The sequence below is a fragment of the Cibotium barometz genome, chromosome 63 (genome assembly GCF_041138505.1).
Source record: "Cibotium barometz isolate CiBa-2024 chromosome 63, ASM4113850v1, whole genome shotgun sequence".
NCBI lineage: Eukaryota > Viridiplantae > Streptophyta > Polypodiopsida > Cyatheales > Cibotiaceae > Cibotium > Cibotium barometz.
The window spans coordinates 26,198,655-26,270,743 of NC_141108.1; the positions used below are offsets into that span (position 1 = coordinate 26,198,655).

At 40.8% G+C, this 72,089-nt stretch overlaps 1 protein-coding gene across 1 annotated transcript; it reads right to left on the minus strand.

Moving 5' to 3' along the window:
- Positions 1–15,099: 15,099 nt before the first annotated feature.
- Positions 15,100–18,601, minus strand: LOC147603884 (protein PROTON GRADIENT REGULATION 5, chloroplastic-like). The gene is made up of 2 exons (XM_086796174.1): positions 18,150–18,601; positions 15,100–15,476 (listed from the first exon to the last, which is right to left on the minus strand). Exons 1-2 carry the CDS (start codon positions 18,429–18,431, stop codon positions 15,372–15,374), a joined length of 387 nt encoding a protein of 128 aa, XP_086652300.1. The 5' UTR covers positions 18,432–18,601; the 3' UTR covers positions 15,100–15,371.
- Between the last annotated feature and the right edge of the window lie 53,488 nt (positions 18,602–72,089).

Consider the following 72,089-nt stretch of genomic DNA (forward strand, 5'->3'; position numbering starts at 1 on the left):
TTAGGTACTGGTGGTGAAGACATGGCCCCGACTTGTGCCTAGTTTTGACCTAGGTGTACGAGGGTGGAAAGAGCTTGGTTGGGAGATCGACAAGCTTCAACGCTCTACATCGACTTCCAAGTGCCTATAAAGGATGCATTTTCTTGGGCAAGGATTTGGCAATCATGGGATATAGTGTTGCAATTGGTTTTCAATCAAGTTTATATTGCGATTTATTTGCAAAAACAAAGGAGATGCTGTCGAAATTTGGTCAAAATCCATGCATAAGTGCAACCTGAAACCCTAATTCGGTCCACAATCAATAGAGCTGATTTGAAGGGTTATACATAGCTTGAGAGCCTATACTAAGGGCCACAATTCAAGCTATCAAGCACTCAATTCCGACAACGATTGCTTGTCTAATCAGAAGATTCTACAGAAAGGTTAAAGTGGGGCCCAGTCAAAAATAGCACTTCATATTGGCAAAGTGAGCATAGAGTTAGGTTCCCCATACCCTAAGCTTCCCATCTATCCTTAAACCTCACCAATCGGACACTTGAGCTATCCACTACACCCGTTTTTCCACTGGATACCCTGTTTCTATAGAAATTAGGGTTTCTTGACTGAACCAATTTTGACATCATAATTGGGTAGTATGGTCTTCCCTCATTTCATCAAGCTAAAGACTTCAAGAATCGGACTCCGTTTGCTTGGTCAAAGTGGCAAATTACTCACTGGTTGACTTTTTAAAGAAGTCAAAACAGAGAGTACTTGTGCATTGACCTTGGTCAAAGTGATCATACACAGGGGTTCTACATGTCATTTCCTCTATATAGAGCTAAAGATCTTGTAAATCGGAGTTTTGGAACATATTCAACTTGAGTTTGGTCGTTTTCCAATGGCATCCAAGTCAAAGACCAAGGCTACTTTCAAGAAAGTGGTTGAGCATGAGGGTGGTGTTCTGGAAGCAAGGCAAGATGCAAGACAAGATGATCAAGAGCATGTGCAAAGTAATGTTGACTTGCATCAAGGGTCACACATACCACAAGGTTCCATTGAGAATCTAGGGATTGTGCAATTGATGGAGAAGATGTATCTTGATCAACAAAGTACTATGAGCAAATTGATTCAGCTTATGGAGAGCTTAGGCTAAAAATCTCAAGATGATGCAAGTGAGAAAAAATTCTTTAACCACTTGGATCAAAGATTTGTAGCCAAGAATCAACAATTCCAAAGAGTTAGTGACACTTTGCATGATGGGTTTGTTGAGATTAAGGAAGGGTTCACTAGCTTAAGATAAGAATTAGGCAAGAGAAAAGAAGTTCTCAATGATCCAATGGTATCTCGAGCATTGGGACCCCAACCTCTTGGATCTACCGTGGACACTTCGAATGAAAATCCTACACATCTACCTCAAGTTAGTCCTCATCAACTTGAATCAAGTCACGGGCCTCCTAAGATGTATTAAGGTGGAACAAGCACATTTGGAATGCCGATGCAACAAGGTGGTTAAGGGATGCTTATGCAATCAAGTGGAAATAATGTTCCAAACATGCCTATGCATCAAGGGAATGCTAATATGGCAAGTACATCGATGCATGGGTTATCTCCAATGCAAGGGAGAAGTTTGGAAAGAGGAAAAGGTACTCCATTAGGTGAACCACCTCCATTTGGCAATTGGAATGCTTCTCCAAGTTTGCAAGATCATCATTCCAATGACTTGGGTGGCCCTTTTGTCAATGATTCGAGAGTAGGTCATCATTTCAATGGTTTGGGACCTCATCATATTAGGCCACCTCAACTCAATGACATGGGTGCTTTTCATGCAAGACCATGTGATCGTCATAGGGGTGATGGAGGAGTTCAAGGGTGTTAAGGATAAGATTACTTTCACTAAGTTCAAAGGAGAGGGTTCATCGAATGATGAATTTGAAGAATGGATTGACAAGATGATGGAGCTTTACTTTGAACTTAGTCCTCACAGTGATAGGGCCAGGGTTTTGTTTGCTACTTTGCATCTAGAAGGTTATGCCCATGCATGGTGGTGGCACTTGAATGCTCATGGGGCTATTTGACCACTACTTGGGATGATTTCTAGATTGACATAAGGAGAACCTTTGTTTCAGCCCCCCTCAATAGATCAAGGATGGTGGAGAAATGGGATGATCTCACTCAAACAGACAATGTCAAGGACTATGTGCACAAGTTTATGAAGTTTTCACTTCATGTGGAAGGCTTGAGTGAGGAGTAAAAATTGAGGAAGTTTATCAATTGCAAAAAAACATCAAGGTTGATGTGGATGCTCAAAGGCCCAACACCATCAAGGAGGCCATGCTTCTTGCGCAGATCTATGAGGCAAAGTATACACATGCTAGTGGAGCAAGGCATGGATTTAGGCTGATATTGGAACTTCAAATTTGGGAAAATCTTCAAGTGGAGTTGCTTATCACACGGATCCTCCTAGATTCCCAAAACAACCGTCTATAGAAGAGGTGGAAGAGAAAATTTCAGATTTCGTAACACTTTTTCTCGACCTCCAAATGGTGATGGGAAGCAAGTTGATGCAAAAGCATCTAACAAGAGCAAGGTTTTGGGAGAAGATCGTTATTAATGACTTGAAGGAAAAGGGTTTGTAAGTGTGGTGACAAATGGAACAAGGATCATTGGAAGGTTTGTAAGGCCAAGAAGATGACCCTAAGCATGATTCTCACCGAACCTTGCCATGAAGACATTAGGGAGGATGCGGATGAGTATGAGGAGTACTTTGAAGATGCCAACAATGAAGTTGATCGAGAAGGACGACGACGACTATCTGCTCGAGCAAGAGGGTAACTCCGAAGACGAAGATCTCTCAGACCAAGGAGGTAAGCCTAAATCTTCACTGGCTAAGTCTAAATCTTCACTGGCTAAGTCTAAATCTACATGGCCTAAGTCCAAACCACATATGTTGTTGAAAATGAAAGGAAAGATTAAGAATGAATCTGTCATCATCACAGTCTTGCATGATGACGAAAGCACACACGATTTCATTTCTGAAAAGATGGTAAAGGCACTTAATCTTGAAATCACTCCATCTCGTTAAGGTTAAGTCTACTTTTCAAAACCAGAAATATAACTGCAACAAAGAAGTAAGGAATTTAACAATATCACTTTCACCTTATGAGGAAAAACGAACTTTTTTGGTTACACCACTGCAAGGCATAGATGTAATACTTGGCATGCCATGGCGACACCATTACAATCCATATATTGATTATGACATGCATTCCTTGTATTTCATGTTCAATGATCAGCATCTGTGTCTTAGGGGAATGATGGAAGACAGGAGTGCACCCTTCCTTAGCCATACCCAGCACTAAGGAAGAGGGAGAAGACGTTTCTCATTTTTGTGAATGAGATTACTGCTCATGAACCACCTCCCAACAAGGACACCTCGCATGATTCCTTCCTTTCTCAATTTTTCGATTGTTTTCTTGAAGACCTACCCCCTAGCTTGCCTAGCTCCAGCAGACCTGAGGATCATAAGATTGACCTTATCCCTCGCAATATGCCTCCCTGCAAGGCACCTTATAGAGTGAACTAGATTGAGCAAAAAGAAATCCAGAGACAGATAGAAGACCTTTTAGAGAGGAAACTGATCAGGCTTAGTAGTTCACCCTACGGAGCTCCAGTTCTTTTAGTTAAAAAGAATAATGGAACCTACTGGCTATGCATTGACTATAGAGCCTTGAATAAAATCATAGTCAAAAACAGATATCCCATTCCTCGAGTGGATGATCTTCTTGATAGATTGCGAGGAGCAAAGGTTTGCTATGCATTGACCATAGAGCCTTGAATAAAATCATAGTCAAAAACAAATATCCCATTCCTCGAGTGGATGATCTTCTTGATAGATTGCGAGGAGCAAAGGTTTTCAGTAAAATAGGCCTAAAATCCGGATACCACCAAGTGAGGATGGTAGAGGAAGATATATACAAGATTGCTTTTAGGACACAAACGGGTCATTATGAGTTCTTAGTGCTGCCCTTTGGACTCACTAATGCTCCGGCTACTTTTAGCCGCATGATGAACCATATCTTCCTCAAATATCAAAACTTTGTGGTAGTGTTCTTCGATGATATTCTTGTATTCTGTGATAGTGTTGCTGAGCATGAGAAACATTTGGAGATAGTGTTTAATCTCTTAAAAGATAATGAGTTGTATCTCAATCCTGAGAAGATCTTTCTTTCAAACAGAGATTGAATACCTTGGTCACATTGTTTCTGCTAATGGTATTCGTGTGGACCCCAAAAAGATAGAGACTGTAGTGACTTGGCCGAGACCCAAAGATATTCATGAACTCCGATCATTTCTTGGTTTGTGCAGTTACTATAGACGTTTTGTGAAGCATTTTGCTTACAATTCTCATTATCTGACTTTTCTTTTAAAGAAAACAAACAAGTATGTGTGGACTGATAAACAGGAAAAATCTTTTAATGCTTTAAAAGAAGCACTCACTAAAGCACCAGTTCTGCAATTACCAGACTTTGCTAGACCTTTCTTTATTATTGTAATAACTGATGCTAGTGGTACAGGCATAGGGGTAGTATTAAAAGATGGTCACTCCATAGCATTTGAGAGTAGAAAACTCAGAAACCTCGAGTGCAAGTACAGCACTTATGACAAAGAATTGACTATTGTAGTCCATGCCCTAAAGATTTGGAAACATTATTTGATGGGATCTGAATTCATCATTAAAACAGACCAGCAAAGTATCAGACACCTACTTACCCAGCCTTTGATATCTCACCGACACATCAAATGGGCTGCTTTTATTCAAAGTTTCTAGCCTACTATTCTCTACCAGCCTGTAAAAGAGAATGTAGTCGCCGATGCCCTTAGTCGATGGCCTAGTGTTCATCACATCACGGCTGTTAGAAAGCTCGACTTTCAATGCTATGAAAGACTCTTATGACCAAGACCCAGACTTTTCAGACACTTGGACCAAAATGAGAGATAATGGGTGGATTCCCCACTCATAGTACTCTTATCATGATGGGTATCTCTTCTTTCAGAGGAGATTATGCATCACGAGACCTTTTAGACAGTCTGTTATGGAGTTGCACCAACCCCCATATGCAGGGCATAGAGGAGTATCCTCTACTTTTACAGACAATTGCCTGAGACTTTCATTGGCCATCTATGAAGAAAGATATAGCCAAGTTTGTGGCCAAATGCATTACTTGCTAGAAGATTAAAAGCTATAAGGGGAAAACTCAAGGATTACTTATGCCACTCCCAATTCCCAATGAACCATGGGAGCATATTTCAATGGACTGGTTTTTTGCTTACTGTTAATCAAAATGACATAATTTGGATAGTAGTTGATAGATTTAGCAAACAGGCTCATTTCATTGCATGTAAAAAGAAACTGACTGCTCATCAACCTACTCATTTATTTTTAAAGCATATATTTGTGGATCATGGTTTGCCTAAAGTCATTGTGTCATTTCTAAATTTTGTAGCAATTTTTGGAGAACATTGTTTGATAATTTAGGCACAAAATTAGATTTCTCTACTACTTTTCATCCTGAATCCAATGGCCAAACTAAAGTGACCAATAGCACTATCCTAGACCTTCTTAGAACCTATGTTTCATCATAGCCTAGGCTATGGGATAAATATTTATATATTCTCCAATTTGCCTACAATAACACTCCTAACTCTGCCACTAAAAAGGCACCGTTTGAGATAGTGTATGAAAAGACCCTTCCCACTCCGATGACTCATCTTTCCTGCACTATAGAAGCTGCTAATGAATTTACCAGACACTTTAGCTCTATTCATGACCAAGTTAAAGAGGCGAAGGCTTATGAAAATTATGTAAAGCAGGCCAGTAAGAAAAGGAAACCCATGACTTGAAAAAGGAGACCATGTACTTTTGAGGATAGAAAAGAGGAGGCTTAAGAGTGTAGAAAAGAATCCTATTGTCAAACTAGCACCTAGATTCTACGGTCCTTTCAAGATAGTAGACAAAATCAATGACTTGGCTTATAGACTAGATCTTCCATCCCATTGGAGGATTCGTAACTCCTTTCATATTAGTCTATTGAGACCCTTTAAAGGACCAATCCCTACTCATCCTGTTTATGAAGAACCTCCAGAGCTAGTTGATGATAAAGAGCAATTAGTACCTAATGCAATTATTGACCACCATGAGCAGACTACTACAAGAACTGGCAATGTTTATAACAGATATCTTTTGACCTTCAAGAACCATCCGAGAGAAGATTCTTGTTGGATGCCCGAGCGGTTTTTCCGCACATGTCCTAACTTAATCCACTCCTATCAAACACACGCAATTGAGGTCACTACATTTTAAGTGCGATTGGCATATGCTTGCGGGTCTATGCTATGTATGCTGTGATTGGGGGATGCCATGTGTACGCATGCTAGTGTTGTTGATATTGGTGTTTGATTGCCTCACCTAACATGTTAACTTGTTGAGTATAGGTGATGAGTATGAGGATGCCGAATGAGGCGTCGTACTTGTGCGAGGGTCACCGAACGAGATGTCGCACAGGCATGAGTGTGCAAGGGTCACCAAACGAGGTGTTACATGCGCGAGGGTCAACGAATGAGGTGTCGCGCAGGTTTTGTCATGTGCATGAGCGTTTACATCGCCTCGACATTTATGAGTTATACTTCATTATTTTTGTTTGGCCGCATGCCATTTATTTGTACTCAACTATTTATGTACACCGTTGTGCACGGGTGTATTGCGTGTGAACCAGAGCTTCACTATTATTTTTGGTACACACTAGATGTGTGTGAACATCCTCTAGAAGGATTGGTCATTTTTGTAAAAAGTAAAGAGCCCTATTTTTGGCGAAAGCTTCACGTTAGCTCAAGGGATATTTTGGTAATACACGATTAAAAAAATACTCATGTCATGCAAGGAGCTAGCATGCATGAGGGGGAGATTTAACCCAATCCTTTGTTGATGGTGATGTCGTTTAATTTCTGTTTTCAAGTCTATGGTTTTATCTCATGTTTATTTTCATATCTATGCTCAATACGTTTGAATCTTTTATTTGTATGGAGTTGATTACTAACTCTTGATTTATGTGAGCACTTGTGGTACTTTGATTCTCTTGTTGTGTGGCTAAGATCTTGACATTTACCATATGCACGGCATTTCTATGCAAAGCCATGGACCATATCCCAACATGGAACTTTAAGTAAATATTAATTAAAAACATTGATATATGGATTCTATATCATTATTATATCAATTTTAATGGGTTCTACATTAATAATTATACCTACATCAATGTTCTTTATTGTAGATGGGTCCTATATTGATAATTATCAACCCATATATCAATGTTGAAAATGTTAATATAGATGTAATTATCAATGTAAAACGTGTTACAATCAAAATGATTATGATCTAGATTTTAATTAATATTCACTTGATTGCAAATAGGTTCCACATTATACCACATTGATATAATGTTTTTAACTAACTGATATAACTATTATGATTTATTGATGAAATAATTACCCATCATGAATTAGTCGTAGCATGTGTACGAATCAATGCTTTCCTTACGCTTTGAAATAAGGTGTTTATTGAGTTGGTTCCATCTCTCCATTGACTAGAAACCACTAGGGAACTAGGGTGCATTAAGATGAAGGCTATGATAACTCACCCCACACAAATGCAGCCTATTAGGCCCAACAGTTTTGTTGACCTTACTAACGTGATGCTACATCACTGTCATGAGAAATGCCTTAGAAAGAGGTCCAAATTTTCTTTTATACAAAAACTCACACTCAGTCTCTGTCTTAGCACAAGTCTATTTGGCACAATATAGCAAACTCAATAATTTTCACTCGAGCCTCTTGAGACAAACATCAAGTTCTTAACAATAAGGTTTTATTACAAGTAACTATCCAAATTTTTGTGCACTCTCTCAACCTTTCAAAATGTTCTTCTCACATTCTTCTCTAATTAATGAGAAGAGTTATGTGATTATATCTCTAATTGAAGAGAAGAATCATGTGGTATGTGGTGGTTATATCTCTGATGAAAGGGAAGAGTTATGTCTTTTTAGTATTTCTCTTCCTCTGATGAAAGGGAAGAGTTATGTCTTTTTAGTATTTCTCTTCCTCTAAATGAAGCTTCAAAAAAAGAGGGTTGATGAAATCACACATTGTGTTACTAATGTTTTAGGATCTCTCTATATCAAATCACACATTAACTTAGGTTTTTTGTAACTGTGTCTATTTTTGTTTTCTCTATTAGAAAGTATGGGTTTTTAGTTGTTTGCTTGTGGATGCAGCCACTACAGCAAGTCCACTACAGCAAGTGGGAGGTTTAATGATGGTCCTTTGTGATGACAAAATGTCGAGGACATGGTGGGGGGGAGGGGGGAGGGCTTTAGGGGGGCTTACAATGGTCATAGCTATACCTCCTTGTCACAATAGTTGTCGCACAAGTTTGCAACCTAGAGGTGGTCACTCCTTTGTCGTATAGATGAGTGGTTGCTTGGAGTCAAAACTCAATACCCCCCCACTCATGATGTGTAGCCTCTCCTCCATGTTAAAGAACACATCCCGCATATCATCCATGTCATCTCCTACAGTTTTACAATGTATTGGATCGGGCCTAGGGGTTTCTCGTGTGCCTTCACTAGTGTGCCTTCATAAGTATTCAAGTGAAGATCTTACCTTAGCCTCACCGAAGAAGCATGTGTTGTTGGATCTTTTCTTAAAGTCCAGCAGCTGCTACAACTTCCCTATGTGGGTGCACCAGCTTCTTCATTGCGTCCTCACTCCGTTTTCACACTGGAATGCTCCATGCTAATGGGGATCTTTATCATAAATATGCTATTTTATTATAAATTCATTTTCTTTATATTTCTCTAATTGTTTAGAGATATTCATATACTCTCATCTCTAACTATAATTATTATTGAATGATTAAATTCTCAGTTCACTCACATAACAGTCCTCCCAGTTAAGAAAGCAACTGTCCTCACTTGTGTAGCTTGCAAAACCTGGCCTAGAAATTTGACAAAAGAAAAGTCCAACAAACCAGCAAGGTTGTACACATGGTACATTAGATCATACATTACCAAAAAAATGTGTTTAGCAAGTTCTACCAAAACCATCAACAACAAAGTATGCATGTTGTTAAATATATTTCCTTTTTTTTTTAAAAATAATAACAGTTGATAAGAAGCATACCCATCATACCAAAAGCCTGATATTGTTGTTAAGATATCAACCATCTTGATCCATTGTCTTATATTCATGTCATATTCACCCTGGCTAATGAGCAACGCATGCTCACACTCTCTCCAACTATACTAGTTGTTCTCCATCACAGAATGTCAGCAGCTCACAACTACTACCACCACCGACAGCAATCATGAGTACTAACCTGTACTCAAGTCCAGTTTTCTCTAAGCCATGGGCATCCCCAATGACCCCATAGGGTGATCAAACACATCATATCAGTGCCTCTTTCTCGAGAAAACAATTATCATCTACCAGTGTGTGGCTGAGAAAAACCTTCTCGGTAATTACTCACACCATATCACCACCATCACGTCCCAGCCATTCCGGCTTACAAGCACAAAGCCCATCAATCTCACCAACCTACACAAGGTTGTCCATTCAAACACATTCACATTAGCAACACATGCTAAAGTTACACGATGGCACATAAGCATTAAATCTAACACTTAGTTCTAGCCATCCCTGATTTCATATGTCCTACACATGGAATATTTGGAATCACTCAAGTGCCATGCTTTGAACATAGTGGTAATTAGGCGTCCCCAATTAACCACAAAAGGATAGATGGACAAAACATGACATCCCTCTTGCCTGGGATAGCAACTATACTCAGTTGCATTATATTAACTAGCCCGTGTTTGAAAGTAAGATTGGGTGAGGTTGGGATAGGTGCAGAAAAGCCGCTCAGGTATCCATTCAAGAATTAACAAATAGAGTATAAATGTTCTTGAAGAGAATGCTTATCTTAAAATGAAAGAAACTTTAAATGACTTTGGTGAAAATGTGAATGGTTAGGTAAATGAAGTCAACACATACCTCAATCGTTGTGGTGTGATTAAAATCAAAACAATTTAACACTCCAAGGAGACATGAATTGTTATGGTTTCTATGAATAAGTAATATAAAGCTCTTGAACATAATTCGTGAGAGAAACTTAACATCATAATAATGAAAGATAAATTGATTATGGATACAAGATAATAGATACTAACCTTGAGTGTTGAAAAGTTATCTGAGAGGATGTGAGAATATAAATAAACAATAGATAGAAATGACTTTTCAATACATTGAAAAGTTTAAATAAAAATATAAATATGAATGACTAGCAACAATTCTAACAATCTTGATTAATAAAATGAAAACTTAAATTTAACTATTTAATAATAACTCACTCTTATAAATGAAAAATAACAAAGTTCAAGACATAAAAGAAAGATAAATCAAATTAAACCGAACAAAATAAACTTGTACAAAATGTAAGTCATAATTTCATTAAGGTTTGTATAAATACCTTTATAAGATATTTATAGTAAAAATTTCTCAAATTTTAGGAAAGCAGTCCTTAGATTTGAAATGGCTCAAATCAACAAGTTTAAATATATGTACTTACCTTCATGTCAAAGGAGATGATGATGAAAAGATTAATTCCTATTTGAAGTTGAAATAAACTTAAATAATAAATATGAAACTTAGCAATCATAAGATTGAGTTAAGACTAGGAAGGTAGCACCTTACATAGATTCGATTGCAATGATGTTCTGCAAAATACAAAAGCACTATAGTCCAATTATTAATAGGTTAGTCCATAACCCACATCTTTGATTTTCTTTCCCTAAGCATGTGCAAAGATCTTATACTTGGCTCTGATACCACTATTACAAGACCTTTTCTTCAAGTATAAGATTTCAATAAATTTTATAAATGACTTTAAATAAGTTAACTACAAGTTAATACATCAACCTTAGAAGAAGAATTAAACAAAGAAAAAATATTTATGAACACAAAACAAAAGCATTGGGTCCAATCTGTCCCCCCATATGTAAGACCCGCAGTCTCACATATGAATATTTCAATAATTTATTGAGGTATGAAGTAATTTGATACAATCATACATCTTCTCATCAGAGGAGAAAAGAGAAGATAGAAAGAAAAGAGAGGAGAAAAGAGAAGATAGAAAGAAAAGAGAGCTTCATCTAAGGAACCTGCAATTCTTTACAAACCATGTTTAATCATACATCTTCTCATCAAAGGAGAAAAGAGAAGATAGAAAGGAAAGAGAGGAGAAAAGAGAAGATAGAAAGAAAAGAGAGCTTCATCTAAGGAACCTGCAATTCTTTACAAACCATGTTTAATCTCTCTCTCTCTCTCTCTCTCTCTCTCTCTCTCTCTCTCTCTCTCTCTCTCATGAAATAATTAAACCATATAAAGAAAACAATAAGAGAACTAATACTCCCTGTAGACGTTTGCATGTCTTAGCTTGTCTTTGGCTCCCTGTATACAAGTACATGCCTGCAACTTGCAGCCATTGTATCTCTCTGGTTTTTTCGTCAGAATATAGACGAGTTGGTCCTTAAAATTACAAGAATAAGCCTGTTCTACAACTTTAAGCGAGCTGTTTCGCTAAATTCAACCATATGCAAAAATCGACCTACTTTTTGGGGATCTTTATCATAAATATGCTATTTTTATCATAAATTTATTTTCTTTATATTTCTCTAATTGTTTAGAGATATTCATATACTCTCATCTCTAACTATAATTTTTATTGAATAAATATAATTAAATTCTCAAGAATGTTCACTCACATAACAATGTTGGAGCTGCGGCTGAGGCAGGGGTGGGACAACAATAAGAAGGATAGAGTACAAGGTTGATTTTCTTCACCAATCTTTGGCTCCTTTTCATCACCAATGATAAACTCCCAATATTCTTTTCCCATAAGAAAATTGGTTATCCTAAAGTTGATATTCAAAATGCAAGGCATGAATTCTTGGCATGTATAAATCCTATAGTGACTAATGGGGACGCCATACGTGGGTTATTAGAAATCTCCTAGATGGGATGGCCCTAAAAAGAAATTGTTGTTGAATGAATGGCACCCAATCACTTTAATGCCTGTGATATATAAGCTAGCCACACCAAAACGATAGCAAACCACCTAAAGGGTGTTTTGTATGTTGGATTGCATCCTCAACAATATGGTTTTATGCCAACAACGCAAATAACGGATAATATTGCTAATGCCTATATCACTATGGAATATGCCAAATAAAAAAAATAAGATGTGCTAATCATGCAGGTGGATGCAACAAAGGCATTTGATACAGTGCAATGGGATTACATAGCTAATGCAATGGGCTACTCTGGGACTTGGGACAAAGATGCAGCATGTAATCTATTGGTTGTATAGGGATAGCACCACCAGGGTAAAAAATGAGGAGCATATCCTATGGTCAAAGTAGAGACGGGTTGGCGAATCTTTCTTTGATAGAAGGTAGAGTTTGTAGGAAACTTTGGCGAATGTTTGAAAATTTTCAAGATATATGCTCACTTTTAGTGTAAATTTGGTGATTTTTTCTCTAAAATTTACCAAAAAATGCTACCTTGGCTAATATTTAAAAAGTCACCATTTTTGGGTCTAAAATAGCTCAAGACTTTTGAAAGACCCTTGAAAATTAGCCTTTGGACTAAATTTCACCCCTAATTTTTTCCTTAAGTTAGACGTTGGGAAAATCGGTAAGATAAGGTTGCCCTTTGAGTGCATTGCCATATGCAATTTCTACGCATCATTTGCTCTTGTACATTTACAAATTAACGTAGTCAGGATAACTTCATGGTCTATAGAAACTGGATGGAACTCACTTTCCGGCACATTGGCCTATGTAGATGACTCTTTCTTCATGCCTAAAAATGATCTAACTCATCCCACACGCATCATGAGTATCTTTGAGTTGTTTGGTAATGCTGCGGGACTTTATATAAATTTTGAGAAGTCAAAGTTGATTCTGTTACGCTGTATGGATTGGCACCGACTTCTATGGCTAGGTCAAATAGTTAATTAAATGGTAAGGCATCTTGGATACCCACTAGGATGGGATATGACGGTCAAGAAGGTGGCACAATGGGTACTACAGAGGCTCAAATCGAAACTTGCTTATCGGAAGCTATCTACATAGCCCTTGCATGTGAGATTACGCATTGTACAATCAATTATCATGGCTTATGTTCAATTCCACTTGCCACTGCTTGTTTGGAGAAAGAAAGATTTGCATGCTCTCATGTCTGAATCTTTGGAATTGTTTTGGAAGGCCAAGACGAATAAAAAAGCCTTGTTGCGACATAATTGTATTTATTCCCCGAAGATGCATGGTGGTTTAAAAATTCTCAATATTCACATGTTTTAGCTCGAAAAGCTATCATGATTCCATTGTTTTTTCGATAAGAGTAGCCTTGGGCAATCATGCTTGCAGCTATGTGTACAAGCATGAAAACTATGGCTTATTGAAGCTGGGTAAATTCACATTGGGAAGCAATGCTAGGTCATTGAGGGCCACAATGTGGGTTGTCCATACGCTACAAGAATAGTGCAAGATTAGAAGACTGCATTGAAAGACCTCAAATGGGTGGGCCGTGATTTCGATAACTATATGCCACTGGAAAGTCTATACTAGTCCTCTTTGTTTGCGAAACCCATAGCTATCCAAGAGCCACGAAAAGCATGATTTTTGGCATCCTTGGGTATGCGCACGCTACAAGATGTTGTGGATATCCTTTCCACAAGCATGCAGTGAGCGTAGCTTGGCTTTGCATCATATGCCAATTTGGAGAAAGATTAAAAGGTTATTGCTTGGGGATTAATTTTATATACGATAACTACAACTAGCATGTATAACCATTTGCTTCCACTACCTTGGATTCATGCACATGGCAACACTCTCTGGTGGAAAAAATGCCTTCGGGGTAGGTGGAAAAGTAAGCTGCCTTTAAAGCAAAGATTGTTTCTTTGGCGCTGTTTCGTGGGTCTCCTCCCTATTGCGGAGATGTTTGCTAAAAGAGGGATAGTTGGTGCCACCTACTACTGCAGATGTTGAGCTCATTCTAAAACTGTACCTACATCTATTATGGCATTGTTTGGAGATAAGGGAGCTTCTTCAAAGACTAGCCGATGATATCACATGACACTTTCTAGGTAGGTGATATGGAAAGCAATTCTTCTGGTGTACCCAACTCTCCTAATTTTGATGTTTTCTTTTAATGGGCAAACACCTCTAGAGACATATGCTTACTTTAAAATGAATTTGCAACAATCCCTCCATGATTGCTTAAACTTGGAGGACATTGCTTTTAGCCAATTAGAAGTTTTTTCCACTATTTATGAAGTTCTTTGAAGATGGACTTATGTTAAGCCCATCTCCCTTATGTACATAAATCATCATTAGTAGAAGCATGGTTTTCACCAAAAAACAAAAACAAAAAAGTGTGCGAGTGAGTGACAAAAAAGAGAACCAAATTTACACTTCTAGCAAGGAAAGAGCATGACACTTCACTAAATTGAAAGGACTTTGTTCAACAAATATAAACATCTTTTTCCTTCACAAACCAACAAGGCCTAGGATGGATCTTCCAACAAGCAACAAGGCACCCTCAAATCCACCACCATCAACCCACCAAAGTCCATGATGCCCAATCACCCATAAGGAGGAAGATTTCCCAAAACTACGCTCTGTCAAGACACCAAGCACTTAAGGATATGATAAATGGATGCTGATAACAAGCGTGCAAAAAACCCATTAAACATTTAATGATTTCTAGTGTAGTCCTTTAGGCATTGAAGTATTTCTGTTTAGTAGTACATGGAGCAATCTGCACCACTCAAGACTTAAAAAACTGTGGAGCTTTCAACACAAGGAGTGCAAATAAAACTTTTGCAGTACAAAGTATTTAAAAGCATATAATTCTCTGCCTATCATGGCCAAAGGCATTACACATTATGGAAATCAATTACCACAATTTTAATGTTTTTAAAAATATAATGGGGCATGGTATTCTGAACATTCAAAATGTTTGACTAGTTGTGAATTCATCTTACAAAAACAGGTGGAGAGTGCTGAGAGGACTTGCCTTGAATTCAAACTACCAAGGGCATGACCCCAAGGTAGTGCTTCCAAGGGGGCAAAACCTCTACATATGAAGCAAAACACCCCTTTTCCAAATAATGAATAGACATGTATGAGGAGCTCTGCTGTGACACACTCTTCATTAGAAGGTCACCTTAGTAAACTACCTGCTCATCAAGCACAAAGCCAATTCCCACCAAATGCTTTTCACGCCAAAAACCCTAGCTTCTCCCCATTCTTCTTGGCAAGCCTAATCAAGCCTTGCCTTTGCTTGGCATCTGCTCCAATCGACTTGCAGAACTCTGTGATGACCTGAGGAACCCAACATGGAAATTAGTAAATCCCAAACTTTGATTATGTAGCATAATGAGTTAGGCCTGGGCTTCTGGCAGAATCTTGTGACATGGTTTCAACCCATCCAACCTAAATTGTTTAACACAGGGCAGCATACTGCAGCTCCAATCCACTTTTCAGCAAGCAAAATCTGCCCTGGTGGTAAATTGCCAGGCTATCTTTTTTCTTTTAGAATTTTAATTATCATTACTGTGGCCTGGTTTCCACGCACTCCTGAATTAAAAATTCCAGTAGGGAATGTTGGGGAGAGAATTAAGTAAGAAGTTGCAAGCCCAACACACAGGATTTCTTATCTGCTGAGTTACAACAGGTTGCCGACCCATCCTAAAAATCATCTTGTGTGTGGAAAGAGGTCTTGAACTATACTAGTGCTGGGGTTTGAGCCAAAATCTGTACATCCACAGGCAGAGGGTGTTACCACTCTGGTTAGTGTCACGTGCACACACATGGACATGGCTAATCCCTAATTAGGCAACAGTTAGAGTATATAACAGGCTCCAGCAGGTACAGTAGAGGACCCCAAAGGCAGCCCATCAGTCGGCCAAGTCAGGAGCATCATACAAATTCAGCAGCATTTAATAATATTATTTGAATTTTGTGCTTAATTCTGCTGACTGACAGCAGCCGACCTGTTGTAGGGATAATTCCCTGAGCCTATAAATAGAAAGCCTGAGTTCATTCATAGGGATCTAATCCCCAGTTAGAGGCAGGTCATAGTTCATCACCTCCGTTCAGTCATAGGGATCTGATCCCAGTCGGGGGCAGGTCATAGTTCATCAATAGTCAGTCAGTAGGCAGTCTTTTGGTCAAGACTTCAGTCCTCTTTGGAAGGCTAAAGACCACAGCAGTTGTACAGATAAAGACATCTTTCTGTAACATATCAATATACTGAAAATACAGTTCATCTCCCTCCTCTCTCTCTCTCTCTCTCTCTCTCTCTATTCATCACATGTTCCTAATAAATAGGCTTAGGGCTGGATCAAGTAAAGCAAGGCTTCCACACATAGCATTCGTATCAAAGCATTCAGGCTCAGACATCTAAGCACTAAGCTGCCCCAAGGAAGGTCCACAATCCATAGAAGAATGCAGCCAGGGTAGCATTTATGAGCTAGCAGTAGCAGGCAAAGCCAGAGGAAAGCAATCCATGGCTCAAAGGAGCATACCACTGGCTCTCAGGTCAGGTGAAAAGCTAGAGCATCAGGCATGATCATTGACATTCTCAACAGAAGACCATAGCTGCGTTAAGGGAAAGGGATTTCTAGCATGGGGATAGAGTGAAACATATGCAAGTTCTCAGACCAGACTTGGAGTGGAATCAGAGGAATGACATGGTTTTCAATCAAAGTGTCAAAAATTACGCAATCAAAGTACAGAGTCCGTAGTCGATGACAAGTTTCCAAACCATCATCAAGTTTGGCAGGAGGGAATGTTGCATGCACACATGCTAATCCCATAGCTAACCCCTGATTAGGCAACAATGAGAGTATATAACAGGCTCCAGCGATACATCAGAAGTCCCCATAGGCAGCCCATGTGTCAGCCGAGTCAGTAGCGTCATGCAGAAAAACTCATCACAGCATTTAATGATATTATTTGAATTTTGTCCTTATTTCTACTGGCCGACAGCAGTCAGCCTGTTGTAGGGATAATTCCCTGAGCCTGTAAATAGAAAGCCTCAGTTCAGTCATAGGAATCTGATCCCCAGTTGAGGGCAGGCCGCAGGTCATAGTTCATCACTAGTCAGTCAATGGGCAGTCTTTTGGTCAAGAATTCAGTCCTCTTTTGGAAGGCCAAAGGTCACAGCCTTTGTACACATAAAGACATCTTTTTGTAACATATCAATATACTTAAATTGCAGTTCATCTCTCTCTCCTCTCTCTATATATTCATCACATGTTCTTAATCAGTAGGTTTAGGGCTGGAACAAGTACAGCAAGGCTTCCGCGCATGCAACAGTTAGAGCCCATCGGCAAGTCGTTTGTATCCATTCACCCACGTTCAATTCCTTGTGGCCCAGCAGAGAAACCTTCTCCACATTGTGTCCTGCACATAATGAGGCAAATGCTATTTCATGATGATTCCACAATGTGGTATTGCAACTCTGTCCAGCCTCGTGAGGCCAGATGCTTTCCAAACTGCAGGCTTCCATGGTGTGGAACTGCAACTGCCCTTGTGCCAGATCTCTAACTGGCCTCATGAGGCCAGATGCTTTTTTGTACTGCAAGCTGTGGTGCTGCAACTGTGCTTTGCTGACCATATTTTGCCATGTGAATACCAAACACATTTTGTTGAGCCACATCTCTGGCCAGCAGTGCTGAAATTTGCAGCCATCATTGCCCTCCAAAGCTTCATAGAAAGCCTACCTTTAAAATTTAGTTTCTAAAGAAGGTCACCCGAAGTGAATTTATGTGAGTAATGGATTTCAGATGAAGGCCTTCAATTTCCTAAATTCGTACAGGGCACTCAAAGTTTAAGAGACGCATGAAGAAAAGCAACAGTTAAGAAATTAAGCACCACCATTGGCAACCCGGAGGGTAAGTAAAACACCTCTGCAAAGCCACTAAGGTGAAATGATTGAATCATAGTCGTGTTTAGGACATAATCCCAGGTTGAGAATGCAAAGGTCTGCACCTGAGAATGCAAGGCGATGGCCTTGCCTCGGAGCTGATTGAAGCGCTGCTTTCCGATGACATTGCGGACTACCACCACAAGGGGGGCGAAGACGCCCTTGCCTTCGTTGATGTTACCCATCCGGGGCTGCGCTCGCACGGACGTCCTTCTGGGTATGGCCAATACAGTGAATTTAAGCTGGCGAAGGCCCTCTCCACACACAGACTGAGTGTGTCCAAGGCCATATCGACGGTTATGGCAGAGAGAAAGCTCAGAGCAGGGAGCCAAAGTGAGGGAGGCCATGGCAAAGACCAACAGGAAAGAAAGGAATAATATGTGATTGAAACTTAGTCAGGGACAATGAAGCTTAAGCGATGGCTATGGCGTTGGCTATGGCCGAGCAAAGCGGCACCTTCTGCTTCAGCTTGCAGAGGAAGGCTACGGAGATCTCTGAGAAGGATCAAGCTCTTCGCTCTCCCTGGGGGGGGGGGGGGGGGGGGGGGGGGGGGGGTTTTGTTGAGGGGCTGTTACGGGTTTTTATTGTGTTCATTCATTTTGAGAGCTCTCCCCTCCACAGGTTTTGCCAACCTAGGCTCGGCTCCTTGCCTAGCCTCGGTGACGTGTCCCTTTACCACCTTAGAACTTTAGAAGTTTGAAACCCACACGCTCTTTCAAGTGCTTTGCACACACGACCTCAATGGTCGACATTTCTTTTCTTCTAGGGAGAGATTTTGTGCACTTTTATTATGCACACACACTTGGGTAGCCCCCCCTTAATGTTGGCGCCACACGTCCGTAATGGGCAGGGATCGAACCCGCACCCTTGCACACTAGGATTCTACAGCCCTAACTACCTCGATGGTGGACAATTCTCAACATTGAAAGGTGCATGTCTTATACACATCTAGAGTCTACATTCTACTTCATAAAACAAACCAACAAACTTCAAACCCACTCATCAAACGAGAGGACATGATCTCAAAAGATGGGCAACATTACAGGCATGTCCCTTACTTGTGCATAAGCTAAATCTGTTTCACAAACATCACCTAAAATCTGACAGAAAAAAACAAACCAACAAACTTCAAACCCACTCATCAAACGAGAGGACATGATCTCAAAAGATGGGCAACGGTACAGGCATGTCCCTTACTTGTGCATAAGCTAAATCTGTTTCACAAACATCACCTAAAATCTGACAGAAAAAACAAGTTGCAAATTCCCTTTTCAAATGTGTATGGTGCTTGTGTGTTGCTTGTGTTGTATTGTGAATATTTGTGTAGTACATATAGTATTGAATGATCAGTCCAATATGTACAGATAGTCCCTATGAGAGTAGTTGAGTTATCCAAGATTGTCCACAAGTGGTCTATTTGTGTGGTTTATTGTTGTGTTTTGGCATAATATATGTTGCAATCCTTGTTTTGTTTCTTTTCACGTTGTCATTGTACAATATATTGAATTCACGTATAAGAACTTTATTGTTATCAATGTGGGTGCTTTAAGCAAATATTGTTCAATGGTATCAAAAAATATGGTGATATATAATTGTGATGGCCTATATATAAATGATTGTTTGTAATGAAGGTGAACACATTATTTGGGCAATTAGCCATGGGCGCGCAAACATGCAAATAAATAATAGACCCTAAGACCATGTGAACACACCATGGACCTATATAAGTGAATTAGGGGAGATGGACAAGTAACCTTTTTTACAATCATGAATACAAATCTTGAGCCCAAGCTCTTGGCTATGGTGGTACTCCCATTGAGTGCATGTGTGGTACTCCACTTGAGTGCATCTCTTACCCTAACCCTAATCTCTTTCTTGCATTGGTATCAGAGCCTAGCTTTTGATCCATCTTCACCTTCTTCTTTCTTTCATCCACTTCTTGCCAAAATTTTCAAAAAAAAAATGTTTAGTTCTTAATCTTCTTGATGTTCTTGATTTTCTTGACTTTCTTGATGTTCTTGACTTTTCTCTAGAATTTTCTTGGAAATCTTGATTCCAACATGGAAATGCTTTAAGCTTAGATGCTATGGCCAATAGAAGTGTTGAATTTAAGATGCATTAGTGGCTACAAAAACCTTGAATTCAAACTAGAGGTGATTTTGAATGGTTTTGGGTCAAGTTTCATCAAGGGGACTTGAAGAAACTCTCTGTGGAGACGTTTTGGACAAAGGAATGTGAAAACAATTCAAAAAAAAGGGGAGAAGCATGGATGGCCACTACCTACGCTTATGTTTCTAGGGTTTAAAGTTCTCTTTGTATGGCCTTGCTTGCCTTGTGATGCAATGGTAACCTTGCTATGCAAGAAGTAGAGTGTGTGGAGGGGTGATTCACGCAGAAATGGACTTACACCTGCTGGTGGTGCTCCAAATGAAGATTCGCGAGACTGCACCTATCGCCTCCTTCACACAAGTGTTCTTTTCAAACTCTAAACACCATGTTAAGCTGTGTTTACTCAAGGGGCTACGTTTTAGACATAATGAAGCTTATTACTTTTCTATTCGCTTTAATGTATTTGCTTCTCTATTAAGCCATTAATGCTTCAATGTGCAAGAAGATTAGCCACGTTTTAGGTTCTTTGGTGCATGGGAAGCCCTAGGGTTTCACATAGTTCGTAATGATGCTTAACCCCATGATTACAATTCTTATTAATCACATAATGCAAAAAGTTTTAATATAGCTTATAAAATATGGGGGATTTCTTCACAAATTGGGGTAATGATTGCATTTTATTACCTTTTTATGACACAAAATAAGCTCATGAATTAAGGCGTCATCGTGAAACCCCTTATTCACATCATTAGTGACATCAATGGTTAATTACATCACTTGAATGCTTCACTAGTGCTTATTTGGCTTATTTGTAGGCCAAATATACAATGATGCAAGCTTGGACCATCTTAACGCATCATTAGGGGCTAATTGTGAGCATTGGCTACATTTGGGAGCACACTTGAGTCATTGCATGTGTATTCTTACCATCTATATCCATGATGATAAAGATTGTGATGAAGACATATATGGGTGGCTTTGACTTGATGTGTTAATGTGATCTTATTAAAGAAGCTACACTACATTAAACCAAGCTATTCTCTTCATTGACATTAAACTCTTGTAATGATTTTTGGATTGGATTGGCATGCTGTATAAATGCCTAAATTATAAGTGACTCTACTTTCTCCAAGCAATTTACAATTCGCTATTTCAAGTTCATAGAATCTAGATTATGGGAGGGTACCTTTGACATTGGTGAAGAGACCAAAGGGGAGCATGTCTTGAATCCGTCTATCCGTGAGTGCCTTGGAAACGCGGATAGATGTAGGATTAGGTACATCATGTGAAGACATGGCCTCAACCCTTGCCATTGGATTCCAAACTTTGGTAAGAGGGTGAGAAGGCTTGTTGGCCGAGATATTGGCAAGCATAAAGCTCTTCTTCAACACTATTTTCTTCAACACTATTTTCTTCAACACCACATTCGATTGCCCAAAGATAAGGGTCATACACATGACAAAGGCAAAGGTCATGATAATGGCTTTGACAATATGGATCATTACATTTTAAGCTAAGTTGAGATTAAGATATTTTGCAAATGCCTCAAGGTTATGGCAAAATTCTTACAAATTGAGGACAAATTCTAAGTGCATTTAGACAAAAGTAGTGCATTGGATGTGTAAATTCTTTGCGGAATGAGATTTGGTGGATTGGATACAAAGGTCATGGCAAATTTTCACAAAATCCCTCTTTGACAATTTTTTGGAAAACCCTAATTCAGTCAAAAACCAAGCTTAGAATCTCATTTGTTACACTCAGGGCTACCCGTCAAGCTATCAAGCATTCAAATTGGAGGTTGCGGACTTGGTCAAACCCTAAGAAGTTCACTTTGGTCAACATGGGGTTGACTTTTTCAAAACTATTTTTGAAGATCCCTAACCTACTCATCAAGACCTACACGGAAACATAAAGAATGCATAAATTGGAGTTCATTTAAATAGTGTATCAGAAAGTGGGCATATGGCATGGAACCGAAAATAGAGAGATGTAACACTTGTCAAAACTGAGATCCAGGGTGGTACAATTGTTCATCTCAACATTACGGACGTGTCAAGCTATAGCACATAGACAACTCTGTTTGAGCCATTTACACCCAAAATAGATTTTCTTGAATTTTCTCCAAAAGTTTCGTGGTGGAAATCTTGATTCCAACATGGAAATGCTTTAAGCTAGATGCTATGGCCAATAGAAGTGCTAAATTTAGGAGGCATTAGTGGCTATGGAAACCTTGAATTCAACGGAACATCAATTGAGGTGATTTTGAATGGTTTTAGGTCAAGTTTCATCAAGAAACTTTGTGTGGAGATGTTTTGGACAAAGGAATGTAAAAATAAAATTTTTTAAAAGGGGAGAAGTGTGGATGGTTGTTGCCATTTACTATGCCTGCATTTCTAGGGTTTGAAGTTCTCTTATGTGGCCTTGCTTGCCTTGTGATGCAATGGTAACCTTGCTATGCAAGAATTAGAATGTGTGGAGAGTAGATTCGTGTGAAAATGGACCTGCGCCTGCTTCTGGCGGTGTTGCAAATGAAGATGCATGATTGCGCCTGCTAGTGTCTCCTTTATGGATTCACAATAACTACATATGTTGCCACCTCCTTTATGGGTTTTCTTCTCAAACCCTAAACACCATGTTAAGTTTCATTTTGCTCATGGGGCTGCGTTTTAGGCATAATGAAGCTTATTACTTTTCTATTCACTTTAATGCATAATGAAGCTTATTACTTTTCTATTCACTTCTTCTCAAACCCTAAACACCATGTTAAGTTTCATTTTGCTCATGGGGCTGCGTTTTAGGCATAATGAAGCTTATTACTTTTCTATTCACTTTAATGCATTTACTTTTCTATTCACTTTAATGCATTTACTTCTCTATTAAACCATTAATGCTTCAATGTGCAAGAAGATTAGCCACCTTTTAGCTTCTTTGGTGTGTGTTAACATAGCTTGAAATTTGGGGGGTTTCTTCACATATTGGGGTAATGATTGCCTTAATTCCTTGGATAAAGCTTACTACCCTTCTATTATCTTTCTATGACACAAAATAAGCTCATGAATTAAGGCTTCATCCATTAACCCCAAACTTCTTGAAAATGGATGCCTTATTCACATCAATGGTTGATTACATCACTTGAATGCTTCACTAGCGGCTTATTGGTGAGCCAAATCTATAATGATGCAAGCTTGGACCATCTTATTGCATCATTAATGGCTACTTGTAAGCATTAGGGCTACATTTGGGAGCACACTTGAGTCATTGCATGTGTGGCCACTTATATTCATGATGGTGAAGATTCAATGCTATTGGACATACCAATGAGTCAAGGAATTCTATTACTACTTGGACTTACTCAATTAAATGTAAATACATAGGCTAATGTTGTGAGGATGAAGACATGTATGGGTGGCTTTGACTTGATCTGATCTTATTGGAGAAGCTACACTACATTGAACTAAGCTATCCTCTTCGTCACACAACATGCTAGTGTTGTGATGAAGACATATATGAGTGGCTTTCACTTGATGTGGTCTTATTGGAGAAGCTACACTACATTGAACCAAGCTACACTACATTGAACCAAGCTATCCTCTTCATTGACATTGAACTCTTGTAATGATTTTTGGATTGAATCGTCATGTTGTATAAATGCCTATATTATTAGTGACTTTACTTTCTCCAACCAATCTATAATTCACTATTTCAAGTTCATAGAATCTAGATTGTGGAGAGGGCACATTTGGCATTGGTGAAGAGGCTAAAGGGGAGCATTCCTTGAGTCCATCTATTTGTGAGTGCCTTGGAAAAGTGGATAGATGGAAGATTAGGTACATCAGTGTGAAGACTTGGCCTCAACCCTTTCCATCGGATTCCAAACTTTGGTAAGGGGGTGAGAAGGCTCGTCGGCCGGGAGATTGGCAAGCATAAAGCTCTTCTACAACATCATCTTCTTTGACACTACATTCGTTTGGGCAAAGATAAGGATCATACACATAACAATGGAAATGGAAATTAATTGGGATTGACACAAAGGTCATGCAAAGGCTTTGATAATATGGATCATTGCATTTTAAGCTAATTTGAGATTGAGATTTTTTACAAATTGAGTGCAATTAAACAAAAATGGTGCATTAGATGTGCAAATGCTTTGGGGAATGAGATTCGATGGATTAGATGCCAAGGTCATGGCTAATTTTCACCAAATCCCTCTTTGACTATTTTTTTTCAAAACCCTAATTGCTTATTTGAAACCAATCTTAGAATCTTGTTCCTCACACTTGGGGCTACCCATCAACGTATCAAGCATTCAAATCGGAGATCGAACTTGGTCAAACCCTAGTGATTGACTTTTCTAAGAAGTCAACTTTGGTCAATAGGGTTGACTTTTTCAAAACTATTTTTGAAGATCCCTAACCTACTCATCAAGACCTACATGACAACATAAAGAATGCACAAATTGGAGTTCATTTTGAATAGTGTACCTGAAAGTGGACATGTGGCACAGAACCCAAAATAGAGAGATATAGCACTTGTCAAAACTGAGATCTAGGGTGCTACAAGTGTTCATCTCAACATTACGGACATGTCAAGATATAGCACGTCAAATTTTAACTTCGTTTGAGCCATCTATAACTAAATTAGTGTTTTTCAACCTTTCCAAAGCTGCAAATGAACATGGGGAATAGAGGAAAGCTAGAGAAAGCATCTCAAAATCCAAAGAAAATGGAGGATCATGCTAATACAAGTGCCAATGAAGTCGGGGCCACTAAACTGATTAATGAGGATGGTCAAGTGCAAGGTGAAGCATCACATGAGGAGCTAACTTTGCCAAGTTATACTTTTGATCATACATGACTCACTTCAAAAGGACAAGCTCATATGTGAATGGGATGATTTAGAACAAACGGGGAGTGTAAGGGCATACACTCATAAGTTTGTCAAGCTCATGTTACATGTGAAGGAATTTGGTGAGCACTTCAAGATTTTCAAGTACATCAAGGGATTGAAGCCAAACATTAGGACTGATGTGAAGGCTCAAAAGCCAAACATTAGGACTGATGTGAAGGCTCAAAAGCCAAACAATCTCAAGCATGCTAGCTAAAGTTTTCACAAGAGCACTTATAAGGCTGACATCAAGGGATTGAAGCCAAACATTAGGACTGATGTGAAGGCTCAAAAGCCAAACAATCTCAAGCATGCTAGCCAAAGTTTTCACAAGAGCACTTATAAGGCTGGTGTATCCTCTCTACAATCATGGAAGTTATCTAAAGAAGATTCTCCAACCACTACCCCACTTTCCCAAGTATCCTATGGTGTATGGTAGAGGTGTGAAGACTAATTTCAGATTTTGTGGGGCTCCTTCAGAGGGACCCATTGGTGATGGGATGGGGTGGAAAAAAGTAAATTTTTTAAAGAGGATCGCATCAATGATTTGAGAAGTAAGGGCTTATGCTACAAGTGTGGTAAAAAAGGGAGCAAAGAGCACCCGAAGTCATGCAAAGCAAGGAATAGGACACTTAACATGGTGCTCTCCAAAGTTGTAGAGGATGAGCACGGGGATGAAGTGGAGATATATAATGAATGCATTGACTCTTTAGGTGATGATGAGGGTCATGAGCCCAATGGAAAGTTTCCTTTTGATCCAGGGGGATCAAATGAAGATAACTATGATAATGGATACCCTACAACCATGTGTGTTGCAGAAGCAATAAGGCATGACCTTAAGCTATGCACTCTTTCTTATGATGCTTATGTGGGATGCAAGGGTGCCAAGACTTAGAGGATTAAGGCTATGGAAGAGTTGCTCATGTGCTTGTGGACAATGAGCACACATAGCTTTCTGAACAAGAGTTCATTGGGCAATCTATAATTGCATCCCAAAGACTTGTTAAAGTTGCATATGGTACAAGTGGTTAATGGATCAATGATGAATTATACAATGACATGGAAGGATGCAAAAGTCATGCTTTCTAAGAAGTATAGATCCCACATGGATTTTCTTCTATTGGACATGGGTCTGATTAACATTGTGCTTTGGATGTGATTAACTATCCACACTTGGAACTTTCTGTCACAATGAATTTACAACATGGATTCATGAGCTTTGTGTGTGGGGAGCAAGAGGTTGTATTGCATGGTTCTTGTTTCTCAAAGGTTTTCTCGATCAATGCCACTAAGCTTAAGAAGGAGCTCAAGAAAATGGCATGTGTGTATGCACTATAGCTTTGTCAAGAGGACAATGTGGAAGATAAATGTGTTTCAAATGAAGGCATGACAAGACTCTTAGAAGAGTTCAAGGATGAGTTTCAAATGCCTAAGAGCCTGCTGCCTAGGAGAGAAGTGGATCATCCCATAGTTCTTGAAGCGAATGCCAAGCCAGTAGGCTCTCAAAGGTGGAAAGAGATAAAGTTGCCAAGCAAGTGAAGGAACTTGTGGACATGGGATGGATTGAACCAAGTCAATCACAATTTTCATCTCCCGTACTTTTGGTGAAAAAAGAAAGATGGTTCATTCTAAATGTGCATAGATTATCATGACGGAGCATTATTGGGAAATATGGGTAGAATTGATTTTTGTAAATCCCATGAATCTTTTACTCAAAAGAATAATATTAAATATATTTCACTTGAGGAATTTGAGAAAGAATATGAAAATATCTGTCGAGAAAAAGTACCTTTAACCAGGCTAAACAATTGGTAGAAATTTAGAAAAGTCCCATCGGTATCAAAAATAGAAAACGTTACTAAATGTGAATAGATGTGAATGAAGAGATGAGAATGAGATGTGAGGATATGAATAAGATGGATATGATGTAAATGGATGTAGATGTGGATGTAAATGAAGAGATGAGAATGAGATGTAGGATAGGTGATAGGATATGATGTGATGTAAATGAATGTGGATATGGATGTGATAAGATGTGGTGTGATGCAAATGAATGTGGATGTGGATGTGATAAGATGTGATGTGATGAAATGGATGTGGATGTGAATGTGATGAGATGTGGATGAAATGTGTTGTGATGTGAATATATATGGATGTGAATATGAATGTATGGATGGATGTGGATAGACATGCATGTGAATGACTAGATGGATGTGGATGAATGAGATGGAATGTGCATGGATGTGAAGAGATATGGATGGATGTGGTTGTGATGTAATGTGGATGGAATGAATGAGATATGATGTGGATAGATGTGGATGTGATGTAAATAGATGTGAATGGATGAGATGTGACGTGAATGGATGTGATGTGTTGTGAAAAAGATGTGATGTGATGTGAGATGGATGTGATGTGGTGTGATGTGAATCGGGATAGATGTGAATGAATGAGATGATGGGTAGATGAGAATGGATGAGATGTGATAAGGATAGATGTGATGGGATGTAATATAATGTGATTGGATGAGAATGGATGGACGATGGGAATACATATGATTGAATGTGGATTAAGCAATGTGAATTGATGTAGAAGAATGTGGAATAACGAGAAATGATGTGGAACAATGTGGAAAGATGAGAGTTCATTAGAAACTGTATTTATGACCTGTTTTTAAAGGACTATTTTATGTCAAGAATGCTGGGGAAGCATTTTGACCATCTTGTGAATGAGGTCGTGAAGACCTAAGTGATAAAGTTGCAACAGCTGACGGAAAGTCAACGGAGGACATCTCGCGTAGCAAGGTCTCGGCCCAGGTCTTGATCAGCCTCGATTTGATTTAAATGGTGAGCTTCCGGTACGGTGGATAAGGGACCAAGAAAGCGGCCTATGAGTGAAGCGCTAGGTGACCTGCGAAGGATCCTAGAAGGTACTGACCATACAGTGCTCGGGCTTTGGGTAGCCGAAGATACCCACGCGTGCGTCGAGGAAGAAAATGGAGGAACAAGCTATTAGAGTTGTTTTCTAAACGTGGCCATGGATTAGGTTGATTGACCCTGTTGGTTCCTCAACGGATGAGTCCACGGCTCTTTTATATGGATTTGTTGGTTGATCTTACTAATCTTCAACTATAGAGAGTCAATCTGGATTTTTATAAGTGAATATATTTCCGGGTACTATGAGCTAGGAACTATTGAAAAGGCCCCTGAGTGGACAGGTAGTGAGCGTTCTGGTTGCCAACGATGCCATAGGTACACCGATGATGAAAAATGATTGGAAATTAGAAGTCAACCGGATATTTTGGAGGATTATGATCAGTGATACTATGGTTTCATTAAAAGATTGTTTTAAAGATAGCCGAATCTGTGAAACAGGAAATTTCATATTGGGTGTGTAAGTGGTGTGACTATCTTGAAGTTTGCATGAAGCGCCAGCTAAGGAGCCTGGGAACTCTTTTCCCTGGTACCCAGGACCAAACATAACCAAATTCCTAAATGGATCCTATCACTACAGTGGTTGGGCGGTTGGCTAACCCATGGGACTGTAGGCTGGACTGATGGATCCCTAAAATGAGACTCAATTCTGTCATGGTACGATAGATGAAGTAAATCCCCAATAGTCTTGTTCTATGGAAAAGAATCAATGGATGTGCTTCTTGATGAGGAAAAAAGCATTGGTCTCTATGATCCAAGTGCAAGTTTCTTCCTTGATTTGACCATGTGACTTACGGGTTCGGTCGGATCAGTTTGGTTAGTTAAGGCTCTTGACTATGTTAGAATAAAAATATCCTAGAGGAATCGCCCATGCTTTCTGGGCGAGGAAAGTTTTTCCGAGTTCGGTTTTGGATGAACTGAGGGATTAGTCTCTTGTCTGGATATCCGTCGGCGAGGCCTCGGTGAGAGGCTCTGCCCTGCACAAGAAGTGCTACTTCCATTGCTAGCACTCCCGAATTCGTTGCGCGGAGGGGGCAGGGATCTTTCAGCTGGTATCAGAGCGAATTGGCTAAAGTGGATCAACCGAGAAGAAGGAAATGTCAAAAATTTATGAAGTACCAGTAAAAGATTGTAATTGTGTGATGAAATTCATACAAATTGATATTCTAAATAAAAATTCATAAATTGGTAATTGGGTCTTCAGATGGAAGTACCGCAATTGTACGAAATCCATGACTTGCTTAAGGCCTAGATACGATGGTATTTACCTTATAACTCCAAGGACCATGACTACCTGTATATACCGTGGGTATAACTACAGCTCTTTACTGACAATATATACGAGTAAATCTAAGACCTTGAAATTATAAGCAAAAATGCTATCAAGATGATGAATTTGAATGCTGGTTGATATGATTTTAGAATTTTGGTTGAGAATTGATGAGTTGATTTGGATTTTGATTGAAAGATAATGATTCCTGAATCCTAGTTGAAAGAAGAGAAGTTTAACAAAGCCACAATGAGAATGAATGGGACGAACCCCAGTAATGATGATAGTAACTAGAATGATGATTGTGACTTCAGCAAATCACTATGAGATTAGTGGATTGTGCTGACAGATTGCTATTATTGACCTTGACCTAGTGACTCTAATTAAGCGATGACAAATTGAGAACCTGCATAACTGAAATTTCCATGGAGGAATGTTCAGATGAAATTTTCGGTCTGATGGACCATTACTGTGTTAAGAATGAGTTCTGTATGTTCTTCTATTAGAAGGGATCTTTATCCCAAGATTCTCTGGGGGGCTGACCAATCTAAAGAACCCCATAATCAGTTGGATCTAAAGTCGGATTTGAATTATAAATAAAGGGACTTAACAAGAATTTTCGTGTTGATAGGATCATGGATCGAGGTCATCGTGGTAGGAATGATAACCCCCAACTCGATGAGGAAGAGCTCGACTTGGATGTTTGTAAAACTCTTCATAGATCACAGCCTGGACCTTTCAAGGGTGAAGGGGAAAACTTGGGCGAGGCTGTGGAGAAGTGGATCGAAGCAATGGAAGAATACTTCGATGTCACCGGGTACAAAGATAGTAGAAACAGCAAGAGTGGCATGGAGAAACCACTGCGAGACAAACCGGCTGGATCGGAACACCCAAACATAAGGAAGAGATTTACCTAAGGAAGAGATTCTGTCCTCGCGGCTTTTTGGAAACCAAGATGAACGAACTCTTAAAGTTAACCTAGGGGAGCAGAACTATTGAAGTGTATCACCAAGCGTTTGCTCTCCTCCTCAAGTACTCACCACCGCTGGATGAAGAACAGCTGATGGCCAGGTTCATTTGGGGACTAAATGAACCTTTGAATATCCTAGTGAAGAATGCCAAGCGAGTTTCCATGGCCGAAGCAATATGGATGGCGAAGGATTTCGCCAAGGCCTTTGATGTTAAGGCCCAGCCAAAGCCATCTTTTAAAAGATTTCTAGCTCCAGAAGGTGATTCCAACCTTCCACCGCTTAAGAGACAACAAGGTCAAGCTCAGAATATGGAAAGTTCCAAAATGGAAGAAAGGTCCTTTTCCCGGAACTCGATCCCCTGGAATTCAACTTCGGAAGTTCCACCCTTGAACAAGGAAGTGAAATGCTATAACTATCAAGGATTTGGACATCGCAATATGGATTGCCCAACTCCTTTTGGATCAAGGTTTTTGGGGTTGGGAAATCAGGGACCAAGGTTCCAGACTCCAGCTCCTTCCTTCCAAAGTAATCAGGTTCCTTTCTGCCGAAATCAGGGAAATCCCATAGGTAGACCCTCTAACCAACCCTCAGTTTCAATCCAAAGTAGTGCAAGACATCAACCTCAGAATAGGGGAAGTCAAAGAGAGATGTTCCCGAATCGGCTATCCACTTCCAAGGCAGTAACGCTGGAAGTAATTGAAGAAGAAGAAGATGAAAGAGATTATACTCCACCTGCGAGATGAGGACATCTCGCGTTTTTTAAGTGGGGTAGGATGTAAGATTCTTCCCTCCAGCTTTTGAGGTGTAAAGGTGTAAAGGTGTAAGAACCTCCCCTTGTGTTCTTGTAATTATTCCCCTCTCTGAAATAAAAGAAAGATCTTGTTTTATCCTATTTTGGCCTAGAGAGAGAAAATATCTAGAGAGAGGTAATAAAAAATTGAGATATCTTTGGATATAAAAATATGCAACAACATTGCATCAACGTGGATAGCAACAAGGTGTGCCTTAGTTTGTGTCTACGACCACTTATATACGTTTACGATGATTTGGGTCAATAATTTTCCAAGAGTGAGATCAGTGATGAGTATGTGTTATGGCTCACCCTAACCCCCCTTGAAACACATCCAGCAAGAGATTACCTCGTGAACCGAAACTCTCGCAAAGGATCTTTTCAATGGCCAAGCTTGTAAACCTTGAGGTCTCTAGGCTCTATAACTCCTTGAGAAGCAATTCCATCGTGTCTCCCGTGCGCGAGCGTTGTCATACCGCTACGTTGCACTACGTGTACTCGTCCCGCCTCTCATCTCACATCACTCGCACACACTCACTAGCGTGCATTAGAGAGAGAGATTATCAAGAGGATTAGAAAGGAAAAGAGTCTATTCCACAATGGGAGAGTCCTTTGCATTATGAGAGGTATTCACTTATATACATGGCCATAAATGTTCACACTCACTTAAATTGTGGCTGGCTAGGCACTTTAGGCTTATAAGAGGCCTAATGCTATTACAATGACTAATCTCATAATATATCCATGAAGTACATCACTTAGGACTTCATCCTAACGTACTACCACACGCTCTTAAAGTGGACATCACCATAAGTATTGCATAGGAACATTACAAGCGCCCACCCAAGTTGCAGATTTGGATACCATTGCTTCATATCTTGAATGTATGATCTTTTGGTGTATCTACCTTGACTCCTTGATATAAGATAGTGGTAGTAGCTCTTATTAACCCTAGGAATGGGTTAACATTCTCCCCTTCCTAATGCCGATCGTGTCCTGTCATGATCACATTGAAACACATCCAACAAGAGATTACTTGGTGAACCGCAAGTGTCGTGATTGCATTGAAACACATCCAACAAGAGATTGCCTGGTAAACCGCAAGTGTCGTGAGGATCTTTCCAATATGGACGAGCTTGTAACCTTTGAGATCTCCATGCTCTACCACTCCTTAAGACAAAATTCCACCACGTCTCCTACGAACGTTCACACTGTCGCGTTGCACTATGTGTACTCGTCCCTTCTCTCACCTCACTTCACTCACACACACTCACTAGCATGCATTAAAGAGAGAGATTAGCAAGAGGATTAGCAAGAGAAAGACTCTATTTCACAATGGGAGAGTCCTCTGTATTATGAGACATATTCACTTATATACATGGCCATAAGTGTTAACACTCACTTAAACTGTGGCCGACCGAGCACTTTAGGCTCATAAGAGGCCTAATGCTACAATGACTACTCTCATAATATATCCATGAAGTACATCACTTGGGACTTCATCCTAACTTACTACCACATGCTCTTAAAGTGGGAATCGCCATAAGTATTACATAGGATCATTACGGGTGCCCGTCCAAGTCGTAGATTTAGACACCATTGCTTCATATCTTGAATGTATAACCTTTTAGTGTATCTACCTTGACTCCTTGATATAAGATAATGGTAGTAGCTCTTGTTAACCCTAGGAATGGGTTAACATTACCCCGTTCTTGATGCCAATCGCATCCTTGTGATCGCGTTAAAAACCCCCTTCTTGATGCCAATCGCATCCTTGTGATTGCATTAAAAACCCCCTTCTTGATGCCGATCGCATCCTTGTGATCGCGTTAAAAACCTTTGTGTGGGGAGAATTGACAAGCTTTATTGATGGCTTTTGATGTTGAGTGATGTTCAATGGTAGTTGTTCCTCTACAGAAGGAATAAGAAAGGCTAGTTAGTAATTGAAAAGGTTAGAGGTTGTTAGAACATGAAGTCAAAGTGAGTGTTCTAGTGTGTCTAGAGTGAGTTTTATGTCTAGTCTTTGTGTGAGTGCCATGTGGCATATTGGGATTTATCCCATATACATGTGACACTTAGAGTGTGTGTGCCTATCCTATAAAGGCATTGTACTTTCTAGTCTTACATATCAATCAACATCAAGCTCTCTTGGTCTACATGTGAGTACTTTGGTTATCATTGCTTTGCACTTGTATCTTCATTATGTCTTTCCATTCGTTCCTGTGCCTTCATGTGGTATCAGAGCCAGCTCTCTTTCTCCTTGGTCTTCCAAGGGATTGAGTTGAGGGAGGCCAAGAAAGAGAAGCCTCTCTCTCTCTTTCTCCTTGGAAGGCTGCCCTTCCCTCAACCCCTTCATGTGGAGTTGCCCTTTGATCTTCATCGCCATGTTTCTGGAATTGAGACCAGCGACCATTGTGACGGCCATATCTTTTGACAGAATTTGAATTTCAACTTGAAATCTGTAGCAAAGTTGTAGAGGACTTTGTGAACTTCATTTTTTTGTTTCTACATCTTTGCAATCCGAGGTTCTGGTGAAAAGTTATGGCCCCTGCAAGAAAGTGACGAAATTTTTCCTGCGCGATTTTTTTTTGTTTGCCCACGAGTTCCTGCTGCCCGTCATTTCTTGGAAGTTGCCCGCCACCACTCTTCCTGAAGCTGGTGCTTACTTCTCTACATTCGTGGAGATGATTCGTGGAGTTGATTCGATCTGATTTGCACAGCAGCAAGACATTGCTGATTCGTAGAGATGATTCGTGGAGTTGCTTTAACTTGATCTGCAGAAGCAGCAAGACATTGTTGATTCGTATTTCTCCTGCTGCCTCCCTCTTCCACGTGTTCACATCTCTCATGTTGCCTCCCTCTTCCACAACCTGATCGGCATCGACTATCTCCTTCAATTTCATCACCTCGCAATCTGAAAATCGAAGTCTGTAGCATGTAAAATTTGGGGATTTTGCAAAATCTATGTAAATTCAGTCCTTATTTTCACATTTATTTGGAAATTTTGCTACATTAATCAAGATTGATCCAAGTTAAGGCATCATATCCGACATTGGGGACTCTTCGATCAAGGTTTTGAGAGTCATGCTATGATTGCTCCACTCAGCTGCTCCTATGGCCTTCACCGACATATCCTTCGGGGACATTTTGTGCTTCACCGACACTTCATTCGGGTGCACGAATGGGCATACCCATGTATGCAGCAGCTATGTGGAGGACATCTCTCATCGAAGAGATCTCATTTTCTTATTTATTCTATGTGTGCTTGGGTACTCTGCCTTGGGAGTCCCCCTAAAATGAATGCAAATAAATCATGTGTGTTGAGTCAATAAAGGTTCACAGCCTTGGATTGTCCTCCTAAAATGTTGTAATCTTTCCTGTTTTTTCATGTCTGACTCCCCACCATTCTGTTATGGAGTCAGGAGGGGGATGTATTGTGGAGTCATGTATTGGCTTTGATAGGATCTCAGGTTGCTCCAGTTGTCTAGACCTCTGAGTTGTTCATGCATCCATGCATGATGAGCCTCTGAGCCATGCTTGATGAGCCTCTGAGTCATTTGTACCATGCTCACTAGCCTCTGAGCCATGCTCACTTGCCTCTGAGATTGTGTGGGAACTATGTCTAGTTCTAACTTGGAGGTTGGTAGTCCGTCAGTGCCATGTTCTGTTCTTGGCTCATTCCAGTAGTCTCTCACCTTGCCTTCATCGGGGGGTGTTAGAACATGAAGTCAAAGTGAGTGTTCTAGTGTGTCTAGAGTGAGTTTTATGTCTAGTCTTTGTGTGGGTGCCATGTGGCATATTGGGATTTATCCCATATACATGTGACACTTAGAGTGTGTGTGCCTATCCTATAAAGGCATTGTACTTTCTAGTCTTACATATCAATCAACATCAAGCTCTCTTGGTCTACATGTGAGTACTTTGGTTATCATTGCTTTGCACTTGTATCTTCATTATGTCTTTCCATTCGTTCCTGTGCCTTCAGAGGTTAGCATAAATTCCTAATGGGGTGGGTGCGTGGGGGTAACATGGGATTTGTGTTAGTAGTTGGGAAACTAAGAGATGTTAATAATTAGGGAGAAGAGAAGGAGGATCCGAAGGAACGTAGAAAAAATCATTAGAACGAGATTGTGATTCTCAGCTCCTCATTTGATTAATTTAATTGACATTCATTCTTGAAGAATTTGGCTTTCAATGAAGTGCATTTTTGTGGCAGGATTCTTGCCAAATGTTGTTGAGTAGGACCTATTCCTGCATGCTTCTTCCCATGTACTTTTTATGCTTTTATGTATATTTAAGTGCTCTTATGAAACAAATATACATGAAGTACAAGAATTGAGTCACATAGACTCTTATTGAACTGCTCTTGTTGAAGTAGCCACTTATTGGGCGAGGCATGAAAGAATTACGTAGACTTGCGAGGCTTAGATACATGTCTTTATGAAGGATTAGATATCATTGTGTTGTGAAGATTCTAGCTTTGTTTGGAGAGGTTTGCAATTTGAAGGAAAGTTCCATGCGATGGGTTGTACCATTGACCAGGATTTTGCCCACCATGGCCCCCCCATCTAGAGATGTACTTAGAAAGTTGTTGATGGTAAGGCCTTGGTGCAAATGTCCTCCAGTGCATGAGTATGGATATGTACTCATGGAGCAGCTACATTTTTAGGTAGGCAATACTATGACTCCCTCCTTTTTTTTTTGGTTACCACCTTGCGAGCAATAAAAGTTCTTGTGTCTACTCTCCTTTTTGAGAGAATAGGTTCTTATGTCTGCCACGTAGCGTTTGCACTAATGCTTCTAATCAAGAGCTGTGAAAAGAACATTGTTAGTTTGTCCTTAATGCACTCTCATAAGTCTCTGTTTATAGATGTGGGAATTGATTCTTAAATTTGTGGCTCGATTGTTGTCGAAGTGGTAAGTACATCTTTTGGTTGGTTACCATTCGAGTTGATTGAACACACAAGCTCTTGCGTAGGTGCCGAATGCATGAGAGGGGTTGACTGGTTTGCTTGGTGTTGCTCATGAATATTAGTTGAAGCTATTGGGGTTCGGTGGTGAGGCTGTTTTCACTTTGTTCGATTTTGGCAACCATATGACTGGATTACCATCATAGTATAATTGTTGTTAAAGTACGTGCATAGGCACCCATCTTTGATGATCATTATAAATTGATTGGCTGATGCTTTTGGTGCTGAGATTTCTTTCTTTGTTGTAGGCTTAGGGGACTTTTTAATGTGCTTGGAAATCCAAGCTTTGGTATTTCCGTGGTAGTACCCTTGTGCTTGCAGTAAGATTTTTGGTACCCACACTTGTTGAGATGTTGGAGTTCTTTGAGGAACTCGCATAGGCTTTTGTGGATGGTGTTGTGGAGTGCTTGGCCTCTAAGTTTTGTGCTGATGAGGAAAAGGCTTTGATGATCAAGGCACCCAAATTGGATTGGTGCCTTTGTAGTAGCCTTGAGCTACAACTAACTGCTTTTCCACCCACATTTTGATACCGTTAAGATACCTTGATTTTGGTTGTCTTGGTGGAATTTTCTTTGTGGATGAAGTGAAAGGTTTTGGGCCCTCCTTGGCACGTTGGTTAGCACTACTAATGTTACAGGTTTGAGACTCATGGTGGGCGTTGTTGGTGAAGGTAGAGTCTCTTATGGAGTGGTGTTGGCTGATGATGTTGATGTCTTTGAGCATGTAGCCTTCTCCTGTGAGGAGGGTGGTGGTCGAAGAGGCATGGGATCCAAGACTTTTCCTATGGGTTCCTTATTAGAGATAGATGGTTGCACTTGGGGAACTTCGTCATAGGAATAGCTGTTGATTGGCAAGGTTATGGCATTGGACTTTGTTGGTGAGGATGGAGTTGAGGGGGTAGATGCTTTATCGAAGTCAGTCATTGATGTAGATGGTAGGTCATTGTATAGAAGGGATTCCGTGGTGGAAGAGGCTTGTAACTTTTTGTGTTCAGCATCATAGAAATCCATTAGGGTTGGATCCTCTTCCGTGCAATATGGTATTGTCAACTTTGTGTCATTGACCATCATGATGATCCTATCGCTAGCAAAGCACATTGGGGTGCTTGGGTAGCAATAGTCCATTTATGCCCCAAGATTAAATCTGCTTCCAACACATACTACTCAACCACAAAAAACTTGCAACAAGTAAGGGGGTTAGTTTCAATATACAATGTATGTTCAAGGTACCCCAAACATGGCATATTCAAGTCTTGTGTGAATGGAATTCTTTCAGGAAGAGCCGTGAGTGTTGGCTGACCTAAAAAATCCCATAACTCAAGGGTCATGAGATTGTGCTCTCGTATTGGATAAAGTTGTACCTGAATTGTTGTGAGTTTAGTGGAAAGTTCTAATCTAACCATAATTCTTGGGATATTCTCAGTAAGATATGTTGGAAGTTCTAGCTTCTCTAAGGTCTCTTCCTCCCATAATAGCAATTTCACAATGCCTGTAGGAGTGGTCAAGGTAACTGTTTGCATGAATTCATCAATTGAATACAATGAGTTACTTATCCAAGTTCCACCAAGGATGACATCATACTCAAGGGGATCTAGGGTAGCATGGAATCTAAATTCCACATTTCCACCAATTGTTTGAGTAGCATAGCTAAAGTAAACTGGAACTTCAATGTTTTGTCCATTGGCACCTCTTACAAGACCATTATCTTTAGGAATGATTTTAGGTTGTTCTAATAACACCCAAGTGTCTATTTTTATGATGTTATGACTAGCTCGAGGGCTAATCAACACAGGTTTGCACTTAACATCATTGCCCATAGGGAAATCTAACCATACCATGATAGAATCTTCAAGAGGAAGTATGGATGTTTCAGTTTTTGTTTCAACTTCAGATCCCATTTGGGTTTTATATTCCCATTCACTTTCATCCTCTTTTTAGCTCTCATAGTTTTTAATAGTACCCAATGTGTACAATGGCACACTTGGTCCTCTGACAATTCTAACTGAGGTCTGTTTGGAAACTTGCGAATCCTCACAGTCCTGTTCTATGTAGCTCTTTATGTCTTGGTATAACTCATGTGTAGCCTTTAATGATGTAAGTGTTGACACTATGTTGGCATCACCCACGAGAGAAGGGCAATCCTCCAAATGAGGATTTGAGGGACTGCTTTAATTTCGTAAGGGATTCATCAAATTCCTCACGTACTTTTTCAACCGCATAAAGCATTTTGCCTCTATTGACTCTTCTGTAGAGAATATGTCTTCCTCTAGAAAGGGGAAGCTATACTCCTCTGGTTCTTGTATTTTGGTTGATTTTTTAGGACTGGTATTATGTGGTTCAATCACAAGCGGTGATCTTGTATGACAATCAACAATGCTAAGCATGCTCTCCTGAGCTTGCCTTTTGCATTCTTCATATGTCATGTGATCATGATGTTCAATTTAGGGTGGTTGGGTGGGTTCTAGTTTCTTAATTGGTCTATGGGGTGCACTGACGAATCAGAACTTGCTTCATCCACACTAAGTGACATTCTAGAACTTGTTTTATCTTCTGACTTTACTTGGATTGTCAGGTTTCATTAGGTTTTCCCATGCACCAAGAATGAGTTTTCTTTCGGGCTTTTGTATCCTGTGTCGCACATGTTGGTGTTGCCAGGTTTGTGTGGTAGCCTTTGAGGTTGATGCTTCAACATCATGTGTAGCTTTTGGATCATTTGGGTTTATATCCTCCACATGCTCTTCTTCCCTGTCCTTTATTCAGCTTTAGTTTCGATATGAAAGATCCCTGTCCCCACCACGCAACGAATTCAGGGGTGCTAACAGTGGAAGTAGCACTTCTTGGGCAGGGAAGGGTCCCTCACTTGGGGCCTCGCCCACAGATATTCGGACAAGAGACTTATCCCTCACTCGGGGCCTCGCCCACGGATATCCGGACAAGAGACTTATCCCTCGGTTCTTCCAAAACCGAACCTAGAAAAACTTCCCTCGCCCGAAAAGCACGGGCAATTCCTCTAGGATATTTTTACTCTAACGTAGTCAAAAGCCTTAACTTACTGAACTGATTTGACCGAACCCGTAAGTCCCATAGTCAGATCAAGGAAACGATTGCACTTGGATCATAGAGACCAACGCTTTTTTCCTCATTGAAAGGCACAACCGTTGATTCTTTTCCATAGAACAATTTTTATCTGGGATTTACTTCATCTATCGTACCATAACAGAATTGAGTCTCATTTTAGGGATCCATCAGTCCATCCAGTCCCGTGGGTTAGCCAACCATTGTAGTGATGGGTGTTGCCATATATATATATAGGCAGTGATGTGTGTGAACACACTTAGGACCGCCGGGGCACTTTTTCCCTCTTTAGGAGGTTTTTTCCCCCGGCTTGTATATACACCCATCCTTCTAGGGCTAACTTATCTTTTGTACATTGACACAATCTAATACACTTTGTGTTGTGTGCATTCTTGCTTCTTCTTCTCCAAGCTTTGTGTGCTTTCCTGCAACCCTAATTCTAACAATTGGTATCAGAGCAGGCATCGGCTCCCAGGGCTACGCCGCCACCAGCACCCTCCGACTCACGTTCTCCGATTGAGGTGGTTTTCACGAGCACTTGCAAGTCCCTGCGTTCTCAGAATTTGCATCTGAGGTCGTTTCGGGCTCCGTTTTTGCATTTCAAGTTCTGCACAGGTGTTTTCGTCATTTTCTGCATAAATTTCGACAGTGCAGTTTTCTGCAAAACAGGCATACATATTCTATTGTGGACCATGCTACATAGCACGAGTTGTTTTCTATTCAGTCTTTGCTTCATTACAGGCAGCTTTTGCATCAGTTTCAGTCAGTGGCCATGGCTGATAACAGCAATGATGTATTTCGCATGTTGTCTGCTGATGACAAACTGGATGGAGACAGCAACTACCCACTTTGGGCATACATGATGCAGCATGTTTTGGTTACAAAAGGAGTGTGGAACATTGTGCAGGGTACGGATGTACGTCCAGGTTCTGTGGATGTAGGATCTATTGAGGATGTTGCAGGTTCTAACAGCTCTACTGTTGCTGCTGTTTTACCCACTGCTGAACAAGCTTGTTGGGATGGTAAAGATGCGCAGGCTCATGCCTTGATTGCACTTTCTGTCAAATGTAACATCACCCCACATATTCGTTCAGCTAAAACAACAAAACAGGCTTGGGATATTCTAGCTGGTTTGTATGCAGGTCGTAACGAGGCAAAAATCGCTTACCTGCGTAAAGAGCTAGAATTAAAGATTATGCAAGAAGATGATGACATGAATGTTTTTCTTGCTGAGATTAAAGATCTCAAAGAACAGTTGATTTTTGCAGGTGAGATTATTCCTGATCATTCTCTTGTGCAGACTGTTCTTGATGCTTTACCTGAGACATATCAGACTTTTGCTTCCACGTGGAGACTTCTTAATGAGGACAGACCTGATGCTGTCAAGTATGATACTTTAGTCAACAAGCTCTTGCAAGAAGCGCAGTCCAGGCAAAACAGGGCCAGGCAACGTGCAGTTGATCAAGCATTTATTGCTGCCCAGCAGGCAGAGAAGAAGTGGTAAGGCAGTCCCTTCCACTGTTTCTTCTCCTATTAGTAGGTCTGCAACTTCTTCTCCTTCCACAGGTAGCAACAATAAGTCTGAGAAGTCTCTTGATAAAGGCAAGAAAAAGACCAGGTGCAACTATTGTAAGGCAAATGATCATGTCATTAAGAATTGCCCTAAGCTAAAGGCTAAAGAGGCAAAGAAGAAAGAGTCAAATGCAGCCACAATAGCGGATGCTTCTACAAATGCAGATTCTGCAAATGTTGTGCAGGATACAGAATGGGCGTTTAGCGTGTATTGCCAGTATGACCCATCTGTACATGATGCATGTTTGGTAGTTTCTGTTGACTCTCATGTATGGTATTTTGACAGTGGTGCTACAAAGCACATTACCTCGCATCATGATATGTTCACTTCTCTTGAGGCTGTCCCTAATGGGAATACTGTCACATGTGCCAATAATGCTTCTTACCCAGTGAAGGGCATTGGTAAAATTATGCTTACTGCTGCAAATGGCAGCGCTTTCACACTTTCAGATGCTTTGTATGTGCCAGGGATAAAGAAGAATCTATTGTCTGTCTCTACGCTTACTAGACTTGGACTTGTAGTCAAATTTGTGGATGACAGATGTACTATTCATGATTTGACTTCTGGTGATACGATTATTGTATCTGGCACCTTGTTTTGTGGGCTGTATAGGCTCAATTCTTATGACAAGTGTGTGGAAGATTCAGCAAATGCAGTTTCTGATGAAAAGGTAGTTTCAGATGCAAAACTATGGCATGCTCGTTTTGGTCATCTGAACTTTGCTAGTTTGCTGCGTTTGCAGAAATTTGATATGGTTGCTTCATTGCCCCCTCTTGAGGCACCATTGAAACATGTTTGTGAAGGCTGTATTTTGGGCAAAATGCAGCGTTCTGCATTTTCAAAGGATGGTTCTGTGCGGGCCACTCGCAAATTGCAGCTTGTACATAGTGATGTATGTGGGCCTATGCAAACTCCGTCATTTGGTAAACACTTGTACTTCGTGACTTTCATTGATGATTACTCAAGGCATGCATGGGTATATCCACTGAAGGCAAAGTCCGAAGTGTTTTTGTGCTTCAAACAGTTTTTTCTTATGGTTGAAAATGTATCCAATTGTACTGTGGGCACCCTCCGTACTGATCGAGGGGGGGAGTACATGTCTAAAGAGTTTGATGCATTTCTGGCTAGTCGTGGGATAAAACACCAATGTACAGTGCCGTATACCCCTCAGCAAAATGGTGTTGCTGAGAGGAAAAACAGGTCACTTATGGAGATGGCACGATGTATGGTCAAGAGCCAAGCTTTGCCACATGCGTTTTGGCTTGAGGCTGTCATGTGTGCTGCATATGTACTCAACAGGTGTCCCACTAAGGCCTTGCAGTCTATTACTCCATACGAAGCTTGGCATGGCAGGAAGCCTTCTATTGGTCACTTGCGTGTCTTTGGTTGCTTGGCCTATGCTTTAGTGCCTGTGCAACAACTCAGAAAATTGGATGATAAGGCTGTCAAATGCATTTTTGTTGGTTACAGTGCTGAGAGCAAGGGTTACAGATTGTATCATCCGCAGTCAAAGCGTATCTTGATTAGTCGAGATGTTGTTTTTGTGGAAGATGCTGTGCAGCCTTTGTTATCATGTACCAAAGAGACAGGTGTGAGCTCACGGGATGTATTTGATACGTTGTTGCCTCTCTTTACAGGTGTGAATTCAAATGTAAGTCCTAATGAGGCAAATATTCAGCCTATGCAGATTTCAAACGACATCATAGATCAGCCTATTTCTGATGCAGATTTACAAGATGTAATTCATGAGGATAGGGCTGAAAATGAGCACGCTAGAGGTATGCCTAAATGGTTGGTGCAAACCTTGCGTGATAGTAAGATTGATGCACCTATGGCTAGTCATACTCGTTCAGGTTTTCAGCATGCCTCTTATGCATCAAATTGTTATGCTTTGGCTGTGTCTAGTATGTGTGAAGAGGAAGAACCTCTTTCATTTGATGAGGCACAAAATTCAGAAAATTGGTTGGCTGCAATGCAAAGTGAATATGATGCTATAATGAAGAATGGTACATGGTCTTTGTGTGATTTGCCTATTGGTAAAAAGGCCATTGGATGTAAGTGGGTTTTTAAGTTGAAACGAAAGCCAGATGGCAGTGTTGATCGCTATAAGGCTAGACTTGTTGCAAAGGGTTATGCTCAAAAAAAGGGCATTGATTTTGATGAGACCTTTGCTCCCACTTGTCGTATGACTACCATTCGTAGCATTTGTGCATTGGCAGCTCATAATGGTTGGAATGTACATCAGTTGGACATAAAGACTGCATTCTTGAATGGAGATTTGCATGAGGAGGTGTATGTATCGCAGCCTCGTGGTTTTGTTCAAAGAGGGCAGGAAAACAAAGTGTGCAGGTTGAAAAAGGCTTTATATGGTTTAAAGCAAGCTCCACGAGCTTGGTATGAAAAGATACATGCATATTTGACTGCACATGGTTTTCAGAATAGTCCAACAGAAAGCACTTTGTATGTTAAAAAACGTGTGGATGATGTACATCTAATCATTGCTCTCTATGTCGATGACATGCTGCTCACAGGACCAAATGAGAGTCATATTGCTGATTTTAAGGCTGATTTGAATGCCTCTTTTGAGATGTCAGATTTGGGGCATTTGCATCATTATTTGGGGATACAATTTAAGCAGTGTGATGGAGGTATTGCTTTGTGTCAGACAAAGTATATTGAGACATTGTTGCGGAGATTTGGCCTTGAAGACTGCAAGCCTATTGCTACTCCAATGGAGACAGGTTTGAAATTGAGTCTTCATGATGCTGGAGATCACTTTGATGTCACACTCTATCAGATAGCTGTTGGTTGCCTCATTTATGTATGCATTACGAGGCCGGACATTCAATTTGCAGTCTCACAGGTGAGCAGGTTTATGCATAGCCCAGGGTCTCAGCATTGGAAGGCAGTTAAACGTATCTTTCGCTACTTGAGTGGCACTATACATCTTGGGTTGTTTTATCCCAAGGGGGGATCGTTGCCGCCAGATTTACATGCTTTTTCGGACTCAGATTGGGCTGGTTGCTATGACACAAGAGTGTCCACAAGTGGTTTTTGTTTCATGCTCGGTAGCTCATGCATATCTTGGTTGAGCAAGAAGCAACCTACTATGGCCACTTCTAGTTGTGAAGCTGAGTACAGGGCAGCTTTCACAGCTACGGTTGAGTGTGTGTGGCTCAGACGGCTTAAGCTGACTTGGGTGTTGGACAGGAGTCTGCCACCTCTATCTTCACTGACAGTCAGAGTGCATTGGCAGTTGCGAGAAACCCAGTTTTTCATGCTCGCACAAAGCACATTGAGGTGCATTATCACTATGTCATGGAGAGACTCTCAGCAGGAGAGATCAGCTTGGCCTATGTGCCAACACAGGACAACCTCGCCGATCTTTTCACAAAGGCGCTTCCTCATGAGAAGTTCAAAGCTTTCCGCAAAGCTTTGGGCTTGCTGCCCTTTGTGGACTGATCTACTTCGGGCATGGCACTCCCCTATACATGAGTGCCAGCTCTCGTTCACACCATCACTCCCAGGGGGGATTTGTTGCCATATATATATATAGGCAGTGATGTGTGTGAACACACTTAGGACCGCCGGGGCACTTTTTTCCTCTTTAGGAGGTTTTTTCCCCCGGCTTGTATATACGCCCATCCTTCTAGGGCTAACTTATCTTTTGTACATTGACACAATCTAATACACTTTGTGTTGTGTGCATTCTTGCTTCTTCTTCTCCAAGCTTTGTGTGCTTTCCTGCAACCCTAATTCCAACAATGGGATCCATTTAAGAATTTGGTTAGGTTTTGTCCCGGGTTGTACCAGGGAGGAAAAGAGTTCCCAGGCCCCCTAGCCGGATATTCATGCAACTTAAAACTAGTCACACCACTTACACACCCACCAATATGAAATTGCCTTTTTCACAGAATCAACTGTCTTTAAAACAATATGAAATTGCCTTTTTCACAAAATCAACTGTCTTTAAAACAATCATTTAATGAAACCATAGTGTCACTGATCATAATCCTCCAATCTTGAGTTGAATCTTAATTTTCAGTCATTCCTTAATCGGTGTACCTATGGCATCATTGGCAACCAGAACGCTCACCACCTGTCCACTCAGGGGGCTTTTCGATGGTTCCTAGCTCATAGTACTCGGCAATATATTCACATATAAAAATGGAATCTCCGTTGAAGATCAGCAAGATCAACCAACGGATCCATGTAAAAGAGCCATGGACTCATCCGTTGAGAACCAGCAAGGTCAATCAACCAGATCCATGCCCGAATTCAAAAAACAACTCTTACTCCTTGTTCCAATATCTTCCTCGACGCATGTGTGGGTATCGTCGGTGACCCAGAGCCCGAGAATCGTATGGTCAGCACCCTCTAGGATCCTTTGCAGGTGACCTAGCGCTTCACTCATAGGCCGCTTCCTTGGTCCCTCATCCACCGTACCGGAAGCTTACCATTTTAATCGAATCGAGGCTGGTTAAGACCTCGGCTGACCTTGCTATGCAAGACGTCCTCCATTGACTCTCCGTCAGCTGTTGCAACTTTATCAGTTAGGTCTCCACCACGACCTTATTCACAAGACAGTCAAAATGCTTCCCTAGCATTCTTGACGTAAAACAGTCATTTAAAAACAGGTCATAAATAGAGTTTCTATAACGAACTCTCGTCTTTCCACATTGTTCCATCATTAATTCAATATATTATTCCACAACCATTTCATAAGTATTCCTATTCTCATCCAATCACATCATTTTCATCTCATCACATCTTTCCTCAATTCAACCTCATCAGATCTCATCCACTTGCATCTACCCATATCCACATCTCATCACATCACATTCATTCACATCTCATTCATTCATATCTATCCGGATTCACATCCTATCACATTCACATTCACATTCATTCATATCCATCACATTCATTCTCATCACCATTATATCACATCACTTCTATCCACATCATATCTCATTCATACACATCTCATCTCATTCATCCACATCCATCCAATCGTTCACATGTACGAGTACTCACATCTATCCATACATTCATATCTATCACTTCACATCCACATATATTCATGTCACATCACATCACATTCTTTCACATACACATCTATATCCATTCTTTCACATACATTCACTCACATCCCATATCATTCATTTACATCTTGATTCACATGATATCACATCTCATCTATTCATTCACATTTATCTAATTCACATCACATCTATTCACCTCACATCTCATCACCTCTATTCACATCACATCCATTCATTCGCATTTATCTGATTCACATCACATCTCATCACATCTATTCACCTCACATTCTCATCACCTCACATTCTCATCACCTCTATTCACATCACATCCATCCATCCATTCTTTCCCATCTATCTGATTCACATCACAACTCATCACATCTATTAAACTCACATCTCATCACCTCTATTCACCTCACATTCTCATCACCTCTATTCACATCACATTCTCATCACATCTATTCACCTCACATTCTCATCACCTCTATTCACATCACATCCATCCATCCATTCATTCCCATCTATCTGATTCACATCACATCTCATCTCACATCTATTCACCTCACATCTCATCACCTCTATTCACATCACATCCATCCATCCATTCATTCACATCTATCTGATTCTCATCACATCTCATCACATCTATTCATCACCTCTATTCACATCACATCCATCCATCCATTCATTCACATCTATCTAATCCACATCACATCTATCTGATTCACATCACATCTCATCCATCTATTCACCTCACATTCTCATCACCTCTATTCACATCACATCCATCCATCCATTCATTCCCATCTATCTGATTCACATCACATCTCATCACATCTATTCACCTCACATCTCATCACCTCTATTCACATCACATCCATCTATCCATTCATTCATATCTATCTAATTCGCATCACATCTCATCACATCTATTCACCTCACATTCTCATCACCTCTATTCACATCACATCCATCAATCCATTCATTCACATCTATCTAATTCACATCACATCTCATCACATCTATCCACCTCACATTTTCATCACCTTGTTGCATGACGAATGAAGATCAATACAAGGATGCAACAAAAAAGACACTTAGGGCTCTTGAAAAGAGTTCCAAGTTGTGGATGAGTGTGGGAGTGGGTTTGACAATAATCCCACATGGGAACTTTTGGAAGTTTTAGAGTTTTTGTATAAAAAGTGGCTCATTTGAGAGCTTAAGGACACATTGGGAAAACTCATGTTTGAGCTCTCTTGAGACTAGCTCTTCTTCCATAGAGGTGCAAGCTCTTCTCTCTCCCCATCTACATTGTTGTAAGTTCTATTCTTTTGTTAATTCAATGCAATGAGTTGATATTTGTCTCTCTTCTCATGTCAATTCTCTAGTGTGCATGTTTCTTATTGATAGCTTCAAGGATTGTGTGCATGCTAGGGAAATGAGTATTTGAGAATGAAGAATGCTTTGATCTTGTGTAAGCAATAGCTAAGCTTTCTTCTTGTTTGGATGTATGGATGAGTGGAATGTGGAGTTGAGTGAGCAATAGCAAGATTGAGCTTGTGTGTGTGTTAAGTCTATGTCAATAGTAGTAGTATTCCTAGCATTCTCTCCATCAAATGGATAAGCTTTTGTGCACCGGTACGGGTTGAATCCCTAGCTCCGAAAGGGATGCAAATCCCATTGGATTGAGCTAAGTGTGGATCATACTACTCTTGCTACAAGTGAGAGAGTTTTTCCGTCTCTCCATTGGCGCCGCTACCGGGGAGAAGACTCAAATCCGGTTGAGAGTGTGTGGAAACCACCACTATTTCCTCTTTTGGTTGCAAAACCATTGAGTGATTAGGTTAAGTTCGGGTGTGTGATCTCGGTGTGAGTGGATAAGGTTAGGATAAGAAAAAAAAAACCATTGAGCGGTTGAGGTTTCTCCCGCATTGTTTTTTATGTTTTATTGCTTTTTAAGTACCGTCAGTATGCTTACATTCATTGTTTTTTTTGCCATTTCATGCTTTCATGCTCTTCGTTAACATGTAATTAGTAAAAATAAATAAAAATAAAAAAGAAAAAGAAAAGAGGTGCGTTGCTAAGCTCTTCCATAGCTTATGCAAGCCCCATAGACTCCCAAGCATGAAGTCCGCTTAAGGATGAGAGGAGAGAGGGAAAGAGAAGGGTGAAAGGAAGAGAGGTAGGTTGAAAGCGTAGAAGGCGACCTTTCCTTTATGGTTTTGTTGTTTTGTTGGGAGACATCTCCATCATTAGAAGCAAAGACAAATAGATATACATACATACATATATATATATATATATATATATATATGTGTGTGTGTGTGTGTGTGTGTGTGTGTGTGTGTGTGTGTGTGTGTGTGCAGGGAGGCGGCCAGCTGAAAAAAGTAGAAGGTGGCCTTTAAAAAAAATTTATAAATCTATATATATATATATATATATTTGCAGCGTTGAGCGCTGCATCAAACGCTGCATCGTGGAAAGGCTGCTGAAAGAAGACGAGAGGCGGCCGGCGACGTACGTCTGCATTGTGCGCCTGCAGTAGGAGCAGAGGAGAAGACGAGAGGCAGCGTTGGCATAGGCGGGAGCATTGTGCGCCTGCAGTAGGAGCAGAGGAGAAGACGAGAGGCGGCTTTACAAAATATATATATATATTTTATAGAGGCCGTGAAGGAGGCGCAGCTGGCAGAGCACTGTGGAGGGCGTCTGCAGCTAAGGCGGTTGTGAAGGCGGCTGGAGGCCAGCACAAATGGCGAAGCAAGCATTGATTAGCTGCAGCTAAAGGCCCGCTGGCTGGCTACAGCTAAAGGCCAGTATAGTAGGCGGTTGCGCTGAAGGCCACGAAAGCACAAGAAGGAGAAGCGATTGGCAGCTGGCTACAGAGCAGACAAAGAAGAAAGAGGACGGGTGACTGCGCTGAGAGCAGAGCCGCAAGAAGGAGAAGAAGGCGTGGAGACTGGCCGGTGGCCGTTGCGTGGCCATTGGCTGGCTGTAAAGGTGAAGGAACCAACTGGCTGGCGAAGAAGCACGTGAAGAGGCTAGCGGCGCGGCGACGAATCCGGAAGCGGGCGAGCGGAGGATAAGGTAGGTGGTATTTTTTCCATTTTTTTATTTTTATTAATTTTTCAATGTTTTTTTTATATTTTTAAATAAAAAACAAAAAAATAATATTTTTTTAATAAAAAAAAGAGAAAGAAAAAACAATTAAATTTAGAAAAAAAAGAAATTTAAAAAAAAGAAAAAAAACAAGAGGAAAAAAAAACAAAAGAAAAGTTAAAAAAATTATTAAGTAAATTTTTAAGTGTTTTTAGGAGTCTACTTTTTTGCATAATTTGTAATTTTTTATTTTTTAATAATTAGTATTTTTTTGCATTTTTTAGTTTTTGTAACTTTGTGCATAATTAGTATCTTTTTTAGTGTGATTCATAATTTTTGTGTAAATTTAAAAAAATAAAAATAAATAAATAAATAAAAATTATAAAATCATTTAAAAAAATAAGATAGAGAGTTACGCCACACATACTCCTTTTAGTGCATTTAGTGATTAGGTAGGTTAAAATATATATATATATATATATATATATACACACACACACACATATATATATATATATATATATATTATTTAAAAAAACAAAACAAAACAAAAACACATAAAAAACCAAAAAAATTTGACCTTATGCATTTGCGGTCAGGACGTCTTGTAGATTCTGCCATAGGGCCTAGGGCACCTTCTAGACTACCTACGCAAGAAAGTGGGACCCAATCGGTAGGAAATTTGGCAGATATTGCTGAAACCCTTTCTGAATCCCAATCCGATACCCTTTCCTCCAGAACAACTAGTTCATTGTCCATGGACAATCTAGGGCCGACAAATAGTCATCCCGTAGCCCCAAATAGGACACCCTCAAGATCCTTTAATCCATTTGAAGCCGACACCATGGGGTTAACACTCAATGTGAGACTCCAATATGTCTACACAAATGCTCAAGGAGCTGAGATCTTTAGGGATCCTCAACAACGGTATCTTGTTAAGATCGCAGACATTTTTTCAAAACTTGATAGAGCACCTCTAGTCAATGACCAGGGTAACATGTACATGGGTGGAGATGGTGTTCGCTACGAAGTCACCTACCATCCAGAAAAGGTAGACAAATTAGGGGAGCTCTCTAGAACCGAGTTCTTAGACTTATCAGAACTTTCCAGAGCAAGGGAGTCTAGAGATGATTGGCTCATCGAGCCGGACATGCCTGGACCATCCAATGCCCAGTCCTCAAAGCCATCCATAGATGATTTACTTCTTGTAGATCTAAATTTGGAAAGGGATAGGAAAGGCAAGAGTAAAATGGATCAGGGGGCTGAAAGCCAATGGGAGTTTGTACGACAAATTCCAGTGACAAAGGTCTTACAGGATGACCCACTTCAAGAGGTCTATAAGGACTCGTTAGAGGGATATTATGCCACAACTAGATTGCCACAGTTGGATCTTCCTCTAGCTCATGTAGTGGTAGTTGAGAAGCTTGCAGGACACATGAACAGAATAATTGATAAATGGGCCAATGAATACCGAACCTTAGATTGGAAAGAGATTCGGGAACTCACGTGGAAAGGGCAACCATTATTCATGGAAGTGTTCTCAACAAATACAGCCAAACCAGGAGAGACAGCCTTTCTTGGAGAAACTGTTGCTCCTCCCCTACGAGAGTTCACTAGAGAGGGACCCTCAACATCTAAGTGGACCACTGCTAGTAGCCCAACTCTAGCACCAAGATATCGTCCTACACCAAATGTGCGACCACAGGTCACACCACACCAACATCTTTCTCACTATAACAATCGGAGGGTAGGGGAGCCAACTCGGCATCCCATAAATGCACCTCCTGAAATGCGGGTGACAAGATCTTTGGAGGGGTTTGGTGAGGCTGGTAATAGGGTACCCACACCAATTTTGGAAACATGTGGACCATCTTTCCAAAGAGAGGAACAATTCCCACTGAGAGTAAGAGGCCGTAGGCCCTATGATGAGTATTCAAGACAAGTAAGGCCATCAACTCTTCAGAAACTGGTAAAGAAGTATGAAGGGTCGGGAGATCCATACGATCATGTAGCAGCATTTAGGCAAGCAGTTCGAGCTGAGCAAGTGGCTGATAAGCATACTCAAATTGAAGGATTTGGACTCACTCTTGAGGGAAAAGCCCTGGCTTGGTTTCAGGCATTAGAGGCTTCAGACAAATCTTCTTTACGAGTTTTGGAAGAGAGATTCATTGCTGCTTTTTCCTTGATGGGAATTCAACATGACACGGTAGCACACATCTACTCTTTCAAACAAGGCGAGAATGAGAGTGTTAGAGACTGTGTAAATAGAATGAAGCAGTACATTAATCGTTGCCCAGAAGATAAGAAGCCCGCCCAAAGTCAATTAATTTCTCTCTTCTTAAAAGGACTCAAAAATTCAACAATGCATACACATCTCTATGCGAAGAAACATACAAATTTCAATGAGTGTTGCCATGATGCTATGGATTTCACCGATAACTTCAAATTCCAAGATGGTTCTGGCCCAGAGGTGAAACCTAGAGATCAGTGGGGTGATGACCAAAGTTCAGGGTCTAGCGCGCTAGTAAATCCAGACCAGATAGCTAACCTAGTACTACGGAGATTGGGACAGACCTATCGTCCACCCATGCAGCCACAACAACAGCAGCAGAGAATGAGGAGTGTACTTCCTACAGGTCCTCATCTTTGTGGAGCATGTGGCGGTAACCATAAAACAGAGGATTGTAATACCTTTTCTCCTCTAGTCACAAACCAACCCACAAAAAAGTGGTGCCAAGCCTGTGCTTGGAACTTTACCCATACCACACAGGAATGTACTCGCATTGCGAGAATGAGACAGGAACGTGAGCAGCCAAGGGGTGGAGTGGCTCCACAAATGTATCAACAGTATACTAATTTTGAACGTAAGCCACCGATGGCACAAGAGCAAGCACGACCTGTTCTTGGTGCTCAACCTCCTGCTCCAGGGACTACTCCTGTGAGGGTTGTTGACTACGACAATTCAAATATGTGTAGAGAATTGGTAAACCCAAGCTATGTGGAGGAGGAATATGTATCATATTCATCCAAAGAAAATATCTTTGAAATTCCCACATACCCAAGCCCAGCACTGGTGGACGTTCAACCAGGGGAACAAAACTCTTTAATGTTGCTAGGCGGCTACCAACCTAGGACTCCAGGCCCCTCAGGTCAATGGCAGCCAAGGAAAGTAGAGGCCAAACCAATGGGCCCCTGTTATGAGTGCGGAGAACCCCATTGGGCTCGTGATTGTCCACATCGCTCAAGGCAAGCATCTCGGTCCAATACAACAGTACAACAGTTTCCACCAATTGAAAGATATTGTCTAGGGTGCTGTGTAGAACACTTCCCAAAAGACTGTCTGCTGAAACCACATGAGGAAGGCACCTCTCAACCAAAGGTCTCACTCAACCTTGTGGGTGCAGTTCCATCACCACCTTCATCTGAGAATGAGGATGTCGTGCCACTTAGAGTCATGACTAGATCACAGACACGAAATGCCAAAATACAGACTGATGAGACACCTCGAACTAGGGATGCAAAGACAAATCTAGTGGACAAGACCCTACAGTCTAATAGAAAAAAAACCACTCGGAGGAAGAAGAACCGAAACAAGCAAACTAAAAGTACATCCACTAGTTCTCAAGAAGCCTCTAAACAAAACATGAGGGATAAAACTTTTACATCCCAAGAAGTGCATGAGGGATAAAACTTTTACATCCCAAGAAGTGCATGAGGAACATCAACCTCAACATGGGCCTAGTGTTAAACAAGATGAGGCTAGTACGACTGAGGATAGTTCTGGGGGTTCTATTTTTGTGGATAAAGTGAATGAGACTCTAGAGGCCATCATTGATGCTCATAGAAGTCGCATTGCGGCTTTATCTGAGCTACCAAGAAGCTTCAAGAATACCCAAACCCTCGTGAGGAGAAGATCAATTTAGCTGTACATCAGCAACTCATTAGGGAAGCTTAGTCAATACTTGAGGGACCACCACCACCTATTCCTCGGGGCCCAACCTCTCTTAAGCCAACATTAGAAACCATACCAGAAGTGTCATCAAGTCGGGAAATGAAAAGTGAGCTCATTTCACAAGCTCATAGCGAAAGGTCTGCACCAATTGACACCCAATTGAAAGGGGGTAATCTGCCACCACCTAGCCTTGTCTTTCCATGCAATGATGAAGTTATTGATGCTAATGAGGACATGGCAAATGAGATGTGGGCCGCAGTTCACGAGAAAGTTCATGAGAACATGTCTTCTATTAGTTCGCCTCCATTCTCTGAGGTGGATTTTACCAGGAGTACGGAAAATAAATTTAGGCACCCAAGCATCCAGGAGGAAGTTCAAACAATTGTTTCTCCTAGAAGTAAGCATACAATGAAAACCTTACCATCATATCTGGGAGAATATGAGAACTGTTCTCAAACCTTGAGGATACCCTCCATGCATAAAAGGTTGACAAAGGAGAAAGATATGAGTATGGTGCAAGCTATTTTGTCAGCACCAGTGGCTTGTACCTTACCATTGCTTGATTTGATAAAAATTCGACCTGAGTTGTGGAATGATATTGCCACATGTTTGTCAGAGCAGGTATTGCTACAAAAGGGTCACCATGAGTGTACTATACACCCTGAGACAAAGCATGTTATGCCAGTTCCTATCAACAAAGTAGGAAAATTTTGTGAAGACGATCAGGGAAATGCTACCCTCCCATTAGAAGTGTGAAAAGTATCTTCAACTGCAATACTTGATAGTGGTGCAGGAGTGGGCATTGTAACAAGGTCCATTTGGGAAAAGTGGGGCAAACCAGCTATTAGGAGTACCAGGATGTGCTTGCAGCTAGCAGATGGAAGCTTAGAACATCCCCTTGGGTTGCTTGAGAACATATTGGTCACCACATGTGGGATTGAATATGAGCACACCTTTGCAGTAGTGGATTTTGGAAAACATCCAAACTATGAAGTGATATTGGGTAGACCATTCATGCGACAATTTAAAATGATTCAAGATTGGGGATACAATTATTTGTACCTCCGACATGATTCTGTCATCACAAGGGTCAACCTAAGAAATCACTCATATCGTGATGTAACAAGGTCTCCAATAGATGAGTTTGATTCTGCTTCATCTGAGGGCTCAAGAGTTACATTGTCCGATGGACGAGAAGATCTGTGGATGTGTGAAGCCTCATGTAGGGATTTTAACACTGAGAGACTAAAGGGTAATCGAAGTGTATCAGACGAAGCATACATTCCACAACCCTTCCCTGAGCATTTAATTGATCCATTAGAATGGAGTCATGTCCTTGCAACATTATCGACATGTGCTTTACCGAAGCCAATTCAATTTTGTGACTCAGATGGATATGACATTATTCCTATACGAATGGTACAACCACGTGCCCTTCTAGATGATTTGTACTATAGGGATACATCCACAACAGCACTGCAAGTAGAGGAAGTCTCTGCTAATCCACGAGCTTTATCGTGTCAAAGGGGTAATGTTTCTACCTTACCCAACCCACAATCAAAATCTGCTCTTGAAGCTCCAAAACAAATGATGTGGATAATTGATGAGTACTCAAGTGAGGGCCATGGCTGGCATGTTCCAACTACTCTAGTTGCTGCTCAAAGAAGGCCAGGTAAGAAGGAATTATCAATGTGGCTACCCAAAGATGCGTACAAACTTGTACCATCTAGTCCAGTTGCTAAGCCTCTTAAGAAGCACATCATTTCCAAGCCTAAACCTCGGATTGTTAATCGATGGGTCCCAAAACATCTTCTTAAAGCACAAGGCTATTATGAGGGTGCAACAGCAATTTGGCTTCCAAAATGCCATGCTTTGGCAGGGGTAAAAGAGTGTTTCAGAAAGATTCCAAAAGCCATCCTTGATTTTCCATATCAGTGGGTGCAAAAGAAATCAACACAAACTCTTCAAGAAAGGAAAGGTGGCTGTGATAGCACCTACAAAACTACTTGTGTTGATCTTCCTAAAACATGTATTGAAACACCGGTTGTCCCGATTTCTCCTTGTTACACAATTCAACCATCAACTTGTGTACCTACGACAAGTCCAAATGAGTCTCATTTGAGCATAGATTCTAGCATTTCAATGCCTAAAACCTCTTATCTTGCTCAAATTCCAAGACAATTGCTAAAGTTTCCACCTCTTAAAAAGGATATACCAAAAACTAAAGATAAGGCATTAACACTACAATTAAAGCTCTTTGGTAAATCAATGTTTGAATAATGTAGTTCCTTATGCCTTTAGAAGATGTGTTCTTTTTGAGATAATCTTGTTTTTTGATTGGAATTGTCATGATGGATATGAGTGTTCTAAATTTCATTGTTCTACGTCCAGATAACTCCTGATGGATATTTGGCGAGATACATGTCCACCATGCATTGACCCTGATAGTACTCGACCAGATCATCGCAGGGGTTATAGTGCTCCTCCGTTTCAAACACATTCTAGGTACTTCTATGCTCCCTTAGGTGAAAGTTGCTATGGGCATCACTTTGTCACATTATTCTATCAACAGCATCACCCATTTTCACATTGTCAAGAGTGTGCACGGCTTGTATTAGAAGAAGCTTCACATATTTGTTGGATATGCCGCTCTTACTTTAGACGATATGGCACGGGCTTAATGAAGCAAATTGTGGGAGTTACACCCCAACGCCATAATCTTCTTAATGTGAGAATACCAGAGAGAGGACCAAATCAACGTAGATTACCTGAGGAGGTTCAAGCACAACAATGGAGGGATACAAGCCTAAATGACTTGCAACCACCGATCTTGCAAGCCCTCCTTTCCCAAGCCTCAACATGTCAATATTGGATAAATATGAGTACCTATATTGCGCAGTTCCAAAATCGAAACTGTCTGATTAACCTTCCCATAGAACCAATGCCATATTTTAGTGAGGAAGCACTCCTTCCTCTACCACCTTCTCCAGCGGCAGGTTTTTGTGAGGGGTTGTCTCTGCACCCTGAGAAAATTGATACCATCTTTCCAGCAGATGAGGACACGGGATCCACCACCAGCGCAAGGGTAAGTTCAATGACTCCACAATAAGATCGACAAGCCAGGGCACTTTTCTCCCACTGGGTTTTTTCCCTCGGCTATATTCGGTGTTTGGCACCAATGGCAAATTTTATTCTTTTCTTTTCTTTTCTTGTTTGTTAATAAAAATTTTGCAGAGATCTCCGTAAAAAACAAGAGCATCAAACACGCCCCAATAGTCCACCTATCGTGCACACAAATTAGGAAGGGGGGAGACATGCTACGCCTACAAAGATCAAGGAGGAGCAATCTGCACAAAATCAGCAATGCATCAATGCAAACGAACAACATCAACAGGGCACTACAACAGGTGTATTCAAATCTTAATCTTTATTTCTTTATGTGCTCTTATCTTTCGAATATATGGTTTGCATGTTCACACAATGTTGGCTGGTTTAAGTTTTTGATTAGTTGTTAAAATATAGTGAGTGAATTCTAGAGTCTTAGAAGACTTAGTAAAAGATATTTCTATCTAAAGACAGTGTAGGATATATACCAAGGGAATATGCCAAGTTCTTATGCTTTCAAGGTATATTAGTTATCCCTAGTGGTAGCTACCTCTTAGATATGAGCTAGGTGCTAGGAGTAATAATAATTTATAAAAAAATTATACCCTAAAAAATAAATATATCCAAAGTAAATTGAGACATGACGTGTCTACAGCCATGAGAAATGCTTGGTAGGACCTGGGGTTGTCTTAGCACCTTGGGGCCGATGCCTTGGTTTCCATGGGGTGAACACTGATGTCGAAAAGCTTCAGAAAAAGACCTTTGAGGAATCTATCGCCTTGATAGATGTTGGTAGGACTCTGGGGTACACTATGGGCCCTCGAGACCGATGCCCTCATCTTCATGGGGTACTCCTTAGGTCATAAAAGAAAGAAAAAGGGTCTGTCGCCCTTGAGATACTTAGCGGTCTTTAGATTCTCTTGGCCGAGGTCTCTTGGCCATTGCTTGGGTCTCTTTGGGATGGAACCTTAATCTTTATCACCTTCTACACACACATCAAAAAGAAAGGGAGAATAACACTTTTGAAATAAAAATAATTCCTTTATGCATCTTTCTATGCATAAAATCAATTTTAATGAGAATAACACTTTTGAAATAAAAATAATTCCTTTATGCATCTTTCTATGCATAAATCAATTTTAATGAGAATAACACTTTTGAAATAAAAATAATTCCTTTATGCACCTTTCTATGCATAAAATCAATTTTAATGAGAATAACACTTTTGAAATAAAATTAATTCCTTTATGCACCTTTCTATGCATAAAATCAATTTAATGAGAATAACACTTTTGAAATAAAATTAATTCCTTTATGCATCTTTCTATGCATAAAATTAAATTCAATGAAAATAACACTTTTATAATAAAAATTTCCATTATGCATAAAATTAAATTCAACGAAATCAACACTTTTTTAATAAAAATTTCCATTATACATCTTTCTATGCATAGAAATTAAATTCAATGAAAACAACACTTTTATAATAAAAATTTCCATTATGCATAAAATTAAATTCAATAATTAATATCAGCAATATCCATGCATTTTCATAAGTGAATATGTACATGGAGTAAATTAGAATATTTCCTTTAGAATGCACAAACGGTGGGAATTACTCTTTTGGAATAACATAAAAATAAACTTTTTTTTTCACAAAATTCTAAAATTTTTTGCCATAACCTCCTTTGTATGGCTGACCATTTCTCATTTTTAACATTCTATTTGCAATTTAAATTAACCCCAATTAGATGTGAAGGGCTCTAATCTACTCAATTTTCACTTTCCAAGAGAGTAAACAATAAGAAAAGTTTAATTAATCTTTTTGTTAAACATTCTAGGATAAAGAAAGGCTGAATTGTAAGGAAGAGAAGGGGATGGTCTTTTCATCAAGGCATAGCATCAGAATTTACTTTGATCATTTATAAAACAAGAAAAATCAAGAAAACCATATACTTAAATTTAAAAAGTAAGAAAAATTTAGCTTACATAGAGTTGTAAGCTTTCCTTTGGCTTGAGGGATTGAGGTTCTACTCTTGTTTGAAGCAAGAGTGGCCACCAATTACTTTGGAGAGGATTAAGCCAAAAATAATTGAATTATCAAGAAAATGCAATGTAATTGGCTCTGGGTAGGAGTAGAGTAACAGTGCATAAACACCATTAACATTTTACAAAGGTTAATGCAATGCAATGTAATTGGATTATCAAGAAAATGCAATACAATGTAATTGGCTCTGGGTAGTAGGAGTAGAGTAACAATGCATAAACACCATTAACCTTTTAAAAAGGGGAAGGCTTCTATTTATAGGAAAAAGTGAGCCTCTAACCAAGCAAACTGATTCTAGAATTTTCTAGATCAGTTTGGTCAATTTTTGACCATTTTTAGGTCAGTTTAGCTTATTTTTTGGATCTAGTTGAAACTGGAGAGATGAAATTATTTCATTATTTTTGAGTTTAAAACTCCTCCACACATGTGAAATAGGTGCCTCCTCATGAGGGGAGATCTCCACACTGAGGTGTCAAAAATGCATAATTTCTTCTAAATATCTCTTCTTTTTTAACTAATAAACCTTGTCCTTAGTCAACTCTTCATCTTATGTGAGCATTTACTCATTTTTGGGAGATTTTCTTTTTTTCTTCAATTTATCTCCTCCCTAAATTTGAATTAATCTTATTGGTCCATAAGAACCATCTGGACCCTTAGGCTAATGTCCTTTTTACCTATTTTCAATTAATTCCAATTGCACATTGGAAAGTTCTTTTTGAATTTGTGATTCAGGGGAAACCATTTTAGACACTAGGAGGATTTTTATATCCAAAAATATCTCAATTTTGAATTACCTCCTTCTAGACATTTTCTCTCTCTAGGCCAAAACAGGGTAAAACTGGATCTTTCTTTTATTTCAGAGAGGGGAATAATTATAAGATCAGAAGGGGAGGTATTTACACCTGCACACCTCAAAAGTTGGAGGGAGGAATCTTACATCCTACCCCACTTAAAAAACGCGAGATGTCCTCATCTCGCAACTAGAGGACAACTCTTTCCTTTAAGATCCAACTGATTATGGGGTTCCTTATAGTCTGGTGAACCCAACAGAATCCTGGGATAAAGATCCCTTACATAGAACTCATCATCAGATAACAATTCCTTCATATCATATCATTCATATCTTTAACACAAATATGATCCATTAGACCGAAGTTTCCATCTGAACATTCCTCCAAGGGAATTTCAATTATACAGGTTTTTAATTTGTCATCCCTTAACTTGATTCACTGGGTCAAGTGTTACCAGTAGCAATCTATCACAGCATAATCCACTAATCTCATAGTGATTTGCTGAAGTTATTATCGTCATATCAGTTATTACGAACATCATCACAGGGACTCGTCCCATTCATCCTCATTGTGGTTTTGCTCAGCTTATCGCTTTTCAACCAAAATTCAAGAATCATCATTTTTCAATCAGAATCCAAATCAACTCATCAGTTCTCAACCAGAATTTAAAAATCATATCAACCACATTCGAATTCATCATCTGGATAGCATTTATGCTTATAATTTCAAGGTCTTAGATTTACTCGTATATGCTGTAATTATACCCTCGGTATATACGGGTAGTCACGGTCCTTGGAACTATAAGGTAAATACCATCATGTCTAGGCCTCAAGCAAGTTAGGGATTCCATATAATTGCGGTACTTCTATCTAAAGACCCAATTACCAATTTATGAATTTCAGTTTGAATAACAATTTGTATGAATTTTATCACACAATTACAACCTTTTACTGTTACTTCATAATTTTTTTTGACATTTTTGGCTTCTCGGCCGGTTGATCCACATTAGCCAAATTTGCTCTGATACCAGAGCTGAAAGATCCCTGTCCCACCGTGCAACGAATTCAGGGGTGCTAGCAGCGGAAGTAGCACTTCTTGGGTGGAGAAGGGTCCCTCACTCGGGGCCTCACCACGGATATCCGGACAAGAGACTAATCCCTCGGTTCTTCCAAAATCGAACCCGAAAAAACCTCCCTCACCCAGAAAGCACGAGCGATTCCTCTAGGATAATTTTACTCTAACATAGTCAAAAGTCTTAACTTACTGAACTAATCTGACCGAACCCGTAAGTCCCATAGTCAGATCAAGGAAAAGATTGCACTTGGATCATAGAGACCAACGCTTTTTTCCTCATTGAGAGGCACAACCGTTGATTCTTTTCCATAGAATAATTTTTATCTGGAATTTACTTCATCTATCGTACCATAACAGAATTGAGTCTCATTTTAGGGATCCATCAGTCCAGCCTAACCCCATCCAATCTCGTGGGTTAGACAACCGCCCAGAAAACCACCCAACCAGTGTAGTGATGGGATCCATTTAAGAATTTGGTTAGGTTTTGTCCCGAGTACAAGGGAAAAGAGTTCCCAGGTCCCCTAGCTGAATATTCATGCAACTTAAAACTAGTCACACCACTTACACACCCAATAAACCATAGTGTCACTGATCATAATCCTCCAATCTCCGGTTGAACCCTAATTTCCAATCATCGGTGTACCTATGGCATCATTGGCAACCAGAAACGCTCACCACCTGTCCACTCATCAGGGGCCTTTTCGATGGTTCCTAGCTCATAGTACTCGATAATATATTCACATATCAAAATGGAATCTCCATTGAAGATCAGCAAGATCAACCAACGGATCCATATAAAAGAGCCATGGACTCATCCGTTGAGGACCAGCAAGGTCAATCAACCAGATCTATGCCCGAATTCAGAAAACAACTCCTACCCCTTGTTCCAATATCTTCCTCGACGCATGCGTTATCGTGCTGTGGCACTTCTATGCAGTGAAAGCATGTTCATGGAACAACTTATGTGGAATCTGGGCCCTGAGCAGCAAGGAAAGATATGGAAGGTATCCACTCAGATACAATGGCATCGTGGGTTGCATTTGAAGGTGCGTGGAAGGCATGGGGAGTAATTAATGGTTAAAGGGCCAGTGTTGCCTTAGATTGGTGTGAGATGGAATGTTTGGTGGCCATCCATTAGGCCTTACAAAAAAATAATAAAGTATATACACATGGCCAATAATTTTAATGGCCACATGGAGACGTGAGTGGCGGCCAGCGCATATTCCAGAAGGAAACGAAATCCAGAAGATGGCGGCAACTGCTGTAGAGGAAAAGAGGTATAGCCGTGAACCGCCTAGAGTAGAAAGAGCTGGGGGGGCTCTTGGGTGTGTGCAGAGATGAGCTCTGATTGAGTTATAGTGCTGAGGCGCTGGAGGGGAGAAACAGTGGGCAGCCGGGCGTGGTGCTGTGGAAGCCAGATAAAGGCGAGTGTATGCCGCCTGGAAGGGGACCTGGTATCAAGGGCTGGCGAGCTGGCGCAGAAGATTGTGGCCTTGTATGTGTAGGGGTGGGGAGAAGCTTCTCCAGCGGGCAGCAGCCACAAGGGCTGGGAATTTGATACAGTGCAGTGGCAAAGGAGTGAATGGGAATCACCTTGCTGAAAGTCGTCAGTGAGCAGCAGGAAAAAGGACGCCAGGTTGGTGATTTAGGAGGGGCGCTGCAGCCAGGTGGAGGGGGGGCGCTGCTGATAACCAGAGTGTGAAGTGTGGGGACTCTCTAGATAGACGTGGTTCGTGTTATCACCAGAGAGAGAGGAGAGCCAGAGATTAACTACAGTCGAGCAGGCTCGTGCAGGTCAATTCAGTTATTGCAGGCTGAAGTACCTGCACTGTTTTTCTTGGTTTACAGTGAAGGACAACGTAGTGTGGGATTTGATCGAATTCAGAGCGGAAAGAGTACCTTTGTTAGATACTTGATCAACTGTAGTTGTTTTGCTCTTTTATCAGTCGTGTGCTGTTTTGATGTAAGAGAGCCCTCTCATGTGTGACAGAGAATCAGGGTTTTGAAGCTGTGATGCTGTGGTTTACCAGAGGAGGGGAACCCTTGAGAGTTTTCTTTTGTATTTTCTTTTGATGCTGATGCCTGTGTCTCAGGGCTGTTGGGACACTGCTATGTTTTGCCTATCTAAAGAATCTAGAGGGATTGGCTTGTAAAAAAAAATATGGTTCCAGCTTCTGCAGGTGATGCCCCTTGAAGAGATATATCGAAACGACTCTCACAGCCAGAAGTCTCGCACTTTCCCAGCGACACCGCCCACATCACGACAGCTTTGGTGAACCCGACGTGAAACCACTGGGGTGAGAGTACGTAGAGATGGCTAGCAAAATGGAGCATTTATATGCAGAGATGAAAGAGCTTGAAGAGCAGTTCAGGAAGATTGAAGAAGAAAAGCGAATTCAGGAAGCGGTGGTGCAATTGGTGTATGACAGGGTCAATATATTTGATGGTTTCGATCTAGAAAGCTATCTAAGGTGTTACGAGACAGAGATGAAGAATCAAGGGGTTCCAGAAAACATGATGATTGCATCTTTTGCTCACCTTATTGATAAAAAATAGAAGCAGGAGGCAGCACAACAAGGGAAGCAAACCCTAATCCATATCCATCAACCATAAAGAAAGAGAGAAGCCATAGTCACCATCTCTCTCACACACACAAAAAAGAACACAACATAGTGTTATGTCCACACTACAAAGTAAACCTAATGTAATGTCCACACCACACATGACCAGCTGGACGTGGTCATAAACACACCACACGATATCTATCTACCATACTGTCACTCTGTCAGCACCCATGTGCTATCCTCTAGCTGTATACGAGCTTGACATTTCAACACTCCCCCTCAAGCTCGACATGTCCATCTCTAGGACTCCCAATCTAGTACGGAAATACTCAAACTTATCCTTACCAAGTGCTTTGGTAAAGATATCTGCAACCTGCTCATCTGTCTGCACATATGTCAAATCAACATGCCCATCTAGCACTTTCTCTCTGATGAAGTGATAATGGACCTCAATATGTTTGGTCCTGGCATGATAAACTGGGTTGCTAGCAAGCTGAATACTACTCATGTTGTCACAATGAATGACAACTCTCATATCACTCTGTATCCTGACATCATCTAGCAACTTTTTCAACCACATAGCCTCACATGCAGCTATGGCTGCTCCACGGTACTCTGCCTCTGTGGTAGATAAAGCAACTGTAGGTTGCTTTTTACTGCTCCAACTCACAGCTCCACTACCAAGGCTGAAAACATAGCCACTGGTAGATCTCCTGTCATATGCACTACCGGCCCAATCTGCATCTGTATATCCATAGACATGCATGTCTTTTCCTGCCTCATAGAAAAGACCATAATGCACGGTAGTTTTGACGTATCTCAGAATACGTCTCACAGCATCCAAGTGAGGTTTACGAGGACTCTGCATAAACTGACTCACCAAACCAACTGCATAACTGAGATCTGGCCTCGTAATGGGTGGTCATGTAGATAAGGCTACCAACCATTTTCCTGTACATGGTGATATCATCAAGCTCATCACCCAAATCAGCCCTAAGCTTCATGTTTTGCTCTAATGGTGTCAGCATTGGTTTGCATGCTGTCATACCATACTTTGCCAGCATGTCAAGTGCATATTGCCTTTGCACCAACCATATACCCTTGCCTGTTCTAATCACCTCAATGCCAAGAAAGAACCTTAAATCTCCAAGGTCTTTCATATCAAACTCTTTGCATAAAGAGGCCTTAACCTCATCAATGCCTTTCCCACAATCACCTGTGATAATCAAATCATCAACATAAATGACTATCATCACGATACCATCATGTGTCGTCTTCACATAAAGTGAAGAGTCTGCATTTCCAACCACAAATCCAATACTGACAAGATATCTGCTGATCTTGTCACTCCAAGCACGAGGTGCTTGCTTCAAACCATAGAGTGCTTTCTTTAACCTGCAAACAAAAGTCGGATATTTTGGATGTACATAACCTTTTGGCTGTTCCATGTACACCTCTTCTTGTAGTTCACCATTCAAGAAAGCATTTTTTACATCCATTTGATGTAAAGCCCAACCTTTTTGTGCTGCTAGTGCAATGATAGAACTCACTGTAGCCATCTTAGCCACTGGGCTGAAAGTTTCATCATAATCAAGACCATAAGTTTGTGCATATCCTTTAGCGACCAGCCTTGCCTTATGTCTCTCTAGGCTGCCATCTGACTTGCACTTTACCTTATACACCCATTTGCATCCAATTGCATTCTTTCCTTTAGGTAACTCAGCCAATTCCCATGTATCATTTCTGTCCAAAGCATCCATCTCTTCATCCATGGCTTTCTGCCATACATGCTCTCCAATAGCCTCTGTATAGCATGTAGGTTCCACATGCTTTACCATAGATGTCATGTATGCATAGTGCATAGCAAGATCTCTATATGTCAATCTCTCCACTGGATATCTGACTCTCTGGGATCTCCACAATGCATGCGGGTCACTCTGTACACCTGTAACTCTGGCATGTGGTGGCACATATCTGTCCTGCCTAGCACCAGGTGTACGTACAACAGGTATCCCGAGCTCCTCATCCAAACTCTCTGAGCTAGAGGACTCATAGCCTGTGATTCCAATTCCTTCGACTTTCTTCTTGCCTTTATCCATAGCACTACTCCCAGTGCTCGCACTCTCATGCCTCAATCGTCCTGACCATGGACGTACACTGCTACTACTCTCAGCTTCTGCTGCTGGCCCAGACATAGTAGTAGAGCTAGAACTTGCTTGTGATGGCAAGTTCACAGGTACATTAGCCTCAAGTGTGTCAATGACTCCCTCATCTCTTGCTTTGTACCAACTAGCAAGCTCATCAAACACTACATCACGTGAGATGACTACTTGTCTAGTTTGAGGGTTATAACATTTGTAAGCCTTTCGATCCTGTGCATATCCAACAAATACACATTTCTCTGCCTTAGGATCCAACTTCCGTCTTCTTTCATCAGGCACATGAACATAAGCTACACATCCAAAGACTTTAAGATGTCCAATGTCTAGCCTGTAACCTGTAAGCCGCATCTCTGGCGTGCTTCCATGAATGGCTGCTGTAGGTGTTTTGTTCAGGATATACACTGCAGTAGCACATGCTTCTGCCCAATAGTAATCTGGCATGCTCTTTTCATTGAGCATTGCCCTTGCCACTTCACATATGACTCGATTCTTTCTCTCAGCCACACCATTCTGCTGAGGTGTATACCTGCATGTCAACTGTCTTCTTATCCCATGCTTCCGCAAGAAATGCTCAAAAGCTTTTGAGGTGTATTCACCACCTCCATCTGTTCTCAGACACTTAATCCAACAGCCATATTGTTTTTCTACAAGAGCTTTGAAATCCATGAATTTTTCTAGCACTTCACTCTTCTCTCTCAAAAAATATATCCATGTCATCCTGCTGAAGTCATCTATAAATGTCACATAGTATAGACTTCCTTTGATAGATGGGTTTTGTGCTGGGCCCCATACATCACTGTGCACTATCTCAAGTGGTCTATTACTCATGTTTCCTTCTCTAGGAAACCTCAACCTTGCCTGCTTTCCAAACTGACAGGCTTCACAAACATGCATATGTCCATCATATTTAAATCGAGGCAATCCACTGACAATGCCTCTAGTTTGCATGTTCTTTAATCTCTGTATATTGACATGTCCAATCCTCTTGTGCCACATGTCAATGTCCTGCACAATCCCATTGCTCTTTGAAAACATGGCTGAGCTCAATTCTGGTATGCCTGCATCCCCAATTTGAACAACCTTCCTTCCTTCTTGCCCTTGGCAATCAATCTACAGCCATGCTTAAAATCTTCCACAAAACAGCCTTTCTCATTGAATCTGACTTGTAGTCCCTGCTCAACCATTTGTCCTACTGATGCCAAACTCTTTGTGATGGATGGTACATATAACACTTCTGACATATTCTTCACATTTCCATCATGCATCCTCAAAGGCACACTGCCAACATGTGTTATAAGATGCTGAGTATCATCTCCTGTGACCACATAACCATTTGTATCCAATGGTTGCATCTTCTCAAACCACTCCCCATGACATGTCATGTGGTTTGAGGCACCTGAATCCATATACCATGACTCATCTCCAGCATTCTGAGAATCCATTGTCCCCATAACATGCTTCATTGCAAAAAGATGATTCGAACTCCCATCATTGTTACTGGTAGATGCATAATTTCCATGTTGTGGTCTTCCATTCCTCATATCATTCTGCTTTTTGTAACAATCTTTTGCCATATGTCCAAGTTTGCCACAATAGTGACATTCAATCCCATTCAAATTTTGTTGAGGACCTTGCCATCGTCCTCTACCACGAGCACCTGTTCCAAATCTCCCCCTATGGGATTGAAATCCACGACCTTCACGTGATCCAAATGATGACTGTGAATTCTGAAAATTCTGATTTGATTGTGGTTGAGTAGACCTGTCATTCCAACCACGTCCTCCACGGCCTCGAGGGGTAAATCTCCCCCTGCCTCGAAAGCCTCTAGATGAGTAAAAAGCCTGATTCCTTGCATGTTCATCATTGCTTGACGAGGATGCACCACCTGTAACACTCATACCTCCAAGGCCAAGCTTCAATTCTTCCACAATGAGTAATGACACAAGCTCATTAAAGTCTGGCATTCCTCCCAACCTTACTGAGATGGAAGTATCAAAAGATTTGTATTCTTTGCCTAAACCACGTAATGTGAGAGCAACCAAATCATCATCATCCCCCATCGGGGCATGGATTGATGACAAGGAATCTGCATAACCCTTGATTTCCTGAACATACTCATGTATACTCCTATTCCTTCATGTTACACTGTGAATCTGTTGCTTTAGTTGTATCTTCCTTGCACCAGTGTCTGTCTCATACATTCGGCACAATATACCCCATGCTTCTTTCGGTGTATCTGCATCTTGGATGTGAATAAGCAAGGCATCTGTTACACATATGGAAAAATAATGCAACACTTTCGAAGACCGCTCTACCCATTGCTTGTGAGCCAACATCTGAGCATTATTTGGTTGAGGAGGTAGGTATGGCTCCGGGTCTTCCTCCGAGACGAGACTCCATAACCCTTTGCCTTTCAAAAAACTCTTCATTTGAAACTTCCATACTTGAAAGTTAGTGCGGTCAAGCTTCTCTCCAACAATCTGTATCGGACCATCTCCCATTGTTGCAAAAAAAAAATTGAGTAGATGTACCCTTTCGATTACAATGTACGAAGTACCTGTAATGCTCCAAATCTCTCCAAATCACATCAAATGCTTGCAAATTGTGTGCATTAACATCCCACAATGATTCACCAACAATGTACACTCGATCAAAGTTGAAATCAAATGAAACTCCTTCACAAAAAATTTTCTGGTTTTTTTTCTCGCCAGAGAACCAGTCAAAGATCTTGCTCTAAATCCTTCAAATCTTGTCCAAATGCAATGATCCAACTTGCAATGGCTTCCCAACACATTGCTCCAACATATCCTAGAAGGGTTTGATCCAATTCTTCAAGGGGAATGAGAACCACCAATTTTAACCTCTGGTTTGAATTTTTCTGCATCTGTCAGGCACCACCTCTCACTAAAATTACTCTATCTCCTTCAAATCTTCTCCAAATCCAAAACTTTTTGATTCAAAAGTTTAGCAACTCATAGGACTCTACTTGTACCAGAGGAATTAGACCAATTTGATATAGACAAGGATTAATGCCTTGATTAAAAATGCTCTGTTTTTGGACAGACTTTCTGCAAACCTGCACACCTCTGATAAATCACTTCAATGAGCTCCAAATACATGAAATGAGCTGCAACCAAGCATCACAAGACCTTAGAAATGTCTTTGCTAAACTCCCCAAGCTTTAAAGCATTCACTTTGGTGACCAAATGAGGAAATTAGATCAAAATCTTTGCAAACTGTCCAAGTATCTGCATCAGCATGCGCCGCCTGCTCCAGGAGCTCTAGGAGAGAGGGGAAATCACAATTGACTTGATAGGTCTCTTAGCAATGACCTAATCTACCTTGGGTATGAAGGGCTTAGCTCAATTTTGCCTCTAGCTCCTGCAATAGATCCTCCACGGGGGGTATGTCCACTGTTTTTGTGAAAAACCAGAAGCTTTTACATAAATCCTCTTTCACTTGATTTTGCTCAAATCTGTATGCATCAATCTGCTTCAAGATTCTGTATGTTGCTTGTGCCCACTTTGTTAATACATTTGCAAGCCCAAATACACGTGCCTTTGTGTGTACATTTGCCAGGAGTACATTCACTTCAAGCTTTCCATGAAAGCTTTAGAGAAAAAACCAGAATTTTGCACTTGCTTTATGCACTTCAATCTTCACTGAACTTGCTCTTTGGCACCTGCAATCCGCAGAGGGGGTCTTGCTACACTTACCAATGGTCCTTAGCTCTCAGATCTGATGCCGGTGTGTGCTCCACAGCTTTCTTTTGCTCCACAGCTTCAATGGCTTCCTTCACAGCTTTTCCTTCTTCTTCCCTCTTCTCTCACTCACTCTCACAACTCAGCTAATGAGCTCTTGGCTCTGATACCATGATAAAAAAACAGAAGCAGGAGGCAGCACAACAAGGGAAGCAAACCCTAATCCATATCCATCAACCATAAAGAAAGAGAGAAGCCATAGTCACCATCTCTCTCACACACACAAAAAAGAACACAACATAGTGTTATGTCCACACTACAAAGTAAACCTAATGTAATGTCCACACCACACATGACCAGCTGGACGCGGTCATAAACACACCACACGATATCTATCTACCATACTGTCACTCTGTCAGCACCCATGTGCTATCCTCCAGCTGTATACGAGCTTGACATTTCAACACTTATAAGTCCTGATTTAAAAGATGAAGTGCTGGAACTAGCAGAGTATCACTCCAAACGATGGAGTGATTTTGCAGATGCACTTATTTATGCGAGTTCCATGAACCTAAAGCAGGAGCAACTTACTTGGGAAAAGAAAAAGCAAAAGGGTGATGAAATGAGGTATAATGTGAGCTGTGATAGTGTTCCAGCAACAATCCGGGCCAATTTGGAAGCAGTCGTGGAATTATGTCATATGGAGGATAATCAATTGCTATTCAAGACTGATGCAGAGATCATTGAGGCTGTCTATGCTAAATTGGAACTGCAAGTAGCCGTTAGTGAACAGCAAGACATTCACAGTGCTAAAAGGGATGCTGTGCTGCAACCTAGAAAGGATACAGTGGGTGAACTCTCATGTAAGCTTTCTAAACTCGAGGATTCTCATGACAAAAGCACTCATTCAAAGGGTATTCCTCAGGAGACATATCGTATGTGCGAAGAGCTACAAGAACCAATGTTTTTTGCTGAAAGCATGATTGCAAAGTTTGAAGATCTAGGACAAGAAGAAGATGCTATCATTACTGCATTCTTATCTGGTTATGATGCTTATAAGCAGGATGATGTGAGTGGCTTTTGTGATGAAGGTCTGGATCAAGATTTTGAACTTGAAGACGAGGGACCAACTACATTGCTAATTGAAGAGCAGGTTTTAATAGAGGGTATACATGAATATGCATGTGAGGAAAATAAAATATTACAAGATGGGCCACAAATATGTGTGATTGATTTAGAGGGGGTGAGTGATATGGGTGATTCCAACAGTGATGTTGCTTCTGAAGCTGGTTGCCAAGGTTCTTTGGATTTGGGTTATCCTGGAATGCTAACTGGGTGTTCCAACAATAAACAGGGTGATGCTATGTCATCAGTGTCAGGGTTACCTTGCAACCACATTTGTGAGCAACAATCTCGAGCTTGGAAGCCTGTTTATGACGATGATTTGGAGAGGGAAATTGAATCTGTTTTTTTGGATTATACAGGGTTCAATGACATACAGATTCAAGGGTACTCGGGTGAGGGACCCATAATTCTAAGCCCATCTGCAGACAGGTATCAAGAAATACTGGGAGATAACATGCAGGATATGCAAAGTGTGGTCACAAAGCCTCATGAGGCTGCATATGAGCAACCAAATGGATATAGCTATGGGGGTATGAATGTTCATGATAATCAACATGTGGGATTGCAAGATGATAATGGCTTCAATGCGATTGATCCTGAATTGGATGCTATCGTAGATGATGCATTGGATGATTTCATGATATATAATAGATCCCCATCAGCTTTGGGCTCTTCTATGCTTGATGCTAGTCAACTTTCGGTTGCAAGTGAGGATGTGCAGGTGTTATGTAAGCCAAATGATTATGATGAGATTGATCCAGAGCTGGAGGCTATTCTCGATGATGCCTTGTTGGACTTTGTATGTGTTGATGGTGTGGATGCTTTGCATACTTTGCAACGGCCTAAAGAAGAGGTATATAATAGCATAGAGGAAGCCAATGAAGACCATGCTTTTCCGTCTTTGGATGAGAAGAATGAATGTTTGTCAGTGGGTGAGCTGGATCCGGGCAAGGTAGATTTGGATGGGATGTTACCAAGTGTGTGTTCCATGCTGTTAATGCAGTTGTTACTTGGTGTGGCCATACAATATGTGGTGCAAAGGCTTCAAACATGGCCTGAGGAAAATTTTGAAGGAAATTATTTTGAAGAGCATCCCACTTTGAATGATGAGGGTAATTATGCATATGCAGGGAATCTAAGTGAGGATAGGGCTTCATATGAGCAAAGGATATGGCACATATGCCAAAAGCGGTTGGTATTCGATCCAGGTGGGAAAGCAGAACCATTCAGATGTGATTGCTAAGATATAAATATCTTGCAGGCTAGGGGGTAGGTTAAGATGTCATGCTATGTTTCAACAAAGGATAACCCCTTGTGAGTGGCACTATGTATATTCTTCTACTGTTTCATGTTTACTAGGGTGATACCAACTGGGTCAGGTTTGACAGGGTTTAAGACGCCTAGTTGGATGCTTGTACATATACCAATGTTGGTGTGCAAATAATGCATGGACACTGATTTCCAGGACCTGTGTGGCACATACCAGAGGATGTGCAGGTTTAGAGGGGGTGGATGTCGTGCTGTGGCACATCTATGTAGTGAAAGCATGTTCATGGAACAACTTATGTGGAATCTGGGCCCTGAGCAGCAAGGACAGATATGGAAGGTATCCACTCAGATACAATGGCATCGTGGGTTGCATTTGAAGGTGCGTGGAAGGCATGGGGAGCAATTAATGGTGGTTAAAGGGCCAGTGTTGCCTTAGATTGGTGTGAGATGGAATGTTTGGTGGCCATCCATTAGGCCTTACAAAAAAATAATAAAGTATATACACATGGCCAATAATTTTAATGGCCACATGGAGACGTGAGTGGCGGCCAGCACATATTCCAGAAGGAAACGAAATCCAGAAGATGGCGGCAGCTGCTGCAGAGGAAAAGAGGTGTAGCCGTGAACCGCCTAGAGTAGAAAGAGCTGGGGGGGCTCTTGGGCGCGTGCAGAGATGAGCTCTGATTGAGTTACAATGCTGAGGCGCTGGAGGGGAGAAACAGTGGGCAGCCGGGCGGTGCTGTGGAAGCCAGATAAAGGCGAGTGTATGTCGCCTGGAAGGGGACCTGGTATCAAGGGCTGGCGAGCTGGCGCAGAAGATTGTGGCCTTGTACGTGTAGAGGCGGGGGGAAGCTTCTCCAGCGGCAGCAGCCACAAGGGCTGGGAATTTGATACAGTGCAGTGGCAAAGGAGCGAAGGGGAATCACCTTGCTGAAAGTCGTCAGTGAGCAGCAGGAAAAAGGACTCCAGGTTGGTGATTTAGGAGGGGCGCTGCAGCCAGGTGGAGGGGGGGCGCTGCTGATAACCAGAGTGTGAAGTGTGGGGACTCTCTAGATAGACGTGGTTCGTGTTATCACCAGAGAGAGAGGAGAGCCAGAGATTAACTACAGTCGAGCAGGCTTGTGCAGGTCAATTCAGTTATTGCAGGCTGAAGTACCTGCACTGTTTTTCTTGGTTTATAGTGAAGGACAGCGTAGCGTGGGATTTGATCGAATTCAGAGCGGAAAGAGTACCTTTGTTAGATACTTGATCAACTGTAGTTGTTTTGCTCTTTTATCAGTCGTGTGCTGTTTTGATGTAAGAGAGCCCTCTCATGTGTGACAGAGAATCAGGGTTTTGAAGCTGTGATGCTGTGGTTTACCAGAGGAGGGGAACCCTTGAGAGTTTTCTTTTGTATTTTCTTTTGATGCTGATGCCCGTGTCTCAAGACCGTTGGGACACTGCTATGTTTTGCCTATCTAAAGAATCTAGAGAGATTGGCTTGTAAAAAATTCTTCTACTGTT

What these genes read in the sequence shown, in the direction of transcription:
- LOC147603884 (XM_086796174.1), bottom strand. Translation starts at nt 18,431, where the DNA reads ATGGCCTCCCTCACTTTGGCTCCCTGCTCTGAGCTTTCTCTCTGCCAT. An exon ending in CCATCGCCTTGCATTCTCAG is followed by an intron (nt 15,477 to 18,149) that starts GTGCAGACCTTT and finishes TGGGTTCCTCAG; the next exon opens with GTCATCACAGAGTTCTGCAA.